A 60,948-nucleotide genomic window follows, 5' to 3' on the forward strand; every position below is an offset into this window, starting at 1 on the left:
GCCATCAAAACAACTCAGGGTAATGTAAAGCTTCTTTCGGATGTGCAATATGTTCCTAGTCTTGCTCATAATTTGTTAAGTGTAGGACAACTTATGAGTTCTGGATATTCAGTTTTATTTGATGATATGTGTTGTGTCATTCAAGATAAGAAAAGTGGTCAGTCCATAGCAAATGTTCACATGTCACAAAACAAAATGTTTCCTTTAGCAGTGTCAGATGTTACAGAATGTGCATTAGTTACTAAGGGTGATAATGAAGCAAAATTGTGGCATTTGCGTTATGGTCATCTTAATATCAATGGGCTTAAGTTGTTGTGTCGTAAGCATATGGCTATTGGTTTGCCAAAAATACGTGCCATTGATTTCTGTGAAGGATGTGTGCTTGGAAAACAAAGCAAAAAATCTTTTCCTAGTGGTAATTCCTGGAGAGCTTCTGATGTACTCGAACTAGTACACGCTGATCTTTGTGGTCCAATGAAAACAGAGTCTCTAGGAGGGAGTAAATATTTTTTGCTCTTTACAGATGATTATAGTCGTGTGAGTTGGGTTTATTTTTTTAAACACAAATCTGAATCATTTGAGTGTTTTAAGAAATTCAAGGCCTTGGTGGAAAAAGAAAGTGGTTGATATATCAAGTGTCTTCGTACAGATCGTGGTGGAGAATTTTTGCTTAATGAGTTTTCTGATTTTTGTGATGAGAATGGAATTCGTAGAGAACTCACAGCCCCATACTCACCGGAGCAGAATGGTGTGGCGGAGAGGAAAAATCGCACCGTGGTCGAAATGGCAAGATGCATGCTGAAGGAGAAGAAACTTCCAAATCAGTTCTGGGGTGAAGCAGTAGCAACAGCAGTATATCTTCTCAATATCTCTCCAACAAAGGCAGTCCCTAATCAGACCCCTTATGAAGCATGGAAAGGCAGACCACCTCGGGTAAGCCACTTAAAAGTTTTTGGTTGTATAGCATATGCATTGGTAAACATTCGTTCAAAACTTGATGAAAAATCAATTAAGTGCATATTCATCGGCTATTGTGCACAATCCAAGGCATATCGCTTATATAATCCTTTAAGTGGTAAAGTTTTAGTAAGCAGGAATGTAGAGTTTAATAAAGGAGAAAGCTGGAATTGGAGTCCTGTTAATGCAGGGGCAGAAATAACATTAACAGGAGCTTCTGAAGACTTTGATTTTTTACCGGGTGAGATAGCAGCACCTGCAAGTCTAGAGTTACATGTTTCTTCATCTAAAACCTCAAGCAACAATTCAAGTCCTTCCTCACCAAGCAACAATGGTTCCCCTGGCAGCCAAAGTCCTCATTCTGGATCATCATTTGACTCATCTTTAGAGTCCCCTCCAAGGAAAACCAAATCCTTGAAAGATATATATGACTCATATAGTTTTGCTCTATATGTGTCAGATCCTATGTCTTATGCAGATGCTGCAGGAAAGCAAGTGTGGGAGGATGCCATGAGAGAAGAGATGAACTGTATTGCAAGAAATCATACATGGGAGCTGGTTGATCTTCCTCAAAGCAAGACACCAATCGGGCTTAAATGGGTATTCAGAACAAAATACCATGCTGGTGGCAGTATAGACAAGCACAAAGCTCGTTTAGTTGTGAAGGGGTATGCTCAACAACAAGGCATTGATTTTGAAGAGACGTTTTCTCCTGTAGCTCGCTTTGAAACAGTGAGAACATTCTTGGCTCTTTCTGCTCAATTACAGTGGCCTGTGTACCAGTTTGATGTGAAGTCTGCATTCTTAAATGGGAAGCTGGAAGAAGAAGTATATGTAACACAACCTGAAGGGTTTGTTGTGAGTGGAGAAGAAGACAAAGTCTATCGGCTAAGGAAGGCTTTGTACGGCCTGAAACAGGCACCAAGAGCGTGGTATAGCAGGATTGATTCATATTTCCTGGAGAATGGGTTCGAACGAAGCAAAAATGAGCCTACACTTTATGTGAAGAAACAAGGTAAAACTGACTTTTTGTTAGTTTGTCTTTATGTTGATGACATGATATATATGGGATCTAGTGAATCACTTGTTGCTGAATTTAAGTCCTCTATGATGAAAACTTTTGAAATGTCGGATTTGGGGTTGTTGCATTATTTTCTTGGGATAGAAGTGATACAGTGTGCTGATGGTATTTTCATTTCTCAACAAAAGGATGCTCATGATCTGCTTAAAATATTTAATATGGTAGATTGCATTGTAGCTCCGACCCCTATGGATCCAAATGAGTCTCTAATAGCAAATGATGGTACTGGCTTGGCAAATGCATCACATTTTAGAAGCATAGTTGGCGGATTGAATTACTTGTCTCATACAAGACCGGATTTAGCATATTCTATAAGTGTTATTTCCAGATTTATGCATAATCCAACTATGCATCATCTCGGGGCAGCAAAAAGGATTGTCCGTTATGTGGCAGGGACTCTTGATTATGGAATTTGGTACTCAAAAGTATCAAACTTTAGGCTGGTTGGTTTCACAGATAGTGACTGGGCAGGAGAACTTGATAATAGAAAAAGCACATCTGGTAATGTTTTTAGTTTGGGGTCTGGTGCTATCACTTGGAGTTCAAAGAAGCAAGAAACAGTGGCTTTGTCTTCATCAGAAGCCGAGTATAGTGCAGCAACTGCAGCAGCATGTCAGGCTATATGGTTAAGGAAATTACTTGCAGATTTTCAGCAAGAGCAACTTGGTTCAACAGAGATTTATTGTGATAACAATGCAGCAATTGCTATGGCAAAAAATCCGGCATTCCATAGTAGAACAAAGCACATTGATATACGTTGTCACTTCATACGAGATCTAGTTGCAAAAGGATCAATTGTGCTGAAGCATTGTGGAACTAAGGAACAAGTAGCTGATATTCTGACAAAGTCTTTGTCAGTTGGCAAGCATGAGTACTTCAGGTCTAAGATGGGAGTAACTAATTTTGAAGGCAAGGGGGTGTGTTTGTTAATGCCCCAAAATTAGTGGACTAAGTTGTTTAGTCGTTATTATCTAGTGCCTTAGTGGAAGATTATTATCCTAAATAAAAGTAGTATCCTAGGACTAAGAAGTTACGAGTAGTAGTAGTTAGTCAATTTTAGTGGAGTATTAAGTGGGCCATGTTCACCACTTAGCATTATCATTTCCTATTTTATTGTTAGAGTTTGTTATTGTAAAGCCTATTTAATGGCTTGGTTTTTTAATTGAAAAAAATGAAGTATTGCAGAACACTTTCTCTCAAAATTCAATTGAGTAAATTGCTTAATTTACAACACGTACTTCAATTCGTATTTGGTAACACAAACTACTAACGCCATGTCTCCCCTATCCCTGTTCTCCTTTCTTTTTTTCCCTTTTCAATAATCTTTTTTTCTTTATAAATTAATAAAACAACGTTACACACACAACCTCATTCTAATTCACTATACAAATTTGTAGTTTATTTCATATCCCTGAATTAATATCATTTACAAATTACAAGTGCATTTTTTTTAATGTCAACTTCCTTTTAAGCAATGAGTACTAATAAAGAAATACATAAAAAAAAAAAAAGCAACCAACAAACTACACTACACAAACCTAAAAAGACACTTGCGTAATAATGAATGAAAAAAAAAAAAAGCTTCCTTTTAAGCTCTTTTTTTAAAAAATAAAAACATAAGTAAAAATGGAAAAACAGCTACATAACTATTTTCCAACTTTAATAATAATGTAATATTACTCCCTAATAGTCTATGCGTCATACGGCTGGCCAATTCAAACTACTAGACAAGTTATTTTTAATTTTGGGGTATTGGGTATATGTTATGAAAGAGTATAAAACATAATATTAGACATCAATCGTCAGTTTAATCTTTTGGTTTAGTTGGCCCTTTAACATGGTATCATAGCCAACGTGACATAGCGGTCATGGCTTCAAATCTCATCCACCCCCCTCCACCTTTAAGTGGAATATTAAGTGTTGGGTATGAGGAGTGCCCATGTTGTATTCACACTTCAAGCCCAACGGGCTCTCTTGTGAGAAGCCGTGATAGATTATAAAACATAAACCTGGAGTTGGTCATTTAACATATTAGCTCACTAAGAAAAAACGAAAAAGTAGCTACTAAATAATTACCTTATTGACCAATTATATTGTAGCTACTAATAAAGACATGTATAGTTTTTTAGATTGTCCAAGAATGGCAAGCTAAGGTTATATTTTAATTTGCTAATGAACCCTCTATATTTAGGGCCTGTTCTCATTGACTGAACTCAGCTGAACTGAACTGAACTGAACTCAGCTGAACTGAACTGAACTGAACTGAACTCAGCTGAACTGAACTGAACTGAACTGAACTGAACTGAAATGAATATTTTATAAGAGAGGGAAATTAGGAGCTGAACTGAACTGAACTGAACTGAACTGAACTGAGCTGAACTGAACTGAACTGAACTGAACTGAATTTCAACGTAAGAGAACAGGCCCTTAGTTATTATCACTTTCATCATGATCGAATGGTTCGAATCTTAAGACTATTCCAAGGAAAAGCTTGCATTTTTGAATAAGATCACGAAGGTGTCAAAGTGCATTCTTTTTACAATCTCATCACGTCTTTCAAGTGGAAATATGTGAAACACATGCTCTAAAGTAGAATTGTATCATACTTCAAATCTAGGCTCATTAGTAACAATATAAATAAATTCTAGTATAGAAACACTAATAACCTAATTACTTTGAAGCTTGTTAAAAATTTTATTCTATGTCAACTATGGTTCTTCAAGAGGTAAGCTTCCTAGTCTAGTAAGGTTCTTCATCTTCAATTTTAACAACATAATAATATGAAGGTTATTTTTAAATTAATATTTGAAATGAGTTGATATTAATAAGTTAAGTGAAATTATTAAGGTGTCTAACCACAAGGGCGCATTGGCGGAGCCATATTGCTTTTAGTGGGGTCCTTGACCCCGCTTGAATTGCAAAATAAAAAATTTCAATGGTAAAATTTGGAAATTTCTTGTCTTTTCTATTAAAATATGATCATTTGATCATAACAGAATTTAAGCAAATAGATTCGTCGCTAAGGGCAAGTGATGAGAATCGATTTCGGATGCCTTGGAATAGAGGAATAGAGAGGAAAAATCTAACAAACTTTCCCTCGGCTCACTTTGCTAAAATATGCTCTAATCTACTAATATTACCTACTTTAATTTGTCTATTGTGCTATACTAACACCTGCTATGGTGAGCCCTTACTCGACTCTACTTTACTATGCTCTTCTTAATAATTAATATAATTAATACTTTTATTAATAACTGATAATGTAATTAATATAAATAATTAATAATTGATAACTAATAATTAATAATTGATAATTTGCTATGAAATAAAGAGAAAATGCAAGAGATTGGGAGAGATTGATATGTGTATCTTTATTTCATACGATGGGGGTATATGTACATACAATATAACTAGGGTTTGTTTGGATAACAATAAACCCTACATCTAAAATATGAATGATACTAGGTTTATAATGGACATCCACACAATATTTCATAACACTCCCCTAGGATGTCCATTATTGAAGATAGTGTCTCGTTAAAACCTTACTAGGAAAAACCTTGTGGGATAAAAACCTAATTAATGAAGGAAAAAAAAGAGTACAACATTCTTTATAATACGCTCTAGATGTTGTCTCATTAAAAACTTTACTAGGAAAACCCAATGTGGCCTATGGAACAAGACCATAGTTAAGGAAACGAAAAAAAAGTATAGCGCATATTTTTTTTCCCTGATGAATACATAACATGAGATCTTCTAATGCAATGAAACCAATATTGATGGGAAACTTCTCACATGTAGCAGAATATTATTTCTTGATAATTGGTCATCCAAATTGAACTTGAATCTTTAAATCTTCATGTAAACACAAGTGAGGCGTCTTCATTTCAGCATATTCTTGATAATAAAACATGTATGTGTTTACATTTTTATAATCTATATATAATGTTTCGTTAAACACAAAGCTAATGCCTTCTTCTGGAGGTAATATCATACATAACAAAAACTAAGATTGATATTTGATCAAAGATTTACTATACAAAATACGGAATAGTTAGTATAATTAGGGGAGTGCAAAAAAAACCGTAACCGTTAACCGATATAACCGACTCATTTTATAGGTTAATTAACCGTACCGTTAAAAATAAACGGTTACAATTAACCAAACGGTTAAATATAGCGGTTAACGGTTACGGTTACACTTTTGAGTTAACGGTTAACCATAAATATTTTATATAATATTCTATTTCTTGTAAGGAAAAGATATAATTCCTCCGTTTCTTTTTATTTGACACGTTTCTTTAATCACGTTTGCCAACGCACAACTTCAACCATTCATATCTTTAATTACCGATAAGCAAAAATTATAAAAATTTGATATTTTGAAAATATATATCATTACGAATATAACAAGATCCCACATGACTATATTTTTCATTATGTATAAACCACAAAACACGGTCAAAGGGGAATGTGTAAATAGTGCTAAGGTCAAAACGTGTCAACTAAAAAAAACGGAGGTAGTATAATTCAATAAAGTTAAAAAATCTTTATTGATTTGTAATCAACTAATTGGAACTTATTATTATTTATATCACAATTTGTATTAGAGTAGTTGAAACTCTTAAAAGGGCAAAAAAGTATTGAGTTATAATTTTTTTATTGATTAGCGGTTGACCGGTAACTGTACCGCTAAGAAACGGTTAACTGTTGCGGTTAACCGTTTCTTAATGGTATGGTTTGTGTTTTTAAGTAACCGATCTAACAGTTAATCGTACCGTTAACCTAATGTGAACAACTCTAAGTATAATATGTAATTTATTAAAAAGTAAGTAGTTGTCTACTTGTCTATGGATGCAATACATTGTGAAAATATCAAATATTAAGCAAAAAGTAAATACATAAAAACAAAGTCATGTCAGGTAGCCATCCTTGTGATGTAAAATGGAATCACACAATATATTTTGCCTCTTTGGTTGACTGTTGATGATATTATTAAAATTTAGTAATTAATTAATTGATTAATAATTAAATCGTTCCTAATTGTAGCTCTAACATCGAAATAAAATTCCCTTGATTTGTATTCCAGAACTCTTTGTTAATTTGCCTAAGGTGACTCATTAAACTTACATTTAATAATTACGAAGTACTTGTATTATAATAAGGTAAAATATCGTTGTTGCTTGTCCAATTACATAGGCATTTTTCTATATTTTTTCGGCGGTCGTGGCTGTTGCTAAATTATTACCAACAAACCTCTTTTTTCAGAAATCTATTTTGAACTTGACTTATTTTAAATAAGTCACCAAAGTAAAGTAACAGCCTTTGAACAAGGGATAAAAGATGATTCACTTTGCTTAGAAATCAGAATAATAAAGGCTTTGTTCAAAGTTACCTTTCAAAATTACTTCAAATCTTCAATAAACATTATTCTGTATTATTTGATTTGTTAGTGTGAGATTGTGAAAGTCCTCATTTTGATCTCATTGAAGTGTATTTCATTGATCATATATGTAAGGGTTATGATATACAAACAAACTTCATTAGGAAGAATACATATACGAAGTACTATCTATTTTTGAGAGGATGCAGAGTAATAATATATGAAGTAATAAACTATAAAGAGGATATTTGTAATAAATATAGTCTTAATCAATTATGAAGTAGAAAACTATAAGTATTAATGGATGGATTTTTATTTTTTTTTTTGTGGGGGGGGGGGGGGGGGGGGGGGGGGGTTGGTCTTGTAGGGCGCTGTAAGCCTGTAAGTAGTTGTAGATTATCAATTGCTTTTTTTTTAACACATAAAAGACGATTATATTAATTAATTAAAGTTTTACATAAACCAAAGCCAACCTCATTCTGCAAAACAAAATAAGAGGTTGGTAAATAGCTAAAAGCATAAGATCATATCCTAATATGAAAATTAATGACCTTAAGGCTAAAATTACACACTGTGTCCCATCGAAAAGCAAATAAACCAAGTTTTTAGCAGCAAATATAGTAGAAGTTAGATATATATGCAGCAAACTACTCCTCGTCAGAGTCTTCATCAGCATTCAGAGCAATTATGGCAACTATCTCCTCGTTGTAGATAGGCAGAATAGTATCAGGACAAGAGAGATATACTCGATGACCAATACTCATAACCATCCCAATTTGAGCAAGCTCGTGAGCAACAACATTGTCATTTCTTTTCACATGAAGGATTTCAAAGGTATCAAAATACTTGATATCCTCCTCAATATCATTCACCACAGCAGCCAATTCATGATGGAGATTAGTGCCAGCTGAGTTAAGCATGACTCCTAGAGACAGAGCATCCACCTCCAACTCCACATCCTTCATTTCAAGTCTTTTCACCATAGCAACACCTCTCCCTAACAGCTAGGAGCTCAGTTGCAAAAGCTAAAACCGCATTGTATTTGCTTGAAAAGCCCATGATCCACGTACCATCATCTCTGCGCACTACACCCCCCCTGCAACCACATTGATGGCAGTCCAAGCTCCATCAGTGTTGAGTTTGACCCAACCTTTTGGAGGTGGACTCCAAGATTGCAGAGAGTTTGAGCTACTCGGCTTATCAGTGACCTGTGCTTTGCCCTGCATTATATGATTAGTACACTGATAATCTATAATGAATCTACTAAAAACAATTTGAGAGTTAAACATCTTAAGGTCAAAAACAGCTATGTTCCTTTGCTTTCATATATGCCAAATAGCTATGGTATAAGTCATTTTCCAATGGCTATCAAAAGCTAGATTAAAGCTAATCCAGTCATTCCAATCTAAAGAATAGAAATTATGAAAGCTAAAACTAGCAGGAAGATGAATTTTAGCAAAGATATCCTTCCATAAGATAGAAGATGAAAAACAGTCTCTAAAAAGATGAAGATGAGATTCATTATAAAGATTACACCTAGCACATAAGGGAGAGATGAAAGGCATGAAAATAGCCAATTTTTCGGCTACTGGGAGGATGCTGTGTACTAAATTCCAAAGTAGCATTTTATATTTTGAAGGCACGGTGACTTTCCAAAGAGATTTCCAACATGAAAAATAGGGGAAGGGGAGATAAGAAGATGAGATAAGAGATTGATAGGCAGACTTGATAGTAAACTCACCTGATTTTGAAGAAGGCCAATGAATGAAGTCATCAAAGTTTGAAGCTTTAGAGATTGGAGTTGCTAGGATTTCTGAAATTAAAGAAGTAGGTAATAGATGAATTATTTCATCCAAATACCAAACTCCATCCCTTATTATGTTATTAACTAACCAATGAGCCTTAGAGGGGGGGATATCACTAGAGATAAGAAGGTAAATAGGAGCTTTTCCTACCCAATGGTGATACCAAAGAGATGTGGTAGCACCATTGCCTATTCCAATTTTCAACCCCGAGGCAAGAAGATGCCTACCTTTAAGGATGTCCCTCCAAATGGGAGATTGAGAAGGCTTTGGAACACAATAAAAAAGGGCTGAATTCTTCAAATATTTTTCATTAAAAATTCTCACCCATAATTTCGAAGGATTGTTCAAAAGAGTCCAACCCAGTTTAGCCATAAAGCATACATTCCACTCTCTAAGTCTTCTAATGCCCAAACCCCCCGCAGCTAAGGGCATAGTGACAAGCAAGCCTAGGACTGTAGTGAATATTATCCACCTTATTCCATAGGAATTTTCGACATCTTTACTCCAGTTTGTCTAAAACAGTGACAGGAATAAGATTAGTTTGCATGTGATAAACAGGATAAGAATTCAAAACTGACTTGATTAAAGTGCATCTTCCAGCAAGATTCAAAAGCTTTGCTTGTCATCCCCTAATCCTATCCATTGTTTTGTCAAGAAGACCAAAGTAGTGGGAAGGTTTAAGCATATTAGGACTAATCTCAATGCCCAAGTATTTACCAAAAGAAATAGCACACTTGAAACCAAAAGAATGAGCAGTATTAGATCTAACCAAATGGTTCATTTTTGGGGGATAAATCATGGAAGATTTAGATTGATTTAGCCTTAGTCCTGACATATCACCAAACAAGTTCAAAACCTTCATCTTCTCACTGATGTTCTCACTGGAAGAATTCCCAAATAGAAAGACATCATCCGCATAAAATATGTGAGACATGTAAATGAAAGGAGTGAGTTTAATAGGTTTCCACAACCCTCTCCTAACATGATGCTCAATCATAATGGAAAGCCTTTCTAAGAAAAGCATAAAAATATAAGAGGAGAGGGGATCCCCTTGTCTTATACCACGAGAAGGAGTAAAAGACTCACATATTTCACCATTCCACAAAACTGATATACTAGGTGAACATATACAATTTAAGATCAATTTGCTCAAACCAACAGGAAAGCTAAAAAAATTCAATGTATTTTCAATAAAAGACCACTCAAGATTATCATACCCCTTACTGAGATCAAGCTTAAGAGCACAAATATTTTTTTCCTTTTTTTAGCTTTCTTAAAAACATGAGCAATTTCCTTAACCACTATAATATTATTCTCAATGCCTCGGCCAGGGATAAAACTTGATTGAAGAGGATTAATGATTTTAGTGAAAAAAGGCTTTATCCAATCATAAATCAACTTGGTGACCAATTTATAACTAGTGTTACACAACCCTATAAGCCTAAATTCCGAAATTTTGGAAGGATTTTCAATCTTTGGTATAAGGGCTATGTAAGACTTATTAACACTGGCTGGAACCTCACAAGATTGGAAGCAGTTAAGCACAAAATTATAAATAGAAGAACCTAAATCAGACAAAAAATGTTGTAAAAACCGAGGTTGCACTCCATCAGGTCCAGGACATTTTATTGGGTTCATTCTAAATAAACATTCTTGACTTCATCAAAGGATGGAATTCGAGACGTAGCACTACAGTTAAGGTCTGTTAAGATAAAATTTGGCTCATAATTATCCTAAGAAGAATAAGAATGTAAATTCGATTTAAAGATGTTCATGAAATAATCTGTAGCTAGAATTTTTAACTTATCGGAATCCTTAACCCAAATATCATTATTATCTTTTAGAGCTAAAATCTTACCTTGGCTTTTTTTAACCTTGGCTAAAATATGGAAGTATTTTGTATTGTGATCAGCATATTTCTCCGGTTAATGCCAGTTTTTGCGCCCAAATTATCCTCTCCTTTTTGTGAATATTCTCGAGATCTTTTAGCAAATTCTGTTCTAAATTACTAAGGAAATTCGAGCTTTTATAGGCTAAATATAATTGAATACCATCCAATCTAGTCAGAATATTCTTTTTTTTTTCTTTTTTTAAATTTCCAAACACATTCGAATTCCAGAAATTAATATTCTTACTAAAATTATCCAGCCCTGACAAAAAATTATTATTCGACTGAATCCAATTATTAACAAAGAAATTGGCAAAATCAGGATGCTCAAGCCATACTTCTTTACACCTTAAGGGGAAGGGACCTTTCATAGAGGGATTAGTCATATCAATTAATAAGGGGCAATGATCAAAATAATTAGTATGAGTAAGATGTAAAACCTTAGTGTGAGGGAAGAAATCAAGCCAAGACAAATTTGAAAGAGCCCTATCCAAACGCTGCCTTATAAGAGCACCATCCTTCCTCATATTGGTCCAAGTGAATGGAGCACCATGAAACCCTAAGTCCACAAGCCCAGCCTTATCAGTGAAAGCCTTAAAATCCTTACATTGGCTATCCTTAAAAGTGCGACCCCCCGACTTCTCTGATTGTTTTGTAACCTCATTAAGGTCACCTAGCAACAGCCATTGGATATCATTAGGGGGAATGGATTGCCTCAAACGCTGCCAATCCAAATGACGTTCTTTAGGAACACTCGAAGCATGCATTCCAGTAAGAATCACTTCAGGAGTATTATTATTGCTGAAATGAAAATGCCCATGAAAAAGATTACCCTGATCCGAGAATTTCAAAAGATCCAAAACATTTTTCCAGAAAATCCAAACTCCTTCCCTACGACCATTAGGTTCAATGGCCTTGAAATCATTAAAACCCAGCTGCAGTAAAACTTGCCTAGCACATTGAGAATTAGCCTTTGTTTCCAAAAAAACGAAAACATTGGGATGATGAGTATCCACTATATCCTTTGCATGAGGAACAAACTCCTCATTATTCGTACCCCGAACATTCCACACAATGATCTTCATATTTAAAGCCGGCACAGAACATTGAAGGGTGGTGTAGGATGACGAGTCACCTGGGTGAGCTTGAACCGGGAATGGATGGAAGTAACTCTCCCAATCCATCCAAAACTGCAGCGCTTGCATGGGACCTACATCCTCCAATTTGATTATCAATTGCTGGATGTAACTAATTGATTACACACAATACAATATAAAAGTTAAAAAAGAATAGTGACTTGGCAAAAAAAAAAAAAAAAAAAAAAAAAAAATCATAAGGCCAACTTATATGGAGTGGTAGAGGGATCATGGCAAAAAGATACTTAGGACCTGTTCACTTCAGCTTAATTTCAGTTCAGTTCAATTCAATTCAGCTTTTAATTTTCTTCTCTTATAAAATATTCATTTTACCTCAGCTCAGTTCAGTTCAATTCAGCTCCAATTAGTTCAATTCAGTTCAGTTCAGCTCAGTTCGATAAATGTGAACATACCCTACTCTGAGTTTTTAAAAGTTAATTATAAAAGTTAAGACATATCAAACAAAGTAATGTAGGAAGTAATCACTCTACGTATTAGAAAACAACATTGACCTTTTAGAAGTACGAGTAGTGTATGAGAAAAATGATCATGACAAGGATATAAAGTAAATGTGAGGATGAAGAGCTTAAGTAAACCTCAAAAACTTAATTTAGCTGTATATTTTTGCCAAGAAAATCGGCTTTTTAGGCAACCAAAAAACTACAAAGTACAAAGTAGTTATTAAACACTTATTATGTTTGGTTGATCAAATACAATTGTTTTTTTACCAATAAAATTTTTGATTAAAAGTCAATCAAGCCATTTACCAAACACCACCCAATGCTAGAAAAGAAAATTGGATTACTTGGATACTTTCTCTGTTCTTGAATAATTGACACAATCACACTTGACACGCACATGTCAATGCAATGCACTAGTTTGACCTTAAATATGTATGATTATATACACAAACTATTGGGCGCCGCAGTTCGCACCCAATAGTTCATGCGGCAAGAAGGTAGCAACAGCGGCAGAGACACTCCTTCCTTCCACCACTTGCAAAATCAAACACATTGAACCACAATCTAGATTTACATGTCCAAATAATACTAAGAAAAAACGAAATCCCCAAAATCAAAACAAATCATAAATTAAAACAAATAATCCCCAAAAAACGAAAGACAAGGGTTTCGATTTGCATAGGATTGAACGACGGCAGCCTAGTGGTTGGTGATTTGCGGTGGGTTCGGTTATATATTAGTAGAAAAAAAATATGAAAGTTGATGCTATGAAACATTATATCAATACCTAAACATTATGTCAAAGACTCAAAACCTATTTAACTTCGTATTTTATTCATTACCAAAAATAACGACGATCACTTAATACTCTGCATATAAATACTTGAATAGTTTATCATGCTTTAAACTGGGTAAAATTCATGTTTCTCATATTAATAGGGCTGGGCAAAATATCCGATTGATCCGATTCGGGATCCGGCTGATCCGATCCGAAATTTCGGATATCCAATCCGGTTTTTTAACTTTCGAATTTTTCGGATCGGATATCCGAAAATTTTCGGATCGGATTCGGATCACTTATTTTGAAAATTCAAGTATCCGATCCGATCCGATTTTTAAAAAGAAAATATTAATAAACGAGTAAACTAACACAAAATCCAAAATAAACAAAACCAAAAACCTCACTGTCATTCACTATTTCACCTTCTCCGCCTTCCGCACCCCGCATCCCTCACTGCCCAAATTAGCCCAGACCTTACCGCCTCATCGGAGCAGCAGATCCGCAGCCCTAGTCGTGAGTCGTCACTCTCACACGACAAAATGAAGTTTGTGCTTCGTAGTTCTACTTTTTACGATATTGGTGGTTAGATTTTGAAATTGTTATTGGGTTTATGAGATTAATCAATTTATGTAGTACACTAGTACTCAATATTTTGTGAATTGTGATTATGGGTTTTAAATTGAGGACTGACGTTTATAGATCTATCAACTATGTTAGTAATTTTTCTGAAAATATCGTTTATAGACCTTTTAATGTGATATTATACTTGTCTTCAATTAAATTACGGTTCATACTTTATTTTGGTCTATTTTTTAAAAGAAAATTTGGGTTTTTAAATTAAATCAATGGTAATATGGTATAATCTGAAAATTTATTTATGCCATGAAGTTTGAACAGGTGCTACTCAACGCTTTTTAATTTTTTTTAATTTTTTTTTATAATTAATACATTGGATCGGATATCCGTTGATCCGATCTGAAGTTTCGGATATCCGAAAATCGGATATCCGGTTTTATCCAAATCGGATTCGATCGATCTTGTGCCGATCCGAAAGTTTCGGATAACCAAAATTTCGGATCAGATTGGATATCCGAAATGGTCAGCCCTACATACTGATAAACAAGACAAATATCTCAAAGGGGTATTTGTGTGTCATTTTGAGATGTAAGTGGGGTTAATATTGAAATTGATCTTAATTTGGCTTCCTCTCCTCCATCTGTTCATCTTCTTCCTCCATTCACTCACCTCCATTATTGGAAATCAATAACCTTCAATGGAGAAATTAAAATGCACGAACATCTTCAATGGAGGAGGAAGACAAACCCGGCCTAATTTCTCCAATTTTCTTAAGATTTTTCATTTAATTCGGTAGCAAAATCGCCGGAAAGACAAAGGAGGTTAAAGAAGATAGAGGACGACGAGTTGCCAAACAATGTCAAGCATTCAAGTATGGAGTCAACCCAGTTTAATGGAGTACAAAGGTAAACCACGAAGGAGGACGAAAGCGAAAAAGTACAAAAAATTAATTAAAAAGCTACTTTATTTATAAATGTGCCATTTTCAGATACAATTATGTTTATAAAACACTGAGATTTGGGTTTCTTAAAAAAAATTATGAAGTAGTTAAAAAAAAAATCAAACTTGTCAAATTTTTGAAACGAGCAAGGGAGAGAAGTGCATCAATAATTTCGAAATGAAAAAACAGTGTTTTTTCTGTGTGGTTGACCATACCGTGTGGTAGGAGTTACTTATTTAGGGGTTAATTATTCTAGGATTACTCTGTCGGTTAGCGCGTTTTTACGGGATTACCTATTCTGGGGTTACTCAGTCAGAGACTATTTATTCTAAATTTACCCAGTCAGTTAGTGCGTTTTTTATGTGAGAGTAATCCCTAACCGATCGAGTAACCCTAAATAAGCAACCCCTAACCAAGTAAATATTCCGTATAAAATAATTAGCCACACGGTGTGATTAGCCACGTATGAAGATATGTGAATGAAAAAAAAAAAAAAAAAAAAATACCCTCAGACCAAATTTACCCTGATGTACACACATTTATTCACCCTTGATTCCCCTCCACTTTCCCTCTTCCCCCCCAATTTTCCTACCAAATCCCTCAAAACAATCCAGAAAATAGAAATCAATCAAAAATGGAAGAAAACCCAGAAGAACCCCAAAATCAAAGGAAGAAAAGCTCAATTGTAATAGAAATCCCATCATATCAAGAAGTTCTTCAGAATAATCAACTTAAATCAACACAACCTTCTCTTTTCACCCCTTCTCAATCCTTCACTCAAGCTTTTGCCTCCATTAAAAAATCCGAATTCTACACTCCTCCTCCTGCTGCTCCCCCTCCTTCTACCTCTAATTCTCAATCTCTCTCTTCATCAAATGCTTCTTCTTCGGCTTCGGCTTTGGCTGTGCCCTCTTCTTCTGGGTATGTTAATTTGATCTGGGTTTCAATTATATTTTTGTGGGTATTTTTGAATCGAGTTTAATTTGTTTGTTTGTTTTTTTATCAGGCAAACTGGGGTTTCGAGTAATAATTTTGTTCAGAAGAGTAATGCCATCATTGTCAGCCACAGGCAGGTAATTCTCTCTTTTTTTTTTTTTCCAATTTTTCTGGATTAAATTGCTATATTGTTGCATTTTTCTTAATTGATTTTGTATTGAATAATGTTGTGTTAGATAAAATTAGAATGTAATCAAGGTGTTATGTTGAGGAATTGTGGATGTTTGAGAATATGCATAGCTTGTAGTGGGTTTAGTATGCCAACAAATTAAATGAGGCAATGAGAAACTTGTTAGCAGTATTGCAGCATGTATTATTTGTGGAAAAGTGAAGTTCTTTTTGTGATTCGCCGAAATTCTTCTGACGAGTGACAACAGTCTATTTGAGCCGAAGTTCTTGTAAATTTGGGTTTGTGATTCATTGAAATGCTAATGATGTTGAGGTTTCTAGGTCAGGCTTGAATGATTGATAGTTGGATGAAAGAACTAACCTTGGGATTTCTTTATTAGAAGAATTGCTCTTCCAAAAAAAATGTGGAAAGCTATACAAATATAGGCAATATATAAGTTGTTCTTACTTAGTTTTTTGGGCTTTATTATTTAGTTAGCTCAATAAAGGAATAGTAGTTTATGAACATTATAGCTTAATGCTGATGCTAATGATGTTGAGGTTTCTAGGTCAGGGTTGATGCTTTGGATGAAAGAACCAAACTCGGGCTTTCTCTATTGAAGAAATACTATTCCAAAATATATGGGAAGCCATATAAATAGAGTGGAAATTTAAGTTATTCTTATATGATGTTTGGGTCTTTTTATTCAGTTCTGACTCAAGAAAGGAAATTCCATGAACAATAGAACTTATTATTGACTCACATCTGTTGTATTACTTCAGTCATTGTGAAGAGATGGTACTATTTATCTCTTAGAAATCAGGAGGTAAGAGCAGCTCAGGATGCAGGAAGGAGATTGATGGATTTACAATTGACCGTATGATGAAAGTAAAAACTGAGGTAGCTGACCAGCTGCCTCAGTACACAGTGTAGTTTAGTGTGTTTATTAGTTATAGTATCATAGGATAGGAAGATTAAATTTCTAATTTAGTACTTTTCATAGGATAAGGAATGGTAGCAGTTCAGACATTTTTGGTTAAGAGGGGTAAGATGAGGGAGGGAATTCATCAATCTCTTTGGTTTATAAATAAATTAGCATCACTATGTCATTCTTTTTCTTGCTCTCTTTTAGGGTTTTGTTGGGGACAGGATTATCTTTTTATTGTTCTCGTATCAATGCTTTGTGAACCTCATGATTAAACTTTCTAGTAAAATTGAATAGATAAGAGCACAAGGCTTGTCCCTGATATCTTTGATGAGGAACAAGGGTTCAGCTTCTAGCTACAATATCCCTTAGCTGGGAAACTAAGAAAGGAGCGGTGGATATTTAAGAGGTTTAAGCAAATATTCCTCTGATGAGAGATATTCAGTTGGTGGTTAGTAAGGAAGAATGGGAAGATAATTGACCTGCAACTTTAAATTGCTGAGGGGCCAGGGACTGATCAAATGTATTGAATCCCCCTGTCGATACTTCACTTCTTTGTACTTTTACCATTCACTGGCCCTTCCCTACCTTCTTTCTCTGTGCAAACCACATTAATGTTCTATAAGCTGCTATTGTAAGTCTCTGGTGTTCTTGGATTAATATATATTTGGCGTTAGTCATTCATTGCCCTTTATTTTATTTTTTTAATTTTATTTATTTTTTTTAATTTTTATTTTATGAAATGGACTTCTGAAGTTTATCTGATTCTTACGTTTTTCCTTTTTTTTTTTTTTACTTGGTGTCCATGGCCTGTTCAAGTATACTGTTTCCCTATAATGCTAATGCTTAATTATTTATTGCTGGAGATCTAGTGCTCAGACAGTTAGTAGATTACTTTTTGCTCTTCATTATTATTTTTGGGCTCTGGGAGTTAACCTGGGGTGTGTTAAAGTGTTAGCAACTGACATATTTTTAAGCTTTGTAGTTTATAATCATTGAGTGGTTTTCTAGCTTATTGTTGTCAATTTAATCTTTAGAGGCTTTAGTCACCATCATCAAGCTGCTGGCGAAATTTTTGCTTAATTTGGTAATTGTTCATAACAGTTGCTTATGTTTTGCCTCAGTCCTCAGTCATTAAAATTCCTTTTTCAAGGACATGTCTTCTAAGAGATGAAGGAAGTGATTGGTTGGTTTTAATGGAATTAAGGACTTCCAGAAGTTTGAGAATCTAACTTTATGTGTCAATTTCCTTTTGCAGAAAGGAAACCCTCTGCTCAAGCACATCCGAAATGTAAGGTGGAATTTTGCAGAAGTTATTCCTGACTATGTTCTGGGGCAAAATTCTTGTGGTCTTTATTTAAGGTTGGTTAAAACATTTTTTCCTTATGCAAATCTTCTCTTTAGAAATAACCTTGGGGCCTTGGGTGGTTGCAATTTTACAAGGTGGTGTTTGGATAGGAGTTTCATGTAAACAATGTCTTCAAGTAAATTGTAGATGTCATGACTTTTATTTTCAATGTATCACTTTTGACATATATTCTCACTATTTTTGCACTGAAGTTACCTACTTACCTCACAGGAAAAAAATTGCTGATATTTTCACATTAAAATATCGGCAGATGCTTAATATTATCTCTGGTATACTGTATTTCCTGTTATCTCGACATAATAATATTAAGAAATTGGCATGAGTTCCGTCAATCTTCATGTATGCCAAGCTGCGAATGCATATCTTGTTTAATCAATGACTGGTCTGAATGGAATTTAATCATTTATGTGAAAAATCGTCGACTTATTCTAGTTTAGTTTATCACACGGATTTTTTTTGTTACTTTCTATCATCTTTTACTATTGTGTTAATGAAATTCCTAGAATTTAATATTTTGCAGTCTCCGCTATCACCTGCTTCATCCAGACTATCTTTATTATCGTATAAGAGAACTACAGAAGAACTTCAGACTTCGTGTGGTGCTATGTCATGTTGATGTGGTAAGCTACTAGATTGACTCAGTAACTTTTTAACCTTGGTCAGGTTGATGTATGTTATGGTTCTTATGGAATATAATTATATGGCAGTGTCATTTACATATATTATGACTGCTGTAATAATTGTGTCCAACATTATGATAATGGTTTTCAGGAGGATGTAGTCAAGCCTTTACTTGAAGTCACAAGAACTTGTCTGCTTCATGATTGCACTCTTCTCTGCGCTTGGAGGTAAGAATAAAGCTCTTCTTAAAATATATCCTTTTAAAGCTCTTTACGGGAGTTAGATTCTATTTTTCTTGGGATATACTCCGTTTTGGTCACACAATGACACTGATGTTTTGGTGAATGCCTCCTACTCCACTCCCCCAAAATTCTTCTAAATTTTGTTGTTCTGGAGTATCTCTTTTCCTGGGATGATAGAATGCTGCTGTCTTCCTTTATGTAACTATTATATTACTAGTGTGTGTCAACATGACCAATTGTTTTCATTTCACTCAATCAATAAATCCACTTCAGCAGCACCTTTGCATGACCTGTTAAGCAAAATTTAGTTCTATATTTGATGTATATTGATCCACATGCAGGCTTATACTAACTTTGATTTACAATTTTCCTGCCATTTCCATTCTTTGTGTATATCAGCTTGGAAGAATGTGGTCGATATTTAGAAACGATTAAAGTCTATGAGAACAAGCCAGCTGATATCATTCAAGGACATATGGACTCTGATTATTTATCAAGGGTATGTTCCATCTGGGATAGTTCTCTCCACAAATTAATAGTGCTTTAGTCCATATATATAAAGCAGCCGAGTTAAAAGGCTCTTAATTTGTCTGTAAACAGTATAGTATCTTATGAAAGCATATAATAGTGTGGTGAGATGTTTTTGTACAAAATTTTTACTGAACCTCATATCTGGTTGCAGTTGAATCATGCCCTTACTGCTGTTCGACATGTTAACAAAACTGATGTAGTCACTCTTGGTTCCACATTTGGGGTAGGCAAGATGATCAATTTTGTTATAGATAAGTTTTTCTTGAAGGCGATTTTCTAATGGTTTTATTGCGCTTTATAGTCTCTTTCTCATATCATGGATGCTTCTATGGAAGATCTAGCCCGTTGTCCTGGCATTGGGGAGCGTAAGGTACTTTCAAGTCTTGTCAATATTATTCATCATCTTGATCCATAGTAACATTAAATGATTTTCATGCCGCCAGTTGCTATTAGAACAGGCTTTATTCTCCAAGTCTCGAAATTTATTAATATCAATTCTTTCAAGTTTCTCCTTAAGTAGAGTTATAGTTTGCACTCAGCAACTTTATCAAAATTCTTCTTCGCATACATTTTCTCCTTTCTCTCTGTGTGGTGATATGCTTTTCTGACATGGAGTCAAAGTCCAAATTTTTGAAGGCACCATTGACTAACATATCTTGTTGATCAATTAGGTTAAACGTTTGTATGACACCTTTCACGAACCTTTCAAACGTGTGGTGCCAAACCGCTCTGAAGCCCCTGTGCAGAATGATCCAACTCCAACCTCCTTAGAAAGCGAACCACCAGGTGTTGAGAAGAAATCAGAAGACACTAGCAAGCGTCAGAAAAAAGACCCAGAAGTGATCTTAAAATCAGCTTTGTCTGCAGCCTTTGCAAAATATTCAGATAAACTTGGAAAGAAAAGCACTGCATCAGATAAGGAAAGTGGTGAAAGCTCAAACATCCAAAAAGAATCGGAAGCTGATTCAGAAATTTGAAGTAAGAATCTTTACATCTGAAATTTCTCTTGGTGATTGAGTCTTGGCATAGACCCCCGAAAGTTTTGTGGTATCATTACCATCTGGTGTTCTGGTTTTATCAACTGGTTTTTTCTGGACTGATATAATAGTTATGTAACTATATCTGTGTTGTAGCTTTAGCTTAGATTATGTTAGTTGATGTAAAAGTCAGTTAAGGAAGTAATGCATCTTTACAAATGTAAATGTAGGCTTAGAATGTTATAGTAGGAAATTTCCTCTGCTGATTGGCATATAACAAGCTGCAGCATGCATTTAGAGCACATGACATGGTCCCAATAGTGGCAGTGACATTTAACATGGGTTTTGTATTGCTTTGGCTATAAATTACGGAGTATACCGAAAGACTCGATTATAAATGTAGCATTGTATGATTAGTTTTTTTCAAATGTATGTTGTAATACTCCCTTTGTCTCTAAATAATCACCCTCAATTGGTTCGATGTCAACATAAAAAATTGTCATAATAATTCACAATTCTTATACTCTTCAAAATTTAATTAATATCTTTGTTGTCACACATCGCCCTTCTTTCGCATCCATGCCTTCTTGGTTCGGGTTTTTAAAGTCAATTATTTTGAGAAGATCAAATAAGAATGTGACCTATAATATATAAGTGGAAAATTAATTATTTTTTTTCAATCATGAGTCGATATGGTTATTTCAAGCTATTTTGACAGAGGTCTATATCAATATAGGTTATCACATCTTTGCTTCTAGCCTCAGCAATATTTACCTTGTCTTCTCTTTTGGTTATACTCACTTCACTTGTTACTTTCATCTAAATCAGTGGTGTTCAGCAGATCAGCATATTGTTTTGATGGCGAAATGTCACCCAACATTTTGTCATTTTCATGTCTGGTTTTGCGCATAGAACTTTTTTTTTTTTTTCCACAGTTTCACTTTGCTTTCTTAGATCCTGGGTAGATGTGTTAGTATGTTACATCCAATACCTTAAGGTTTTTCATGAGTGTGTATAACAATCTTGTAATCAAAAATTTCTACAAGGATTATATTTTTGAAGACAACTTTTGTAGCATAGCTGAAAACCAAGTGGTTGTCATTGCTGCAATATCTTCTAAAAAGATAAATATTGTCCTAAGTAAATCATACGACTACGAAAAAGATAAAATAACAAACTACTATCATCTAGACTAGAATTTTGATGCTTGATCTGCATCATTTTTAGCTGTTAATTGCAATTTCGACACAGAATTTACTACTTGTATCTGACTGCTGATGTTCTAACTTTTGCTAAGTACATAGAATTTTATACAGTTTAATTTGTTATTGAATGATAATAAAATTCTCCTTCTGATTCATCTGTATGCTAACTTTACAATTGTTTGCGTTCATTTAATTCCTTCGTTTCTCCTTAAAATCGTTTTCTGAGGCGAATAACCGTGGTTCATTGTTTGATTCCTTTAGACAAAATAGTATGTGTCTGATTGATTGCACAAGTTATAAAATTTAGACTGGCATGAAACCTTGTACGTGCTAACTGCCGGGCCTATTTTCTGCTAAAATTTACTGTTGTAGTGATGAACTGATTTATACTTCTTTGTTGTCTATATGTAGGGACTAAAAACATTGTAAGGTTGTATTCATTCAAGATTCTTTTGGTGAAACGATAGGTAAGTTTGAGATCTGACAATTACAATATGATATAAAAGACAAATTTCTCCTGTTAATTGATGAATAAGAGGAAAGGAATATTTTCTTACTTGCCTTTTTTTCATCCCATAAATTTGTAAATTAGGAATGGTTTTGAATTATTGGATTTCATTTCAAGGTTGATTTTGGTTTACTCGGTTGGGTCATATTTGTGTGTATTGCCATTTATCTTAATATGATTATCAGTCACAAATCGAGACGTGTAATCACGATACAGTTTAAGTTTGGGTCAAGTAATCAAATACGAATCAGTTTTTCCGCTAGTTAATACTTATATATGTGTTAGTAATGCACCCCTTGTTTGATAGTGACTTTCATAATTGATAGCTTGATATGTGAGTCTTTCGAGCCTGTATTGTGTATTCCCAGTATTTTTTCCTCGTTACCTGTTTCTTGTAGTTGATTACTTAATCATGTGCTTATTTGATGGACAAATCAAAAGCTTCTAACGTACAAGTTAGGATTGTTCTTTGTTTTATTGGCATTAGAGGTCTGCATTACATAAAATAGACAGCCCCTGTTAATATATGTGAATTTGACTGTAATCAAATGATGACAGACAACTGATACGAGAACACACTGGATTGGTTACCTATCAGTGTTTTCTCTTCTTGTAGATCAAACTAAATCAAATTGCTTTAAGAACTGTAAACTCAAACAACTATGTCTATAAGAGCTGGAAATAATTTTCTTCGAACTTTCCTTATTCTATACTTAAGCAAAAGCTTACAGAACGATAAACCATTGTAGTATTCATGTACAGCATAAATATCAGACACCACAACTTGTTTTTTTTTTTTTTTTTTGATCAATCTAACTTCCAGGTTCATGGATTGGAAATTTGGAAGCTATACCATGAGTCTAATGCTGCTATCTTGAATTATTCCTGATGTTGAAATGCATAGTCATGCTGCTCTTTGATCTGTGTGCTCCTCTTCATTGTACACTGCAACGTGAATCTTTTCAATAATCCTGATTTTGGCCGTGTTCATGTATTTGCATGCCAATTTTAATCTTGATCATTGGCTTGTAGGAGAAAATACGAAGTACAGAAATCTCCATCAGATCAAAAAGAATGTAAACCAATTTTTCCCTAGAGAAGTCATTTACTATGACAAAGACGGCCTCTGAGACCTTGGACTGACGAAATTAGTGAGATATCTGGATGAACTTGAAGGAGCAGATGAAAGATTTTTCACCAAAGGGATTAAAGACTGCACAACATCCGTCATCAAAGGTCTGTAATCTGGCTCTACTTGTACACAAACAGCAGCAATCGCTGCAATCTGTAGAAAAATACGATGAAGTAGGATCATTTAGATTAGCTTTGCTGTCGCATGATCATTATTTAAAGCTAATGAAACAGATTCTCTGACCTGAATTATGTCCTTTTGGGAGTATTGCCCTTTTAAATTTGGATCAATCATTTCCATTACCTTCTGTCTGTGAGTTAATCTTGGAAGAGCCTAAAATTAAAAGAACCAGTCAGTTTTAATCAGCAAAAATCAAATTTAGTCAGTAGTAATCACTTCAGCTCCATTAAAATCAGTTGAGGGTCTAGTTAGTCACTACTAAATACTAACCCAATCGACAAGGACATGTTCTCCTGATGGACGCCTTGTATCTATGGGTACACGTCCTGTAATGAGCTGTAAAAGAACAACCCCGAAGCTGTAAACATCTGATTTTGTGGTGAGCTTCCCTGTTGAAGCGTACCTGTACAACTAAAATCAATTAGAGTGCGAAACTTCGAGATACCGAGAACAGAAGATCACATGATATGATAAGTAAATAGGACTAGTCATTATAAATGTTTAGCATTTAGTGTGTCCTTACTTATTAAGACAACATTCTAATTTCCTTCCTTTTTTATAGGTGAAGATTAGCATATTGTCCTTAGTATGATTCTTTAAGCTTCATAAATGCTATTCAGGATAATGTTAAGCCTTACATGTATACTGTAAGGACCACATTGCATTATTAGAGACTCGTAGTTTTCAGTTATATGGTTAAGAAAGTGATGCATGAGAATACAGCGGGGGGTGGGGTGGGGGTGAGGAGAAGGAAAAGCACGCACTCTGGAGCCAGGTATCCGGTGGTCCCTAAGACACGAGTTGAAATCTGACCGTTGATCTTATTAGAACCTGTCTTAGCCAAACCAAAATCAGACACCTTAGCCCTGAAGTTATGGTCCAATAGAATGTTGCTGCATTTGAAGTCCCTATGGATTATGGAAGGTGTTACATGCTCATGAAGGAACTCGAGGGCACGGGCACAATCAAGGGCGATACGTAGTCGAGTGCCCCAATCCAATGGCTGAGGGTATGTGTGAGGTGAATGTAGGTGCTGCTGTAGGCTGCCGTTGGGCATAAATTCAAAGATTAGGAGCCTGTGATTTTGGTCCGCGCAATAGCCAAGTAGCTCAACTAGGTAAGGGGATTGTAAACGGCTTAGTAGGTCCACCTGCCCAAAGAAAAGTTATCTTATTAATTCTCAAACCATGTGAATAGTTGATGAGGCTTCATAAATGCAAATTCATATGGATACAAAATAGGCACATAATCTAGTTATTCTTTACTGAGGTTTACTTAACTTGAGAAGAAAATGACAAAATATATTAGAGCACAAGTCAAACCCCTAAGAAATTCTTTCTCTTTTAAACTAAGATTAGGACTTTATTTAATAGACAAAAATATCTTTAAGTAAAGCTTAAGTCCCTTTACAATAAGAGAAGTACTTATCATTAAATTTAATAATCCTGTATAGGTGTTTTCATTAGATTCTTGCTAGTGAAAAAAGAAAACGCTACTACCTATATATTTCAAGGGTTATGAATAAGAAACTTGAGTGGCTAATAATAGATATTTAATAACGCCAATCAACCCGTTTTTTCGTCACTAATATGAGTAATATCTATAGTTGTCCTACATGCTATGTTTGTGAATCCTTTTATTTTTCCTAGGCTAATTAAACTCATAACTTTTTAATTGGTCAATAACCCAATTAAATTATACTTTCATAAGAAATTTTATTTCAAATCTATTGATTCAATATCAATTTTCTTTATATTTCTCTCACGAGAATTGTCAACCCTACAAGAATCGATACAATTAGAACATTCTGACATCAGCTAATCTATCATTCTATCGTGCTGTTTGTATTGATAAGGAAATAAGAACAAAGGAAACATCATATGAAATTATGATTAGATATCTTAAAAATGGAATAAGAAATGAAAGGCCAAAAAAGAATTAAATGAAAGGCAACCTTACCTCTATTCTAAAAGCACGCTCTCCTTGCTTGCCATTGCTGTTCACCATCTTAATTGCTGTTACAGTCCCATCTCCTAGAATCCCTCTGTACACCACCCCATAACCTCCGTGCCCTATCACATTCGCCTCGTTGAAGTTATTTGTTGCCATTTCCAGCTCCTTGTATGTGAATACTTGTACACCTTTTTGTTTAAATTGTGATGATGTGCGCCTTGAGCTCGGGTTTGACATATACCCATTCTTCACCTCTACTCAGTTATCATAAATCATTACATCATATCAGATTTTAATTGACGGTCTGACCAGTGAAATGTTAAACAAGTATTCATTCATAATACTAAAGAATAAAATCTTAAAGTAGTAAATATTGTTGTTACCTGGACTGCTTTCAGTAAAACTGATGGCAGTATCAGCAGCAAACTTGCAGCTGTTGTCGCTGTTGCTGTTGCTGTTATAATTGTTACACTTCGATGACCTCCTCTGTCGTCGAAGTAGTATAATAAGAACTACGATGAAGGAAAGGAGAATAAGTATGAAGATAGGTATGACAATCAGGAGAATGGAAGTCAGGGAAAAACTCCCCTGATTACTCTGCTTATCATCATAGTTTCCGGGTGGCGAATGATGAAACGAGTGTTCACCACCGCGGTAGTTGGCTGCAGCACTGTCAGATGATTCTGCAGAACCAAGAATGGAGGAAGTTTCCATGACAAAAATGGGAAGTACAAAAGGCAGAAGATTGGTTAAAAAAGAGATTTTTATTTTTTGCAGAAAATATGATGATTATGGACTGATATCTGGTGGAAAAATTCTGATGTAACTTTCTGTTAAGTAAGCACAGAAAGCAATGTATAAAATATAAAGAAGAGGAGAGAGAAAATAACAGACTTGGTAAGAAGAGGAATAAGGGGTGTATGTATAGTTGTAGTGTATTGCCTTAGTAGGAGGTCATCCTACAAGTTTAAGGCACATGAATATCTTAAGACTTTTTATCTATCTTCTCGTGAGCATAAAAAGAGGGTTGTTTGATTTAATAAAGTTAGTTTTAGTTTGGCTGTTCTTTTGTTATTTGGCTTTGGAATAGTCTTTGTCTTTGATAAGGAATAGACATATTTTGGTCTAATTCTTTTGCATGCGATTTGCGAAACTGCAAGTAGTGAATTTTATCATCTGATTCAAGTTTAGTTTAAGTGAGTCATTTGTCCAACAATTTGTTACAGTGTACGGAGTACAATAACTCTTAACTCAAGAAAATAATGCTCTTGAAATACTCTCTATGTCACAATAAATTGGTAAAATAAAAATATTGAAAAAATAAATAAAAAGTTACTCTGTATAATTTGTGTTAGGTTTGACCTTAAGCATTTACCATTTGTTGATTAAAAAAAAAAAAAAATGACATTTGATGGTAAACAACTAACCAAATGCCCGCATTATGCCTTAATTTTTTCCATTCTTCAAATCTACTCCGTATATTCATATTTGAAAGCATATGAATTTTCCTTAATTTGTTAAAATGTGTTAATTAGGTTTTCAAAATCATCGTATTACAGTATTTGGTTGTTTAAATCTTCAACTTAATTTTGTGATGGAGAGTTACTGGACCAGTCGTTGGAAGGGACCATGAAAAAGAGATCCATTGAGCAACTAATACCATTAAATACACCTAAAAAGAATATAATCATGTAGTAGTATCGTAAAGTTGGCTATCTTTAAAACAACAATATACGAGTTTTAGCCATCCTAAATTCATACTTTGACCAAACATCAGATAATAAAGCATAAAATTTCATACTAAATTGGATATAAAATGTAAAACTTTATTAAAATTCATAACTTATTCTAACGTAGTCGAATTATTTTCTCAAAAAACTTATTATTAGAAGCATTCAACTAAAAAAAACTCTATAGGTAATATTAATGTTGATCTTATTGTAGGAGAAAGTAAGCTCAGCCTTAGTACCACCTTGAAGTTGCCTATGTTGAACATAATCATCGGCCACATATATGTGATATAAGTCAGAGGATCTTGAGTCTTGAGACTGTAACACCATATAAGTTACATAACCTGTTTCTGTGTCATTCACTTGTATATCTGTTGCTCCACGTTCCCTAAGTTCATCCCTCTTCTCCTTAGTCAAATTGTCCATGAAACAATCTTTTGGAAATGAAAACCTTTTTTTTGACCCGTCGTATGCTGCTTCATACGTACGACTCATGATGATTAATTAGGGTTAAATCTTAAGTGTGTACGAGTATTGTTTATGTGAGAGTTAAGGTTGTATTCGCGTATGTTTCAATTTAAATAAGAATTCAACTCTATTTATATGACCAGCAATGCTCAAGTCAACTTCACATTACGATTTATTTACATAAATAACATAATTTTATTTAAGTATAGATTACAAAATATGGTTAAAGTATGAGTGTATAATTTGAACATGACAAATTTGAAAGAATGTAAGATGTACTTTAAAAATTAGCTAAGGTAATCAAATATTTCTTTTAATTGTGGCGACAATTATAGCATAAAATTTTCTAAGGCACATACAATCTTAATTGCCATTATATATTTATTTGTATAGAATGATTTTATATTATAGCTTGCCATTTATTATATAATATTATTACTAGCTTGTTAGTCCTTACTTTCCATTATTATCACTCTTTCTCATTTAAAGTAATTCGTGACCTTAAATTTTGCAAATGAAGAAAGGAAATTTTTTTTTTGAAGACATGGAATTTTTGTTAACCAATAAAGTAATAATGCATAATTTTTTTTAGTTTTTTTTTTTAGGAAAAAAAGTACGTTATAATTTTTTTTTTTTTTTTTTTGGGGGGGTGAAGAAAGGGTGGAAAACCTCAACTAAAGACAAAAGTGCGTTATATTTAGTATTACATACATCAATTAGTATTATGTGCACCATGGTGCACCTGGCCCAATCCGCGCCCAATAGAGGAAGGCCAAGGAGTTTAGTTTTTTTTTTTAAAAAAAAATATTCCCTCCTCTCTCCAACCGCTACTTCTATTTTTTATTTCATTTTAAAAAATTTCTCTCTTCTCTAATAAATTAAAAACCTTCCTGAATTAATTCTTTTGTATTTTCTCTCTCCTCTCACCATTTTTCACTCTCTAAAAACTGCAATCTACCATGACAAAAGACAACGAACACACGAAAACACCTTCAAAAAGATGAACATCACTTAAAATTCTTTGATTTTCCTACATTTATGTTAAATTTGCTAATATAATTCAACAAATTGAAAAATTGAAACTATGTTCTACTATATAATTGTCTTTTTTTTTTTGTAGAAAATCGAAATTATCTACTCCTACTGAAGAAGATGAAGATGTGTAAGTAATTTATTGTTCAAATTCGCAATTTGATCTTAAATTGTTAATTTTTAGAATTGAATACTAAATTGAACCCTAAATTTTTTGAACAATGCAATTAGTCAAATGTTCAACGTCAGAACACCAAAAAAGAAGAAATTAGATGATGTATCTAAGAAAAAACCAGTTGTTAAAAACTTTTGAATCCCAATCACAAACCACCGAACATCTTACAAAAACCTCTTAACCCCCTACAAAAACTTCTAAACCTCAACCACAAACCACTGAATACCTTACGAAAATCTCTAAACCCCCTACAAAACTTCTAAATCTCAACCACAAACCACTGAATACCTTACAAAAACCTCTAAACCCCCTACAAAAACTTCTGAACCCTAACCACAAACCACTGAACACCTTACAAAAACCTCTGAACCCCCTACAAAAACTTCTGAACCCAACCACAAACCACTGACACCCTACAAAAACCTCTAAACCCCTACAAAAACTTCTAAACCCCAGCCACAAACCACTGAACATACACCCTACAAAAACCTCTGAACCCTCTATAAAAACTTCTAAACCCCAACCACAAACCACTAAACACCCTACAAAAACCTCTGAACCCCCTACAAAAACTTTTGAACACCAACCACAAACCACTGAACACCCTACAAAAACCTCTGAACCCCCTACAAAAACTTCTGAACCCCAACCACAAACCACTGAACACCCTACAAAAACCTCCTGCAACTAGTCTACTACTCGCTTACCTTGAGTTTAAAAACGAACCCCCTACGAAAACTTCTGAACCCCAACCACAAACCACTGAACCCCGTACAAAAACTTCTGAACCCCAACCATTAACCACTAAACACCCTTCAAAAACCTCTGAACCTCCTATAAAAACTTCTGAACCCCAACCACAAACCTCTGAACACCCTACAAAAACCTCTGCACTTGAAGACACTGCTCAAAATGTCAAAAGTTCAGATATACAAATTTTAAAGTAGAAAATGCCAAATTTTTAATAAAATTAAAAATACGGTCTAAAACAAACAAACAAAAAGTTCATTTGTATCTCATGTTCAGAATTATAATAAATATGTTCATAATTCCAAAAATACATATCGGTAAACATATATATTGACAGGAGACGTATCATACGTTCGTATTTTTAACTTAAATTGTTCAAATTACTAAAATATAATCAAATGCAGAAGTGTTCATAACAAAATACACAATTATTACTAAAAAAAAATTAAAAGAATATGAAAGCTACATATTCCGAAACTCATGGTGATTTAGATAATGTAATCTCATCGGAATTTAATCATCTCCGTCGTCTTAACCACCTTCTCCTCGATGACGACGCCATCTTTAGCTTCACTACTTCATTGTAAAAACCCCATCCATTAACAAAGCTTCAAATCGAAGGTTGAAGAAAACAGACTTTGAATTTAATATTTAGTAATGAAGGAATTCAATTTATGGTGATCAACAATGGTAATGAAGGAATTCAATTAAAAGGATGATGAATGAATTCAAGATAGAGAAAAATAAAATAGAGAGAAAAATAGAGGAGAGAGAAAATAAAAGAGAAAGAAATCGGAAATTAGGAAAGTAGAGGAGAAAAGAGAAGAGAGAGTATATTTTTATTGGTGGTTCACATAGAATTAGATGCACCATGGTGCATCTTATAATTGCCTTAAACACATATAGACCTGGCAATATTGATCCAGACTCGATGGCCTAAATCGAAATTGACCCAAAATCCAAAATTGACTCGACCCGGCCCATATCCGACCCAAAAATGGTGTTGACTTGATCTTGACCCAACACCCGAACTGACTTGACCCGAAGTATTTGACCAGAACAAACCCGATACCCTAAATTGTTCCGAGCAGACCCAATACCAAAAATGTCACGAACTAAAATTACCTTATAATTGAACTAAAAATATCTAGTGCCAAAACTAACTCAAATTGTTCATCTTCAACCGTAGCCAAGCTCATAAACCGAATTGATAGTTCTTATTATAACAATAACAAAATATAAAATTATTGACTTGGGCTTAATCCACAAATGGAACAACTCGAACATGACCCAACCTGATTTTGACCCGATCTGAATATGACCCGAACATATTGGACCCGAAAATGGTTTGACTCGAACATACCCGACCCGAAATTGACTCGACCCAATATCTGACCCGAGTCATACACAAAACTCGAAATGACCCGACCCGAATGTTAACTGACCCGAAATGACTTGACCCAAACGACCCATTTACCAAGTCTACATAGATATGATAAATTCATAATTTACGTTGTTACATGTTTATGAAAATATTTTTGAATTTGAAATCTAATAAAGAAAAAAAAAATCAACTAAACTTAATCTTGCCATTAATATTTAGTATTAGTATATTAATTAAACCGCGTGTATTATGTGTGGTTGGCTACACCATGTAGCTGATTGACACACACCAAAACACTGCGGAGTACAAAGTAAACGGGTAACGTCTGACCAATTGAGTATTCCCTTAAGGCTGACCTACCGAATAACCCCTAAACAAGTAATATAACAATATAAAAAGAAAAACATAAAGCTAGTTCCCTGGTCGATTATTGTTAGTGCACTATTGCATTAAATTTAACCTGATGAGCTATGAATTTGATCTATTTAACATATGGATAAAACGATGATGATATTCACATTATTCAGGCTCAAAAAAGGTAGTAGTAGCAACTAACAAGGGTGTTGACGGTTGTTCCATAGGAATTCCAGACGGAGAAGGAACAAGGAAGGCTATTTTATTGCATTAATGAGAAATGTTATTCATCAATACATATCAGGACTCAAGGTAATGATGGCACAGTGAAAGTATATGGGATCTTATACAGATAGTTATTAGATATACCAAGCTTGTTTGGTGTAATTGGTTAGGAATTTTATAGCCCTAGGGTCACAAGACGAATTCTTTCAACTGCAGTACTTGTTAAGTAGTGAACGAGGGGTTCCTTATTGTGGCCTTATCCTTCCCCACCACTTGAAATGTCTTATCACAAATATTAAATTTATAACAGTTGAGGTCTGATCGAGATCTTTCTCCTTACCTTGAAAAAATATACATGTATGGATATACCTAATCTCAAACCTAGACAATCACCGATAAATGTATCCATACTAGCACATTGTCTTGTATTGTTCGTAAATCGTAAGTATATATTAAGTATATACAGAGTACCCATCTTCACACAATAGTAAAGGTACTTCAAATTACATGGCGCTTTAAAAGAGGGAAAGGGTTATTGCACTAGTGAGAAAGCATAGTGGAGTGTTTGTAAAACTTGATATATACTACAAGTATAAAACAAAAAATGTTTTCAAATTTTGAGAGCATAATCAATACGGAGTAAATTGTAGAAATGCCATGAAACATTTACAACTAGGTCCGCAACTACTGTTAGCATAGATATCTCATTTAATAAAGTGTGACAAATTTATCAGGTGCTTCCAACCTACAGTTGTTGCAAGACATTTGGTGTTACTTAGGAACAAAGCTTGATTGTATTAAGCTTATACCCGTGAACAATTCTCCTTGAGGACAATAATTAAAAATAATAATTTTAATAATAAAAAAAAATTTTAAAAAAAAAGAGCTTACCCTGAAATATAGCTTAGGCAAAATAACACGCATTGCAATCAATAGTTGGTGGTCTCAAAGTTCAGGATGTTAGGTACACCTAAGCTTCACGGAGTTCAATTTTGCAAAAATTGCACTCGTAATGCAAAATAAAAATTGGGCTTCAAAAATCAAAATTAAACCTAGTTTTTTCTCAAAAACATGTGTTTAGTCTCAGTAGTAGAATGATGGAAGATTCCTAGAGTACTCTCAAGAACAAAGAAAAATAAAAGAAAGTACTCGTACCATAATTTATGATCATTACAAATAAATCCAAGCATAAACGTACGTGGGACAATTAAATAAGATGCTTTAAATTTAAGTCTAGTGATACCTTTGCAACCCAAATGAGCTTGTGGTCAAGCATTGCTGTAGCCTTGGTGACTGATTTTGTCTCTTCCAAATACAACCCTTATCTACCATATCTTGGATGGCGACGGCATAGGCTAAAAAACACGGTGCATGTGATACCAAACTCGCTACCTTCCATCAATATTGGCGCATTATTATGCTTAAATCACTGAAGAACAACAGGCTAAACTCTCATTTCCACAAAATAGTAAGGCAACAAGTATCTTACTTATCAGTCTTTCAACTTACATGTGATACTCTTATTATGTTGGCTAAACGACATCCAATAGTGTTTTGATCATATATTTTGAAGATTTGAAAGAATAGTTTAGCAACTTATTATTAGAAAAAAGTTTATCCTTGTATGTACGTACTCGTATTTGCTTGGCTAAGATTATCTCTATCGTGATAATTCATCCACATCCTAATCACTCCCCTGTCTGAACCTAAACGACACTGGTACTGTATGGATGACGATTCCTGCCTTCTTTCTTATGGAATGATCTGCAAAGCAATAGGTTTACCTTGTAGAGGGATCTCTGGGGTCAACAACCTTGGCTGAAAGGAAGCTCCTAGTTCAGTCAGTTATGAACGACACACAATAAGCCTGATACCTGTTTACTGTGGCAGTCAAAAACTACCCAAAAAATTAGAAAAAAAATGCATTAATAGATTACAACATCATGTTACTACAAGATGTTATTATGTTAGTAGCCTAAAGCTGAGATCATAGGAAGGTCTAGGATAGGCAATCACCAAAATATTCCAGAGATCAGGTCGGACCAAAATTATCGACTGGAAAATTCAGCCCAAACCAGCAATGATCATGCTTGGCCAAGTAGGCCAACAGCATAAATGGCTTACTTATTCAGCAATTAAGGCCAAGGAAAACTCCAAAAGAAAGTCCAAAACAAAATGAACCGGACCACAGTTCAGGGCAAAAAAATTCTGCAAAACCGGCTTACAGATGCTTTGGTCATACCACTAGTCAAAACATAAATAAAGCAGCTAATATTATCTACTTCAAATATATATACTCCTATATCACTCCCTTGTGATAGTTATGACTAAATGGTATATCATCTATCACTGGGTTACTTGACAAAAATAGCATTGTAAGTATGAGAAGAAAGCAATACACAAATACTGTTAATAGAATTAAAAAATATCAGTCTCAATTAGCACAGATAAATTTTAAATAGTTGAAGGATCAAGTAGTGTGTTTTTGCTAATTTTCTTGGAAACCTAAAAACTTGTTTATAAGTTTTGCGACCGATTTAGCATCACCAGCAGGATATGGAAGAAGAGTATCTAGATTCATACTAGCAATAGTCTGATAAAGGGTTTGAGGGTGTGCACAGAACAAGTGTTTCCTCTCTGCTAATTCTTCTGCCAGTTCTTCTTGATGATTATCCATCAAATCCTCATTCACCACAACAATCAAAGGCTTACGCTGTCGTAATGTCTCAAAAATGCTGCCTGATCCTGCAAGACAACCAGCAATATCTGTATCAGCTTGGATAAATTAAATTATGTCCTAGTTGATCATGCTATGGTGAACAAACATATATCAACCCAGTGGCTTTTGTTAACTTGATAGCGATAATAGGTAAGGTGTCTTTCACCTACAGAAATTAATCTCATTAAATCTCACTACATTATTCCAGCACATATTTTCTCAAATTAATTCAACAATCAATTTCTTTACAAGTTTAGACCAGCTAGATGCAATGTGGCATACATCTAAAGTTCACACAGCATGCTAATTACTCTAGTAACAAGTTCAATCAGCAGAACAAGCAGCTAATTTTGAAGTGAAGATACCGCAGCCACATAAAGGTTAAAAGTAAGCGGCGTGAAAAATTGAAGTAAAACCTGATTTAGCAGGCACATTATTCATAATTCAGTCATCATAAGATAAACAGAAATCGAAGAATACTGTTCGAATAAAGAAGGCACCATCAGGCCAAAAATTGAGAAAGGCTTAAAGCTATACATGTCAATAACTGAGATGACCCAAAAATACAATCCAAAATACTAGGCTTTCGACAACATTTGTTTCACCAGTTACCGAAGGACCCGCTAAATTCAGCTTAAAAGGGACTTAAACGAAATGGTGAACTGAGATCAACACAACCGGAACCTGAAATTACCCAAGCTGAAACTAATCTAACCAACACATCAGACAAGTCCGGCTGCAGCCACTGGTAGAAAGTCCCCCAAAATATAATTAAAGCAAACCAAAAATCTTTTAAATTTTGATTGTAATTATACTCAGGAATTTCATACTCTACTTTTGGACAAGATTTTAATGAATATCAGAGAAAAAACCATCTAGAACCCAAATTTAAAAAACAAACAAATGTATAGATACCTGCATGACTTATGACAAGAGAAGCTGCTGATAGGCTCTCTGCAATGCTAGACGAAAACGTGAAGTATTCAACGGCTAGGGACCCATCGTCACCAGTTGACTACATGTGAATCAGAGAAAAACAAAAGTCAGACCCTACATCAAGTAAAGAGTTCAAGCAGCAGACTGACTAATGCCATTGAAACTTTGATAATTAACTTAAAATACAATTCAGCAATGCCCTAATGGCTAATGCAGACCGCACCTAGCCCCAAAACAAGATTCTCTCTTTATTTTTGTCAACATAAATTCTCAGATATATTATGATTACATTTACTTGTGCATGCTAATCTAAGATAAAAAGCCTAACATACAATGGCAAAACCCCAGTATGGAGTCAAATATGATGTGCAACAGGCAATTACTTTATTACATAAATTAGATGTAAAGCACTTCTAAAACACCACACACAAGTTCGAGTGGCAACAAGGCCAAAATTCAAAATACCCTGGCAGGGATGTAAGAACCACGACCGATTTGCATCAGGAGGTGTGTATACCCTTTTGCATATAATTCTTGCTTGACTTCAGGAGTGTCCACTGCTTTGACAAGAGCATCAAATAGAGTAGTTCCCACGGTGACAAAAACTGTTCTCTTAGGAATCTTACAGCCATCGGCCCTTTCCATTTGCACAACGTTTACACTTCCAAACTTCACAGCTGTTCACATAAAGGTTCACTTATTAAACTTCAGAAGGAAAAAAAAAAAAAAAAAAAAGGAATATGAGACTATATAGTTCAAGAACCTCATATGCAGCATTAAGAAGACTAAGTTTAGATACAATGACAGATCCAGGGATTGACCCATGTGAGTTTGGACCTTGGAGTAGACCTGGTTATTGTGCGGGTCAGTGCAGGTCAGTACAGGGCCAATGTGTGTCAGGGTCGGGTCAGAGCGATGTGCAAAAGCAACGTGGGTCGTTAATGGGCCTTTACTTTTTGATATTGTGATTACTCACAACAGTAATTATGAGTATATTCTCTCGATTTTTTATTTTTTATTTTTTTTTTGAGGGAAATATTCTCTCAATTCATATAAATAATATTAATAATTTTTTTTTAGGCAGTAAATATTGAAAATATTACTGTATAATTGCGAAAGATAATATATATATATAAATAATAATTCGTTAATGGAGGAAGGCCAAAATATATAATGTTCAAATGTCTACCAATTCCATTTGTAAATCGTAATAAATACTTAATAACTAAAATCAACAAATGAAAACTATAAGCTTATACTCCCTCCGTTCCACAATGATATTCCTGTTTAGAATTTTTGACTTTTTTAAATAATAGAGAATCTTCTAGATTTCTCTTAATCTGCAAAAACAAATATAGTCTTGGTGAGTAGATTATTAATATCTAACTTTATAATTTTTGCTAGCTTGACATTAAAAGATATTTGCGGTCAAAGATGGTAAAAACTTGCATCGATTTACGAAATAGAACCATCATTCCGAAACGGAGGAAGTATCGAAATTTAGTTGCAACTTTGAAAAATCATCGAAGGTAGTACATGAAAAGAATGAAACAACAAAATTGGACCCGAAATTCAAATACATGAGCAGAACAAAATCAAATTGGTGAGCTCGAATATTTATGAATTCAATCAAACAAATCAGCTAACTCGAAAATCATACCCCTAGATTGAACTACAAAATGAATAAAACAGAAAATTTCGATCAAAAACTGAGCTCAAATAATGAAATTCAAACGAAATTCTTACAGTTTATCAATATGAATTCAAATCTAGGGTTCGAAAAATTACAAATTTAGCGATGATGAAACTAGTAGAACACAAATTAAGCTTGGATAATTAACAGGCTTTAATAAGTGAAGTATTAATAAGAAAAATTCTAGAAATTAGCACAAATAAAAAGATAACATGAGTAGATTTGTTATATTGGTTTACCTGGAATGCTGAATAGAATCAAGCAGCCATTGTACGGCGGTCTACGGTTGTTCAAGCGGCGGCGATTCGCCGATTTGACGATGAACGGTCAATAGAAAGGCAGAAAAAAGGAATGAAGAATTGAACGGTTAATGAAAAATGAAGAAGTTTGATCATGGGCGGGGTCAAGCCCTTGAACCAAGGATTCGGGCCGGGCCCAAGTATGGTGTGGGCCAAAAAAAACCTTGTCCAAACCTGCTATTTTAGTTTTGGCCTAAGTGGGCCCAAAACTTGAAATTTTTTTTGGCTCATGCTGCATGCATTTGATCAAGGCTTTCTCCATTTTGATTCAGACTTGTTCTCTTTACCTGAAATAAGATACACGTAGTTTAGAATGATTTTAATAAAGTCTTGTCAACATTAATGTGAATTTTTCTAATCTGATCTAATTTATCACAAGAAATGGAAAAATTGAAAACGAAAAGGTATCCCATTTTCAAGAGGACCTTTCTTTCTAGTTGGAGTGAGTAGGTTAACAACCTAATAATCTAATATGACTAAATTTTGACCACATTTTTACTCTAATCTGTAAGAAAAAATACATTATCAAATTATTTTAATTTTACTAGATTCGTTTAATATGTATTTTCCAAATATGTAATTTACTTGTGATTCCAATGTTGATCTAATATATGACTTGTATGTAGGATTAATATTTGAACGCTATATGCATATATATTTTTATTTACGTACTTTAAACCATGAAAGCATAATTTCACATGGCAAAAGGGGAAATATTACCAAAAAGAAATAGGATGAGTATAACATTTCACAATTCACTCATCCATCCATAACATCATCATTAATCGACAATCTAACAGCAAAAACTGAAAAAAGAAAAAATGTGAAAGACAAATAATCTTTACACCTAAAGTTCTTTTAGTATAAATATTTTTCCTCCATTTTTATTGACCCTTTTTATCCTTTTCATATGGTTTGAAATCCAAAAATAAGATTTTATGAGAAAATGTGAAAGCAAAAGGAGCAAAAAAGAGAAATTATGTGGTATAATGAAGTGAATGTTGATAACAAAGGCATGAAAAGCAACCTTGGGATCTCCAAAAGTTTTGCATTTGATAATGATCTATTGAAAGAATTGAAGGAAGCTAGCCAACACAAACACTATCATAGTTCATAAGTTCAGTTTTGTTAGCTAGTGAAGTAGTAGTGTAATTGAATAGTGAGTGGTAGTCCAATTTTTTGAGTCAAAAAGGTTGATAAAAGAGAAAGTTAAAGGAATTCTTCGATCAGAATTCTTCTTATTCTTCTTGACAAAGTCCTTTTCTTTGTTTTAGCAGTGTCATGGTTTAAACCTTCATCTTGTGTTATGTGCAAATTGTTCTAGGCTTTATGTACGAGACTTTGACGCGTCAATGAACCAAATGGGCAACCTATGTCTAATATAGTAAATATGTATGCGTAAGTTTAGGGCCTGTTCATATTTACTAAACTGAGCTGAACTGAACTGAACTAATTGGAGCTGAACTGAACTGAACTGATTGGAACTTAACTGAACTGAACTGAATTGAGCTGAAATGAATATTTTATGTGAGAGGGAAATTAAGAGCTGAACTGAACTGAACTGAACTGAACTGATTGGAACTGAACTGAACTGAACTGAACTGAACTGATTGGAGCTGAACTGAACTGAACTGAAATTAAGTAAATATGAACAGGCCCTTAGTCTATTGGTAAATGGTAAGGATTATACCTTTCAACTTTGAGGTTAAGGGTTCAACCCCTACTAGCGATACTTTAAGGGTGGGGATTCCTTACCCGATCTAATGGTAACTAGTAAGGAGTGTACCTTTTAACTTTGAGGCTAAGGGTTCAATCCCCACTAGCGATACTTTGAGGGTGGAGATTCCTTACCTTTCCCCCTCACTCTCAATGTGTCTAACTCGCGAATACCGGAACAAAAAAGCTTGTGAGGGTTAAGATACAGTTAGGGTCCTTCTCCTTACTTCCAAAAAAAAATGGAATACGAAATACTAAATATACAATACCTAGTTCAAGAATAATTTCATAATATCTTGTAATTTAGATTTAACTAGTATTGCAAGGAAGATTTTGATGAAAATAGAAATGGGTCAATCAAATTGATGCACTCGAGTACAATAGAAATTGGCCTGGTCAGTCAAATTGATGTAGTCTAGAGCAGAGGTGTCAATTCGGATGATCAGATCAAGTCTGATATGGTCAGGTTTGGTTAATTTTTAAAGTTAAGTCATACTAAATTGTTATGTTCACGCGAGTTTAAATCCAAATCGGATATTTTTCGGTTCAGTTTCGGATCGGGTCGGGTCGAGTCGAGTGTGCTTTTGAACACCTCTAGTCCGGAGGGAGTAATAATAAAGATCACAAAAGTATTTCCTCCACCATATCATTTACCGCAATGTACAATCGCCTCTACCCAAAAGGAAGGCGAATGAATAAGTGGAGGTAATTTTCATTAATGAATCATTTGTTTGGTGGGTGTTATTATGGCACATGCCCTGAAAATTTGTATTCTAGCATCCAATTTGTTGGTTTTTCTTTCCCCTTATTTTCGGCTTAGAATGGTGTCTTTCGTACAATATTAATTAGTTGTATGATTTTGGAATTTATCAAAAAAAAAATCAAGTCAAAACTGAAAAGGATTTGGCATGTTGGGAGAGGACGTATACAAAATGAGTTAGTGTAAAAGCAGCGTCAGTTTTATGATTATTGTTCACAATTTTGAGACTCCAAAAATTGGTGCATGGCTTTGATTGTTTTCCATGAATGACGAACCTACTCACTGGTTACTCATTTATCACACTTCTTCTCGTCTTAAATGACATTGCTCATTTATATGACGATGCATGCGCATGTAAATCCGCCCATTTATTACCCTATCTAGTGTCTACTACAGGGACACAGGGTACACAAGTTAAGTAATTGATTGTAAACTCGGATCTATCTTCATCTTAATTTGCTTATTTGAACTTATTTGATCTGATCTAATTTGGTCTGGTCTGGTCTGATCTGACTGTCAGATTTGACTAAACTTTGACTTTAAGTATACGAGGAAACAACATATCAAGTGGGGTTTTGTTAGATTCTTAATAATGTGTATTTTATTAATATGTAATATTTATAATTTTTTTCTTTATGAAATTAAAAATATTTAGCGATAAAAAACTGTACATTAAACGATGATATGATCTGAACTTATTTTTTCTGAAATAAGTAAAAATAAGTTGAACCAAATAGGGCCTTAGGGTGTGTTTTATTCACCTAATTTTTACCGATATGAACTTATCTTAATTTATCTGAACTTATTAGACCTTATTAAAACTTATTTTTGTTGTAATTTGTACTTGGATAATCCTTATCTGAACTTAACTGAACTTATTACGCCTAAAATAAGTGAAAATAAGGTGAACAAAACATACCCTTATTTCGTCTAAATTTATAATTAAATGTATTAAAACTTCATTTTGTGTGTATTTCCTTAAACTTATTAACAATAACACTTATCTCAACTTATTTGATTTCGATGTAACTTATTTGACAGTGAAAATGGAATAGCTGAGTAAGAGTTTGTTCACATTTAGTGAATTGAACTGATTGGAGTTGAATTGGACTTAACTGAACTGAATAGAGCTGAAATGAATATTTTATGAGAAAAAGAAACTAGGAACTGAACTGAATTAAACTAAACTAAACTGAAATTAAGCTGAAGTGAACAGGCCCTAACTCCTTAGGCATAAATACGGTAGTGCGTATATTGAGTTGAAGCGATCAAGATATACATATCCTTGAAATAGTACTTCGTATTTTCTCTGTCTCAATTATTCATATTTAATAATCTCAAAAATAGAATTCAAAATGAAAAGAACATTATAAGTTATGTTCTTTTGAGTTGTTGTGGTTCACTCTGTTCTACTAAAAATACGCTCTACTCTACCAAATATTAATAATTTATTATGTTCTACTGACATCTGCTTTATTTTGCTCAGAAGCTTAAAAGAATATCACCTTTTAAGAAACTTCAAACATTGTAATTATTTTCTTTCCTATCACAAAGATGAAGTTTTTGATATCATTGTTTGGTCAAATAAGATCTAAATACGCTAATCCCAATAAACAATCTCCACATAAAGGATATCCTTCAATTTTCTAGTGTAAATGGGGATGTGATTATGTAGGCTTAACAAAAATTAATTTATACTTAGGACGTAGGACCATACTTATGTTTTTGGGAGTGGGGTTGTTTGTGTTTGCATAGGGCAAGAGCAGGACCACTTCATTACTGTACTTAATTAATTACTGGTACTAATAACGAAGTCTATAGTAATCTAAAAATAAATGGGGGTTGTGTCAAATTCTGTGCAAATTCGGAACATTAAATTTGTCCGTTTCGATTGTAAATGTATTTCCCTCTTTTCCGTGAAGTTGTGTTTGTAGTTTGTACTACCGTTGTTTTCTCTAGTCTATCCTTTCGGAAAATATTGTCTTTATTAGTTTTTGATAAGTCATTAGTGTATAACTTTAGTTAGACACTTGAATTAATTTTTGAAACAAGACACTTGAATTGCTAGGTGTTTTTTGAACAAGACACTTGAATTATTGACATACGTACAAATTAATATTCCATCATGTAAACTTTTAATTACAAAAAAAAAAAAATTGTTAAATTAATTGGTTAGATTTTAAGGATGGTGCTTAGGATATGAGATCAAATCTCACATGTATTATAGAGTATTTGTTCTCTCTAGCTCTTTTTACGTTAAAAAGATATTGATACTATCTTACTAAAACATTTTAGTTGAGTAAATCAGTATGAATTAAGGCTCCGATATTGAAATATATACAGTACATTGTATTAAAGGTTTAATTAAAAGAATAACTCGTACATCTTTTTTTTGTTTTAACTAATTTGTAAGTATATTTCTTGGTAAGGAGATGGAATTGAAAGATTATGTATTAGTTAAGTCGGATCGATTTCAGCTGAAAGCCTATTTAAATGTACAAATTACTTTTTAAAGATTACTTTTCATACACTGAGTTTCACTTTTTTTTAGCAAAACGAGCAAGGCATTTTTGCATTTCATTAAATTAAATCAAGTTCAAGCTTCTTAAAAAGAAGATATTATAGCTATTTAGGGCCTGTTCACTTCAACTTAATTTCACTTCAGTTTAATTCAGCTTCAATCAGTTCAGTTCAGTTCCAATCAATTCAATTCACCTCCTAATTTCCTTGTCTCATAAAATATTCATTTCACTTCAGTTCAGTTAAGCTCCAATAAGTTCAGTTCAATTCAAATCAGTTCAATTCAGTTTAGCTCAAATCAGTCAAATTCAACTCAATTCAACAAATATAAACGGAACTTTAATAGAATTTTTAGAAATGAAAGGAATCTATAGATGTTATTTTTTTTTCCTCCGATTTCCAATAAAACTACTTTTTAAAGTGAAAGAAACACTCAAGTACACAACTACACAACTACACACTATTGGCTAGCAACTTGTTTATTTTCCCTCAAAATAAATGTAGTACGTCATTTTTCATTTTTATATCATGGATGTCGGAGGCCTTCCAAAGGGAGGTTTGTGATATATGAGCAAATACATAACGAGGGGTATTGGGGTCATTTTATATAAATACATTTCTGAATTTAAAGTAGTATTATTGGGTTATCAATTGTACCACTGGATGATCAAATAGTATCATTGAACATTCAGTGGTACTATATATTCATTCAGTGGTATTCACTACGTGTAGAAATAATATCACTACATTGTCAACGATATTATCTAAGTTTTCAATGGTACATTTAAAAGTGATCCCACTTACCCATCTCTCTCCTCCTTTCTTTCACCCCCATGTGCTAGATTTAGAGTGTACCAGTGGGTGATTAATAGTATCACTAGATGATCAAATAGTATCATTGAACATTCAGTGGTACTATATATTCATTCAATAGTACTGTATTTTCATTCAGTGGTATTAATTACGTGTAGAAATAGTATCACTACATAGTAAATGATATTATATAAACTATCAGTGATACATTTAAAACTGATCTCACGTGCCCATCTCTCTCCTCCTTTCTCTCACCCCCATGTGCTTTATTAGTACTTCCTCTAGATGTCCCAAAAACCATGAGGTCCATGACCAATCGTACCATACTACCGTAGTTAAGGAATAAAAATGGTTAAATGGTACATTAGCCATATTTTTTTTTTTAGTCATAAATCTGAAAGATTCTTTTGTTTGAAGTCAACTAAAATTCTTACTCACTTTTAACAAATGAAAATTAAAATAATATTATGAGAATTCCAATATATTTCCATGTAAGATATATCAAGGAAAAGGGCTGTTAAAAGAAAATTGACATCTAGTGATATTCGTTTGAAGGGTTTGATGATCGAGCTTCCCCAAGTGACTACGTTTGACTTCCAGTGGAATTCGTTACTGGTCAATATTATTTAGAATTAAAGATGTCAGATTATTGTAATATTCTACTTATTTCCTGACAATTAATCTTAATTAAGTACAATCTTACCATAATTAACTTTAATTTACCTGACACATTTTTTTTTTTTTTTTTTGGAGAGGGCTTATACAGAATTTTTTTGTTTACTTTAATCGTGCATAAATGGAGGATATAATATAATACAATTATACAGGCAAATGGAGGATATAATACAATTATACATATACAAGTAGTACAACTATACAAGTATATTGTTTGTTAGGTAAAGTTATTACTATGCAGTAATACTCTACAAAATAACGTGTTACTTTTTTGTTCAGATATAATACTTTTCATTGTTGATATTGTAATTTGAATGAGCAACACCAACTAAAATTAGTCCGAACACCCGCGTAAAATGAATATTATTGACATTATTATTTTCTAATCTTCTTCGCTGACAGTGTGAGACTTTTAATTAGTTAAAGCATCAAACAATCACATATAAATATATAATTAACACTCTTGACGGTGGAATAGTTAAGGATCATGTGGATTTCAAGGAAAGCGGTGTTTTGATATGTTTAGAATATACTGTATTAATCGAGTTTTTTATTTTTTTAAAAAAAAATTAATTAATTACTACTGTGAACTTATCGTATATAGAGATGTACTTTGTATAGATAAGCGTAAGGAATGGGTGACTAAGTACAGAAACGAGACTGAAAAGATCTTGCAAAATCACTAATTAATTATGACATATGTTAAGTCTACAAACTAAACATTAACCTAAACATGGTACTCTACTATTATAAAAATCCAAACTATTAAAGGCTCCCCAAAATTTTCACATGATGTGATGATTAAAAAGTCCTATATTTTATTCAAGTTTACAAAAGTTATTATTTAGTTTATTAAAATTGCAAATTTAAATCAAGGTTCGTTATAACATGTTTGATAAAGAGTATTAGGTATAATTTTGTGACATAATCAGGGGCGGAGCTAGGGGGGCTGGCAGGGGCCCGGCCCCTGCAGTCCAATCTCGCGGTCCTTATTTTTTTTAATTGGACCCCTGTAAACTTTTGTGTTATATACTATTCAACTCCTTTACATTAAATAAGTTTGCTCATGATTTAGTGGTAAGTCTTTGGAATTTTACACAAGAGATGCAAAGTTCGAGTCTTCAAAGAGCAAAAACCTCCAGACTCTTCATTGTTCGCATACTTGATAGTTCATCCTCTACTTTATTTAATTTTTCCATCCACTAATTACTTAAACTTTCTTCAATTTCTTTTTTTATTTGTTCTCCCACTAATTTAGTTAACCTTTCTTCAATTTCTCTTCAATATCAAAATTCAATTTTCTATATTCAAACCAATCCTCAAGAGGATTCTAATTTCAACCCTAGAAATTCACCTTAATTGAATTGGTATGTTTTTTTTTTTTTTAATTCTTAATTTGAACTAGTTTCACTCATAATTGTTGTTTTGGTATGATGTATGAGACTTTTTTCTGTAAATTTTGTGAGGAATTTGTTTGATTAATGACTTTGCCCCCTTTTTTTGGGTCTTAATAATGCTTAATTGCTTATACTACTAAATTATTTTTTCAGTAATTCTATACATAATTGAACAATTGATTATAAAATGATAAGTGATAAATTTATTGATAATGTTGTATGTGAAATTGAGTATTTTATAAAGTATAAACAAGTAGTAGTATTGTAGTAATGTACTCCGTAGTATGTAGTTGAGTAAAAAAAAATGTAGTATGTAGTATGTAGAATACTAGAATGTAGTATGTAGTTGCTGATTGTAGTAGTACAGAGCAAATTAATTGATAATGACAATTGGTAAAATGTATTGTGTTATTGATTGATTTTTTTTTATTTTTTTTTTGTTGATATGCCTATGTTAAGGTTAAATTATGAAGACAAGAACGTTGGTTTTTTGAAGTATTGGTTTTTGAAGTATATTTTGAATATATATTTTTGGTTTTAAATTTTTTTGGTTGGTTAGCCCCCGTGGATTTAAAATCTTGGCTACGCCCCTGGACATAATACGTGCATAAACCTTTTGTAGTCGCTAAATACTCATAGCTTAACGTGAGTCTAAGCGGTCTCAAAACAGGCATATGTGAGAAGTGCTTCATATAATTAAGGTCTTGTTTAATTCACCTTATTTTTACTTATTTTAGAAAAAATAAATTCAGATTAGATCATCATTTCATGTGCAGTTTTTTATCGCTACATATCTTTAATTTCATTATAAAAAATTATGAAATTCACATACCAATAAAATACACATTATTACGAATCTAACAAGATTCCACTTGATATATTTTTCCCGTATAGATTATCATATATTTAAGGTCAAAGTTTGGTCAAATTTGACATTCAAATCAGATAAGTTTAGATAAGTAAAAATTAGGTAAACCAAACAAGCCCTAAGCTAGAGACAAAGAAAATTAAGAGTACTACACAAAATAATACGCGGAGTGTATCACTTGTAGTTGAGGAAGCTTTTAAAATGTATTCAAACTGAATATACAAAGGTTATGTTGTACTCTCTCCGTCCTTTTATCAAAGTCTCATTTCTCTTTATTATGTGAACAATAAATGTTAGAAATGAGACTCTAATTAAAGGACGAAAGGGAGTAGCTTTTAATAAAAAAAAACACCCAAAATTGAGTAATTTGATACAACTAGGAAGATTGGTCAAGAACAATGACGGAGACATAACACTCTCTTAACCTCTTGGTCCTCACACGAAGTAATTAATGAGAAGATATTGAGGTTTTTCTTGATTTCATAAACAGCCTATTGTGAGAATTTCATGCCGGAATAATCATTATGACTAGAGCTGTCAAAAGCTGACCCGACCCGAAATACCTATCCGAACCCGATTATTAATCGACCCGTCTTAACCTGAAAAAATGGTGACCCAAACTCGACCTGACCCGACCTGTAACCAACCCTAGACTCGAGTTAAGCCGAGTATTTGAGACCCGAACCCCGAACATGAATCGACCTGGAGATGACCCGACCTGAATGTAACCCGTAAATTATTGACCTGAATCAAACCCGACCCGAACCGAAATTGACCCAAACTGGTTTTAACCCGTCAAAACCCAAATTTAACCCAACCTGAATTCAAACCGATCTGTTCCTAACCTGACCCGAATTTAACCTGACCTATTACTAACTCGACTCAAAATTCAACCCGACCCGTTACAAACCCGACCTGAAATCAACCCGATTTTTTATTGACCCGACCCAAATTCAACCTGACTTATTATTAATCTGACCTGAATTTTACTGGAAATAATATGAACTTATAATATATATATTATCTAAACTTACTTGAACTTATTAGCTCGAATTTAAACTTCTCTGAAATTATTTCTCTTACAATAAATGAAAAAATTGATAATGATTAAACGTGAACGTCATTACATGAACTGTTAACAAACCGATCCAAAAAAATATAATTGAACCTAATATGACCCGACCTGGTATCAACCTTAAACCCAGATTAACCCAATATTTTGATACCCAAATCCGAACATGACCTAACTTGGAAACGACTCGACTTGATTATAATAACCCGCAAATTATTCCGAGAATGACAAGACTTGGAAAGGACCGACCTGATTATAACCCGAAAATTATTGACTTGAACCGAACCCGAGAATGACCCGACTTGGAAATGACCCGACCTGATTATAACCCGCAAATTATTGACTTGCTGACTTGAACCCTGAGAATGACTTGACTTGGAAATGACCCGACCTGATTATAACCTGCAAATTATTGATTTGAACCGAACCCGACTTGAATCCGAGAATGACCCGACTTGAAAATGACCCGACCTAATTATAACCCGCAAATTATTGACTTGCCGACTTGAACCCGAGAATGACCCAATTTGAAAATGACCCGACCTGATTATAACCCGCAAATTATTAATTTGAACCGAACCCAACTTGAATCCGAGAATGACCCGACCTGATTATGACCCGCAAACTATTGACTTGAACCGAACCTGACTCAAACCCGAGAATGACCCAACCTGATTCTAACCCGCAAATTATTGACTTGAACCGAACCCGACTCGAACCCGAGTATGATCCTAACCCGTTTTAACCCATAAAAACCCGAATTAAACCCGACCTATTATTCACCCGAACCGAATGTAACCCGGCCTGTTATTAATGACAGGCTCAAGTCGTATTCACCCAATCAAAAATAAAACCTAAATCCACTAACTATGTAGATAGGGAAGAAGGGTCGAACCACAGGGAAACAAGTCAATTTATTCCTAATTAATTAAAAGCAATCTAAATTATCAAGTAACCAAATTATTATTAAAAGGGTAATTAAACTACTAAAAGTAAGAGTAGGAAGGAATAAAAGTAAGAGGTAAACCAATGAAAGAAAAGCCTAGGGCATAGGTTCACCAATAAACAATATTCCAGGGTAAAACATGACAATCAATCATCAATGCATCAATTAAACAGATCATAAAGGGCTTTCGCTACGTATTACAATCACAGAGTTAATTTACCGGTATTAAATCTCCTCTCGAATCTCGACTTAACCATTTATAAATTAATCCGCCTATTGAAACTAAGCCTAAACATCAATTCTCATCTCTCGAATCTCGAATCAATATTGCTAAACTCATACAATTAAATCTGGCCAAACCTAATTGCATAGCATTAAATCAATCAATAGGAAAATAATTAAGCATTGACAATCAACAATCATAAATAACCCCTTCATATTATTTATTGGATCCCCATAAATCCTAGAAATAAAACTACTCACTCATAATTAAATCTAAACTAAATAAAACAATTAAATAATCCATTAGAGAATAAAGAAATAAAATTGTTGAAATTAATAGAGAAGAAATCGTTACCAAAATCAATGGAACTACAAAGTTGAGCAAGAACAAAGTTGAGAGAATTTTTGAGAGAGAAAATAATCTAAATAGAGAGAGAAAGTCTAAAAAAAGAAGGTAAAACCAAGATTCCGTACTAAAATCGTACTTAAACAACTCTAAAAACAATCCTAATTAAAAACTAAGAATTCGGCAAATCTGAACCCTCAAAAACACGCGCCCGATCGGGCCAAGGGCCACCGATCGAGCCCGCCTTTTTCTTCGCAACTCTCCTGGGTAGCCGCGCCCCCCTGATCGGGCGTAAGCTTGCCCGATCGGGCCCGGTCTCTTCCTCGAGGCTTGGATTTCGATTGGGCTTGATTCTTCGGCCCAATTCGGATTTCCTCTTCGGGTCTTGAATACTTGGTCCAAATGCCCCGATATCACTCACCGAGCCCTTAATCACCGGCTCTAACCGGTCCTGGGCTTCAAAGATGATCGTGTCCTCCTAATGTCCGTAGTTGCTCCATGAAAAACCCGGAAAACGCTCCAAAAATGCAATTTCCTATAAAAGTCAAGCAAAACTACAAAAACACTAGAAAACACCCATTAGTAATAAAAGTTGCTCTAAAGAGCCAAAAACACTACTAATTATGACCAACGGACGGGGGTAAAATACTATATAAATTGGACACATCAATTAACCCGACCCAAACCCGATAAGATGTAAGACCTGACGTGACCCGACTCAAGCATGACCTAACCCGAACCCGACCCGCATATGTTACGGCATCAACCCAAATTGACCCGACCCGAGTTGACCCGACCCATTCTTACCTGACCCAAACCCAACCCGTTTACCCGAATTGACAGCTCTAATTATGACTCATAATTTTTTTAAACTACTAATTTAATTATAGGAAAAAGATTTATGCAGCCGTAAGGGTTGCATATAAGATGCTAAAAATGGAAAATATTGACAATAAATAAACATTTATTACACCGATTTACTCGTGAATTGTCGATAAATTTTCAACTTAATATAAAAAATAGAAGTATATTAAATGTTTATATGCAGCCCTAAGGGTTGCATATAGCATTACCCTTACTTATATTACTAATATTTTTGTCTCCGACTATAAGAAGTCATTTATACGGAGTAATAATAATTATGTCAATGAGATTCAAGGATGATAATGAGGCAGGTTTTAATAGAGACCCGCGTCACATTTGCTCCATATAAATGCGGATAGGTGAAGGTCCATTAAAAGATGATGGAAAGAAGATAGGGATAAAATCATTTTCATTAATTTATTTTTCTTTTTTTCATAACATTATAAAAATTAATTAACATAAAAATATAGAAAAACTCAAAAACTCGTCCGGTGTGGATTTGGATCGATTTTACTAGTCTAGTCCGAGTCCAATCCAAACAAAGTCGTTGGTCTAGTCTTCAGGTCTTGATTTTTAATTTCCAATTTTCGGTTCGATGTGATCCTGACTGGTAAACAACCTTAAAAAAAAAACTAAGAATCTGTTCTCATTTACTGAATTGAGATTAACTGAACTGGATTGAATTGATTGGAACTGAACTGAATAGAGCTAAAATGAATATTTTATGAGAGAAGGAAATTACGAGCTAAGCTGAACTGAACTGAATTAAACTGAACTGAAATTAAGATGAAGTGAACAGGCCCTAAATAAGCTGAAAATAAGCCCAAAATTAATTAATCAAAAAAATAAAATAAAAATTGTATCCCACATAATACATATTACATACCATAAGTCAGTAGGCTTAAGGGAGTATACAAGCTTACCTTGACCTTAAAATCTTCAATTATAGAGTACCAAATTCACAATTAACTCTTGATCTGATATAGAGAGGGAAAAAATGGCAATGCATTAGTTGGTGGTGTCATATCGTTATGTGAAACTGTCAAAGGAGAATTGTGTCTCTACGACATTACCTTTTTTTTTTTTTTTGACACGGTTTACCTTTTTCATTTTAGCTACATAATCCTACCGTCCTTAAATATTTGTCAATTGTCACCAATTGGCCGGCATGTAATGATAGATTTAGGAGAAGGGGAATGTTAGAATGTTTAAAGTATGTGATTCCATGAGTAAATATATAGTACTCCATAGTCCATACATGAGTAAGCAACTAAGCAATAGAATGCGACTGAATACGTTTAAGCGTTTGACTAGGCATATTAGTTAAGAGATAGGAATATCTTTGACTATCAATATAGAGTAAATTAAGGGATTACACAATTAAAGGTCTGTTCACTTCACCTTAATTCCAGTTCAGTTCAGTTCCAATCAGTTCAATTCAGCTCTTAATTTCCTTCGCTCATAAATTTTTCAGTACACTTCACTTCAGTTCAGCTCAGCTCAATTCACTAAATGTGAACATATCCTAACACAAACATGTTTACCAATTTTTATTTTTTTTTTTAAAAAAAAAAAAAAAAAAAAAAACATGCTAACTGAATTTTAAGAGTTACAGAGTAGAGTAAATTCTAATCCGATCTGAAATATATATCTGATATACAGAGCATATAGGGTTGAGGTCGGAAACAGAGTAATTTAAATATTCATAGGAGTATAAGTACAAAGTATATGTCTACATCCAGGGACAGGATTCACAGGAAATAGAAATGATACACAGCACTCGACATCAGAAAAGAGCAAGAAGCCATGAACTCCGTATGTCATTTTGACTCCAAAAAAAAAAAAAAAAAGAAAAAGAAACAAACAAAACTCAAACGTGTAGTTTCCTAAAAAATTCTATGAAAAAATCTTTATTCAAAAGTGATGAACCCATACCTACCATTCTTCCTCCTTTGTAGTTTGTAGCTTTGTACAATACTTCCTCCGTTCTTCTTCAATAAATTAATTACTTTGTATAATTTTCATAGTTTCTAAAATGTTCTTTTTATTTGAAATCTAAATACGAGTATCATTTACAACTTAAGAGAACCTTCTAAATTATTTCACATAATAAATAAAAATATGGAAAATGGGATTTTGTTTTGATTCATCTCAATGATTACTTTTAGAATACAGAGTATGAAGTATCAAACTTTTACAAAATACAAGTATAGTTTTCACAAATATGTACTCCGTAACTAAAGATATTAATGATTTAAAATATGCTTTAGCAATAATAAACATATCAAATTGAAAATATTACTTTGTGTGTGCAAAATTCTATACCCCGCATTTGGCTAATATACATCGAGATAAATCTAATATAATAATCTTTGTTTATAACCAGAAAAAAATAGTCGTAAGAATGAAAGAAGTACAAAAAACCTCTCGTTAAACACTTAAACCCCTCATACCCCTACAAAAGAAGAAAATCGTAGGTAAGCCACTACACCTTGTTTCATGCATTTGGAAAATTATGAAATAAAATTGCCTCACAACAAGAAAAGGGCCGTTTTGCGACGGAAATAATTCGTCGCAAACTGGCAAAATTCCGTCGCAAAGTGACTTTGCGACGGATTTCCGTCACAGGCATGGCGTCGCTCGAACTTTCGTAGCAAACAGTCCTTTTGTGACGGAATATCCGTCGCAAAACGAATTGCGACGGATTTTGCGACGGAAAGGTAGTTGTAGCTGAAAACAACATTTGCGACGAAAATTCCGTAGCAAGAGGAATCATTTTGCGACGGAATATTCCGTCACAAATTTTGCGACGGAATGTATTTCCGTCGCAAAATGGATTCTTTTGCGACGGAATAGTCCGTCACAAATTTTGCGACGGAATGTAATTCCGTCGCAAAATGAAGTTTTTTGCGACGGATTATTTTCCGTCGCATGTGTGCGACGGAAAATAATGCGTCGCAAAATACTCCATTTTGCGACGGAATTACATTCCGTCGCAAAGTTATTGTAATTTTAATTTTTTTTTTTTTTGTATTTTGTTTTTTTTCCTGGAACCTGTATTCCTGCAATCCTGTTTAATTTTTTTGTATTTTGTTTTGTTTTCCTGGAACCTGTATTCATGCAATCCTGTTTAATAAAATACGTGCATTTAAAATAATTTCAGTCAAAAAGTCCACGCCCTAACATAATTCAAATATATACAACACGTAGCCGTAACTACCAAGTACGGTACATGATATTAACATATAATTAAACAATTATGGTATTCACATTGCACACTGTACCATGGTATCTGTCAAATGTAAGGAATGAAAGGGTAAAGTTCATCAATTCCTTTAAAATGAAAATTAGATATTACACAAGATAAGATGGAAAATTAACGAATTCATTCGAGCAATAATTTTTTTCTTCTTAGGTCTTCCAAGGGCATTGTTGTAGTACCAAACCAGCTTCACCTGCACACAAACAAAAAATTCCCTAACCCTCGTGTCAAGATAACACTCATAAACAAAATAACGCGTATGTTAGCACAAAACTTCACAGAGAACTTACTAGTTACTACTTACCTGAGTATCATTAGCTTCTGATCCACTATTTACAAAAAAGGCTTTTGCCATTTTTCGTGCTGTAAAAGTCTGTAAAAGCTCCTCAGCAAGATCCTGCAGAATTGACCAAATGATTACTATGTCAGAACTTATGTCAGAGATGTGATCATCTGAATTATGATTAGAAATGAATTACATATATACCATTTCTTGCTTTCTGTAGTTGAGTCTACTGATGCATTACTTGCACTAGCATATCTGGTCAGTTTTGAGGCCCTGGGGGCAGAAATGGCAGCATGTTTCATTGTTTCTGATTTGAACTCGACTGCAGAATCGAAAATGCAGCAAACATTTGTCAGGAGTACATAAGGTACACAAAATGAGCAACTAGCCTAAATAATCCAGTCAATTGTAAAAATCAATTTTATCAAATGAAGCTAACATATATATGTCTGTTTTTTTTTTTTTTTTTTTTTTTTTTTTGACAGAAACAGATATATAATGTTACATGCTATCAAATGGAATAATGTTAACAATGATCATGCAAGTAAACTAAACATTAAGCAAGCATTGCTAATGGACTAATAAGACTCTAAATTTGGCAGGAAGGACTCAAAGACCTTGATGGCCTTAGAGATTGATTGAATGAAATGTTTCATATTCGCGGTATAATCTTCAAAAGAGAGATGATATATATATATGTATAGTGTTTTGAATAAGGGAAATTTCAAGAATTATCCTCAAAAGACAGTGAGATATTATGTCGAAGTATTAATGAACATGATACATTTGATTCTAATTAGTACAAATTTATAAAGCAATTAATGATAGAGTTAGGCAGTAAATGTTGAATTTTGTTGAAGTGTTCAAGTAAATGACAGCTTAGTTTTCTAAGAAAATCTGAATTCATGATTGTCTACTCGTACTAAGGAATTTACTATGCATCATGCATGAACTACTAAAGAGAGCCACATAAAGGCAGACGATACAGTGTGCAATGTGAATACCATAATTGTTTAATTTAAACAAGTTTAAAGCAAGTGATGAAACACATATAATTAACACACAATTACCCACATTCAAATAAACATACATACACTAACATGTATTTTTAAATTAACATATATTTTAAACTAATCTAACATATATTTTAAACTAATCTAACATATATTTTAAACTAAACTAACATACATTATAAACTAACTAACATATATTTTAAACTAAAATAACATACATTATAAACTAATCTAACATATATTTTAAACTAAACTAACATACATTAAACTAATTCTAACATTGCAATATATCTTAAAAATTAAACTAATTCTAACATTGCAATATAAATTAAACTACACTACACTAAACACAAGTAATTAAATAATAAAATTTAGTTACAAATTAAATTAAAAAACATAATTAGAAAAAGTTAGGGTTTACATTAAAATTAAATTGAAAACAAAAACAAAGGGGGATAGTGGAATACTCACCGGGATTTGAGGGTGTTGTGGCGGAAATCCGGCTGCCGGAAGGAGGGTGGTGTGGTGGCTGCACACCGCCGGCGAACGGAGGGGCGTGAGTGGGCTTGAACGGAGGGGGTGGCGTGGGTGGGCGTGAGTGCGCGTGAGTGGGAGTGAACGGAGGGGGTGGGCGTTAGTAGGTGTGAGTGGCCGGATTCCGGTCGTTCCGGTGGCGACAGCGGCGGTGAAGTGGCCGGATTTTCTTTCTCTCTCTACGCTTTCCTCTATCTCTCTCTACGCTTTCCTCTTTCTGTTCTTCGTTTTCTTTTTCTCTCTCCTTCAGCGAAACTTCAGTTTTTTTTAAAAAAATTTAAAAACTTTTTGCGACGGAATTTCCGTCGCAGAATCCGTCGCAAAATGTTTTTTTTTTATTTTTTTTTTAATATTGTTTTGCGACGATTATTTCCGTCGCAAACAAACTTTTGCGAGGGAATAAATTCCGTCGCAAACTTTGCGACGGAATTTCCGTCGCAAAAGTTTGTTTCCGTCGCAAAGTTGCGACGGAATTTATTCCCTCGCAAATTAACCCTTTTTGCGACGGAATTGTAGTCCGTTGCAAGGTTTCCGTCGCAAAATGACCTATTTCTTGTAGTGCCTTTTTCTGTGGCACTGTCACCCTACCCTCTTTCCTCCCTTCTTTGAATTAGCCGACAACACTACAACGAACATTGAGAGAGATATTTTTCAAGTGAGATGAAACATGAAAGCCAAAAGACCTATGTTAATGCTCGTAATCTCTTTTTTCTTTTTCTTTTCTTTTATTTTTTTGTTTTTCTTTTCGTTGTCTCCTAAATTTACATGCTTTTAATGACGATCACATAAATGATCAATGCAATTATAAGTTCAAAAAAGCTACACATTTTAGTGAAAATCAAATTGTACGAGTACCAACTTAAAGTTAGCTTTGCCCTTCAATGCCCCATACTATCTTTCTAGCTACTTAAGTGGTCACTAGCACAACTCCCCCACCCCCCCCCCCCCCCCTCCTTTTCATTTTGTTTAAGGTTAAATCCAATACTTGTACACTCGTATTACAACACGTGAATACAATTAGGGCATATTCATTTCATCTTAATTTCATTTCAGTTAAATTAAGTTCCTCACCAATGAGTGGTACAAGAATTTTATATGCGATACAAGAATTTTACATGAGGATGTAGTGAGAGTGGCTTGACTATGGGTAGTACCTTAGTTTTATTTTGCTTTTGTTATTTTCTCAGGGCTTTCCCCTCTTTTGCACCAAAAAAAAAAAAATCTCCTTATACTATGTATCAGGGAAATTTATTAAAATGTACAGAGTAAAAGTTTTCATATTTAAGAAAAAAAATTAATAGACGATTTTTTATTTTTTTAAAAAAAATATACTCATAGAATATAAAAATTAAAATTTTAAAATAAAACCACAGCTTATTCGAGAAGCTAAGCTAAAAATCTAAAGCTTCTTTAAGAAGCTATAACAAAAGCTTCTAAAATAGGCTTAGAGCAAATAGCGGCGAATAAGGAGATGACAGTCACCACCAAATCGTCGGGAACTAAGGGTCTATTCTGATTTACTGAACTGATTGGAGCTGAACTAAACTGAATATAGCTGAAATGTGTTTATGTGAGAAGGAAATTAGGAGCTGAGCTGATTGGAGCTGAACTGAACTGATTGTAGCTGAACTAAACTGAAATTAAGATGAAGAGAACATGCCCTAAATCCAAACGACAACAAAGAAGTACTTGAACTTAGGCCATGTTCTGATTTACTGAACTAAGTTCAGCTGAACTGAACTAATTGAAGCTGAACTGAACTGAACTAAAATGGATTGTTTACGAGAGAAGGAAATTAGGAGCTGAACTAAACTGAATTAAACTGAAATTAAGCTGAAGAGAACATGCCCCTAATTATGTTGCCAACAAGTGATGAGTTAAGGTTGTGGTCTCTTAAACCTTTTTTTAGTATTTGAACTTAATAATGTTCAGGCCAATTTTGCTTAGATTTTTTAAATCAAAACGAATGTAACCTAGTTGTGTTCAAAAATAGGTGAAGGTCAGAAAAATGAATTGAATAGACCTTGAATTGAATGGAATTGAAGATAACTAATTTGATTTTTAAATCGACAAAGTTTGGAAACCAATCTTCAGACCAATTCGGTCCAAAAATCTCTCATTCTAGTTGGTAGGGGTGTTCGCGGTGCAGTTTGTAATTTTTTCAAACTGCACCAAACCGCACCGCAAAGTGCGATTTGGTGCAGTGCAGTTTGCGATTTAACCGTATTTTATTAAAATTGTAATTATTCATTTTAAAACAAAACGTTTATTTTATTTTATAATTATTAGTTTATAATTCAAATATTAAACTCTTTTATTAACCTTTAAATAACTAATAGTTAAAGATTAGCTCATATATTTTAGTTCTTTTATATAATTTTAATGAAAATATAATATAAAAATCGCAAACTGCATTAAAGTGCGGTTTGGTGTCAATATTTTTGGAAACCGCACCAAACCGCAAACCGTGGTTTGATCATTTTTAAAAACCGCACCATAATTTTCAAACCGTAAACCGCACCAAACCGCAAAATTGCGGTTTGGTGCGGTCTAAAGCACACTCTGTATAGCCCTACTAGTTGGTCCGAATCTCTTAAAAACTAGTCTTAAGTATTCAAAATCTTTCTGCATCACACTATCTTACTATGACGTGTTATAAACCAAAAAAGCCATAGGCGTCATATTACACTTGACTAAGATCACACATATATACAATCATACACCTACATCACTATAATTATAATCCTCAACATATCTGGACTTAACCCAAGTATACTTATTTTGAAAATGTACTTTACTAATTATAACAATAATACAAATATAAACATAAAAAATTTGTTTTAAGTGGAATACCCCAGCTCATTTCTACTAGTCGTACTAGCTAGTAAGCACTGTACCATACTCTAATCGTACAACAACCAAACTTTAATAATACAACCAAAACTATAACTTAAAAAATAAATAAAAATAACAATACTAGAAATAAAACAAAAGATATTTATAATTACGTTGCACCTTCATTCTTCACTTGGCAAAACTGTCCACATCTTACTACTACGTATTCATTTTCTCTCTCCTCCCTCACTCCCCCTAGCCTATCCATCTATCTATACATACAAACCCTTCGAAAACAAACACCTAAAAGAAAAAAACATAAAATAAAATAATTTCACTTGAATTGCATTTTCTCTCTCTTCTTTAAACCGCCTCCCTCTTTTTTAGCTTGTGAGCTGCTCTCTACTCCACTTCTTAGCCACCTCTTCCTTACTTTCTCTCTCCTCTTTTTTCTTCTTTCTTTCTTTTAATACCCTTCAATTTCAACAGATCTCTTTCAGTATTCACACTTTCTTACATTATGAACAAGCAAGATTTCTTAAAAACCCAGGTATATATTTCATTCTTTTCTACTTTTATTTTTGTTATTATTATTTTTTTTGGCTCAAATAATTTGAACTAATGTGTATTAATTAATGGGTTAATTTTTGTTTATTTTGTAGAGTTGTGTTCTTAGAGTGAACATACACTGTGATGGCTGCAAGAGTAAAGTCAAAAAAATCCTCCAGAAAATTGATGGTAATTTTTTTTTTTAATAATAATTATTATTACTCCGTATTTCATTTTTCTTAGATCTGAAATTACTGTATTTTTGTTACACTAGTTACATTACCTACTCATGTCTCTCTGTCAGTAGTTATATAGTGTAACCTTGGTTATATTGTACTTACTTATTATTATGATTTTTGATTATGTCTCACAAATAATACCCTTTATTGCAAATAATAATAAACGATGTTGAACATGTTATAACAACGGTCTAATTAAACTTGGTTAATGGCCAATTTTTTTTTCAGGGGTTTATAAGACAGAAATAAATTCAGAGCAAGGAAAGGTGACGGTAACTGGGAGTGTAGACCCAGAAGTATTAATCAAAAAGCTTGAGAAAAATGGCAAGCATGCTGAGTTATGGGGCCCAGCAAAAGGCTCTAACAACAACAATAACAACTTCATGAATCAGTTTATGAATGTTAATAATCAGATGAAAAACTTCAATTTAGACGGGGGTAAAAATGGAAAAGACAATAACAAGGGTCAAAAAGGTGGTGGAGGTGGCGGTGGTGGTAAAGATCAGCACAAAGGTGGACAACAACACCAGCAACAACAACCACCACCTCAGCAACAATTGCAACATTTGCAGTTTCTTCAGCAACTTCAGCAACAGCAACAGATGAAAGGAGGACAAGGGGCGAAAATGATGGCTGCTCCGCCTAAGGAGCAGCAGCAGAAGGCGGTGAAGTTTATGGGTCCACCTGAGGATGATTTCGATGACGAGTATGACGATGATGATGAGTTTAGTGATGAATTTGACGATGAATATGATGATGAGTATGATGAGGATGATTTGGATGATGATGTTTATGGTGGGGTGCATCACCAGCATCAGGCGGTTAAGAGTGGAGCTGTTATGATGGGTAAGGAAGGAAAAGGCGGTGCGGGTGATAATAAGAAGGGGAAGAATGGGGGTGGTGGTGGAGGTGGGGATAAGAAGGGTAAAGATGGAAAGAGTGGTAAGAAGGAAGGTGGTGGTGGTGGGGGGATGGCTAGTATGATTAAGGGTATGTTAGGGGGTGGTGGTGGAAATAGTGAGAAAAAGAAGGGTAATGATGGAAAGAAAGATGGTAAAAATGGTGGGAATAATAACAAAGGAGGTGGTGGTGGTAAAAATGGTGAGCATGGTAAAAATGGTGGGGGTAAAAATGGGGGAGGAGGGGGTGAGGGTAAAGTGGTAAAACATGTGACATTTGAGAGTAATAATAAAGGTGGTGGTAAAAATGGTGGTGGTGGGGGTAAAAATGGAGGAGGGGGTAAAAAAGGGGGAGGTGGCGGGGGCGGTGGTGGAGGAGAAGGGAATATGATGAGTATGGGGCAAAAGGGTAATTTCCCAATGGGTCAAATGGGAATGGGCCCGGCCGCAGCAGGGTTGCCAGCTACTCACATGATGATGAATGGTGGTGGGCCCGGAGGTGGAGGTGGTGGTGGGTATTATCAAGGGATGGGTCCAGGTCAAGGCCCAAGTCCAGCCCAATTCAATTCCCAGCAGCAGCAGTATATGGCAATGATGATGAACCAGCAGAGGATGAATGGTGGCGAGGGTTATGGGATGATGGCGCCGCAGGCGGCTCAGCCGATGAATATGATGTATGGAGGGCGGCCACCGATGGGGCCGATGGGCTACGCACCTTCAATGGTTCCTCCTCCGGGGTACCATGACCCTTACACTTCCTATTTTAGTGATGAAAATACTGAGAGTTGCAGTATTATGTAAATTCTTCTCTGTAATTTTTAATTTTGGTAATTTATTTTGAGGATATGTTTTTAACTAGGTTAGATTAATTAAAAATCTAGTGTGTGGGTTTTAGAGCCTGGTAATTTAGTTTCATGTGGGCTTTTTAATTTTATTTTGGGGTAATTTAGTATGAATGTAGTGCTTTTAGTTCAACTTGAAGAGTTGATAATGATAAGTGTCATTCTCGTGTAAGAAGAATAGGAAAATGGAAGTTTTTGTTTATTGGTAATATATGGTACTCCCACTAATCCACTTGAAATCTTTTATTGTGAATTTCATGTAACTTTCATTTTCATGCTATTTTCTCCATAGTCTTAATCAACTAGTTTTTGTCCAACTTTTGATGTCTTTGTCAATTCATTTAGTGAGATTCATAATTTTGGTGAAGAGTTAAGATCGTGTTTTCATTTGTCTATAATAACATATCATTCCGCCAATTATTTAGAGTTTTCGAGCTCATGAAATGTGAACATGATTGTATTTATTAACGTGACAACTAAATCGGAATAAAGTGCAAAATGATAAGTCTCGCCAAAACCCTTTTTTGACTCAAATTTGGAGTGATTTAATTTTATCAGGTCGGATGATTATAATCCAAACTATGCTTCTAAGCTGGTCCATCCAAAATAGAGTTTTGAGTTTTTGACCCAAAGATTAACTTTAAGTGGACAGGATGAGTTCTCCCAACTGAGTATTGAACACCTGATCAGGTCATGTGTGGTATTGACTTTTAGATTAACTACATTGCTTTTTTGACTAACGGACTGATTTGGGTGAATTTGGCGTGGT

The 60,948-nt window shown here is 34.0% G+C and overlaps 4 protein-coding genes across 8 annotated transcripts; 2 read left to right on the forward strand and 2 right to left on the reverse strand.

Annotated features, from left to right (window-relative positions):
* The first annotated feature begins 14,666 nt into the window (after positions 1 to 14,666).
* Positions 14,667 to 23,653, forward strand: LOC145574541 (DNA excision repair protein ERCC-1-like). Of its 2 annotated transcripts, XR_014098099.1 has the most exons (11): positions 14,667 to 15,929; positions 16,015 to 16,081; positions 18,297 to 18,400; positions 18,928 to 19,027; positions 19,179 to 19,255; positions 19,670 to 19,769; positions 19,953 to 20,024; positions 20,103 to 20,171; positions 20,473 to 20,779; positions 22,395 to 22,450; positions 23,524 to 23,653. XR_014098099.1 is itself a non-coding variant. In XM_081632359.1 (9 exons), exons 1-9 carry the CDS (start codon positions 15,643 to 15,645, stop codon positions 20,776 to 20,778), a joined length of 1,182 nt encoding a protein of 393 aa, XP_081488485.1. In that variant the 5' UTR covers positions 14,670 to 15,642; the 3' UTR covers positions 20,779 to 21,237. The 2 variants fall into 2 exon arrangements, 1 of the variants encoding a protein (XP_081488485.1); XM_081632359.1 differs by lacking the exons at positions 22,395 to 22,450; positions 23,524 to 23,653 and having other exon boundaries at positions 14,670 to 15,929; positions 20,473 to 21,237.
* LOC145574540 (putative serine/threonine-protein kinase PBL7) lies at positions 23,171 to 26,767 on the reverse strand. Its single transcript, XM_081632358.1, has 6 exons — positions 26,140 to 26,767; positions 25,763 to 26,010; positions 24,568 to 24,953; positions 24,074 to 24,206; positions 23,867 to 23,956; positions 23,171 to 23,776 (listed from the first exon to the last, which is right to left on the reverse strand). Exons 1-6 carry the CDS (start codon positions 26,468 to 26,470, stop codon positions 23,600 to 23,602), a joined length of 1,365 nt encoding a protein of 454 aa, XP_081488484.1. The 5' UTR covers positions 26,471 to 26,767; the 3' UTR covers positions 23,171 to 23,599.
* A 3,413-nt stretch (positions 26,768 to 30,180) lies between these two features.
* Positions 30,181 to 37,605, reverse strand: LOC145576252 (uncharacterized). Of its 4 annotated transcripts, none has more exons than XR_014098342.1 (6): positions 37,462 to 37,605; positions 35,995 to 36,206; positions 35,509 to 35,608; positions 34,458 to 34,619; positions 33,118 to 33,771; positions 30,181 to 30,487 (listed from the first exon to the last, which is right to left on the reverse strand). XR_014098342.1 is itself a non-coding variant. In XM_081634037.1 (4 exons), the coding sequence occupies exons 2-4, from the start codon at positions 36,172 to 36,174 to the stop codon at positions 34,363 to 34,365; spliced, it is 537 nt and encodes a 178-aa protein (XP_081490163.1). In that variant the 5' UTR covers positions 36,175 to 36,206; positions 37,462 to 37,604; the 3' UTR covers positions 34,271 to 34,362. The 4 variants fall into 4 exon arrangements, 1 of the variants encoding a protein (XP_081490163.1); XR_014098341.1 differs by having other exon boundaries at positions 30,181 to 30,519; XR_014098343.1 differs by having other exon boundaries at positions 30,181 to 30,519; positions 33,118 to 33,748; positions 37,462 to 37,604.
* A 20,275-nt stretch (positions 37,606 to 57,880) lies between these two features.
* LOC145574542 (uncharacterized) lies at positions 57,881 to 60,418 on the forward strand. Its single transcript, XM_081632360.1, has 3 exons — positions 57,881 to 58,200; positions 58,313 to 58,388; positions 58,667 to 60,418. Exons 1-3 carry the CDS (start codon positions 58,171 to 58,173, stop codon positions 60,136 to 60,138), a joined length of 1,578 nt encoding a protein of 525 aa, XP_081488486.1. The 5' UTR covers positions 57,881 to 58,170; the 3' UTR covers positions 60,139 to 60,418.
* Positions 60,419 to 60,948: the final 530 nt, after the last annotated feature.

Source organism: Chenopodium album, chromosome 13 (genome assembly GCF_948465745.1).
Source record: "Chenopodium album chromosome 13, dcCheAlbu1.1, whole genome shotgun sequence".
Classification (NCBI taxonomy): domain Eukaryota; kingdom Viridiplantae; phylum Streptophyta; class Magnoliopsida; order Caryophyllales; family Amaranthaceae; genus Chenopodium; species Chenopodium album.

What these genes read in the sequence shown, in the direction of transcription:
- LOC145574541 (XM_081632359.1), top strand. Translation starts at nt 15,643, where the DNA reads ATGGAAGAAAACCCAGAAGAACCCCAAAATCAAAGGAAGAAAAGCTCA. An exon ending in GCTGTGCCCTCTTCTTCTGG is followed by an intron (nt 15,930 to 16,014) that starts GTATGTTAATTT and finishes TTTTTTTATCAG; the next exon opens with GCAAACTGGGGTTTCGAGTA. An exon ending in TGCTATGTCATGTTGATGTG is followed by an intron (nt 19,028 to 19,178) that starts GTAAGCTACTAG and finishes AATGGTTTTCAG; the next exon opens with GAGGATGTAGTCAAGCCTTT.
- LOC145574540 (XM_081632358.1), bottom strand. Translation starts at nt 26,470, where the DNA reads ATGGAAACTTCCTCCATTCTTGGTTCTGCAGAATCATCTGACAGTGCT. An exon ending in AGCGTGCTTTTAGAATAGAG is followed by an intron (nt 24,954 to 25,762) that starts GTAAGGTTGCCT and finishes TTCTTTGGGCAG; the next exon opens with GTGGACCTACTAAGCCGTTT. An exon ending in CCCAAAAGGACATAATTCAG is followed by an intron (nt 23,777 to 23,866) that starts GTCAGAGAATCT and finishes ATTTTTCTACAG; the next exon opens with ATTGCAGCGATTGCTGCTGT.
- LOC145574542 (XM_081632360.1), top strand. Translation starts at nt 58,171, where the DNA reads ATGAACAAGCAAGATTTCTTAAAAACCCAG. An exon ending in AAGATTTCTTAAAAACCCAG is followed by an intron (nt 58,201 to 58,312) that starts GTATATATTTCA and finishes TTTATTTTGTAG; the next exon opens with AGTTGTGTTCTTAGAGTGAA. An exon ending in AATCCTCCAGAAAATTGATG is followed by an intron (nt 58,389 to 58,666) that starts GTAATTTTTTTT and finishes TTTTTTTTTCAG; the next exon opens with GGGTTTATAAGACAGAAATA.
- LOC145576252 (XM_081634037.1), bottom strand. Translation starts at nt 36,174, where the DNA reads ATGGAAAGGGCCGATGGCTGTAAGATTCCTAAGAGAACAGTTTTTGTC. An exon ending in GTTCTTACATCCCTGCCAGG is followed by an intron (nt 35,609 to 35,994) that starts GTATTTTGAATT and finishes ATTCACATGTAG; the next exon opens with TCAACTGGTGACGATGGGTC. An exon ending in TCTTGTCATAAGTCATGCAG is followed by an intron (nt 34,620 to 35,508) that starts GTATCTATACAT and finishes GTTGTCTTGCAG; the next exon opens with GATCAGGCAGCATTTTTGAG.